The sequence below is a fragment of the Dipodomys spectabilis genome, unplaced genomic scaffold (assembly GCF_019054845.1).
Source record: "Dipodomys spectabilis isolate Male_0828 unplaced genomic scaffold, ASM1905484v1 ptg000163l, whole genome shotgun sequence".
Classification (NCBI taxonomy): Eukaryota; Metazoa; Chordata; class Mammalia; order Rodentia; family Heteromyidae; genus Dipodomys; species Dipodomys spectabilis.
Genome location: NW_024870840.1, coordinates 399474 through 471562, shown reverse-complemented (window position 1 = coordinate 471562; position 72089 = coordinate 399474).

The following is a 72089-nucleotide window of genomic DNA, read 5'->3' as shown; positions in this document are numbered from 1 at the left end:
GTTTAAATACAAATGTGTTTATATTTGGCAATAAACAGGGCTTTTATAAACCTGAGCTGATTAAATGGTTATAAAAATAATTTCCTTTAAATTCAGTCATTTCATTTTAATCATTCTGTGTAAGCTCACTCTGGAGAAAAGATTTGAATATCTACCATCATTCCTTAGTCATTACTTAGAAAAACCAATGTAGCTTATGTATTTAAGTTTTTCTCTGAGAAGGCAATTTTAAGCCCCAAAACCCTAATGGATTTAGAAAAATAAAGGGATTTGTTGGACTATTTACCAAAATATATAAACCATTACTTTGTAAAATAAAACAATTTCACATCTGAGACTTGTTATCCTTAATACTGATTTTAAAAGTTCTCTTTTAAAAATATTAGAACATATTTTGGCTGATGTGAAAATTCAAATCTCCAAGGTAAATTTTTTTCACATTACTTTTATATTTATTCAATCACCATGACTACTCTCATTCAACTCTTCACACCTGCGAGAGAATCAAAGCCAACTTCTAAGATGTTTTGGCTCCTTACATCTTCAGAGGGGAAAAGAGGACGTCAACCTGGTTTTTTGCTGACCTTAAATTGTAGCTTTCAGGAATGTTAGCATGAGTTATCTAAAGTATCTCTTCTTGGCATGTTCTGTTGCAGTATCTTGAGTTTTGTCTTCCCAGGACCACAGTTATAAGCATGAGTTTGATGTACACCTAAAGGGAAATAATTTTGTTCGTGATTCAGACACACTGGCTGATCTAACTATAATAAAGTGTGGCATATCTCTTATGAATTCTTATAAAAGAGAATTGAATAAGGTTCTCATCATATGTTTCTGAACTGTTTAAGTAATCATGTCTGCTATAGTAAGTTGTGCAGCAGACTAATGGACTGTGATGTGAGTTATGAGCCCCCAATTTAAGGTTTTGTTATAATGATACTTAATTTTCATGCCACAAAGGTTATGTGATATGGGAACATTGTAAAAGTATATTTGTATGAACATATGACTATTGACTAATAACCTTGGACTTTTCTGACTTAAAGAAAAAATAACAGCATATCCTGAATTAATAATGAAATATAAGCTTATTTTTCCATAAAAGAAAATCTATTTTTAGAAAATAAATGGAGTTAATCTGACTGTGAAGAGTCTAAAGTGATTTTGCAATAGTTTTAGATTGTATGTGTTTGTTTATTCATATTTTGAATTATTTTTATGTCTTTGCAACTCTACTTTCTGGATGTTTGATGAAATTAGGTATTTGTCAAATTCTTTATGTTAATCTAAACCACAGTTAAGCAGCTTTGAAGCTACACCATGTATGGAAATGCAGTTTATTATTTCATTTCTTTCTTTGCTTCCTTAATTCTCTTCCTTTTATTTTGTTTCTCATATCTTTCAAATGTCACTTTGTCTTTTATTTTCTTTCTCTTTTTTCTTTTTCCTTCATTCTTTCTACCTCCCTTTCTTTCTCTCATTATCTCTCTCTTTTAAACAAAGTTATTACGTTCAAAGAGAATTGCTTAAGAAAATATTTAAGAAGTAAGGTAAAACAATGGAGAAAGTAACAATTCCTATTAGAAATAGCCACCATAGTATTTTAGTGCTAAAAAGCCTAACCACTTGAAAGATTTAACTTCAAATTATCAATGTATTATCAATGTTTGTGAAACCTCGGTAGCACTAAAGTAGCAGAAGGACCAATCAATGGGTAAATATACTGTCAAATTGCAAAATCTAACATGCTCTCCTAAAATCCAACCTATTTCTTATTCACTAGGCTACAATTGAAGAGGATATAATAAATATTTTTAGAGAAGAAACTATAAAACAGAATGAAGTAATCGTTGCAAAGGTAAAGATAATGGCTTCTCAGAATTGCATTTATTGTAGAAGATAGTAAGCCAGACGATAGTAAGAAAGTGATATAATAAATTTTTGAGAAGAGTTTTCCATATAAAATTTATCACTTGAAAAAATACCATTTCTGAACAAAACTAGGCTGAATAAATGTGTGCAACACATGTGTGGGATAAGTTTATGGTGCTCTAAGAAAGATGTTCAATTTAAATATTTTACATATGTATTGTTTAAAATTATGTTTTTTGTCAAATTTTGGCATAAAGATGAGATCGTTTATAAAAGGAACATATTCATTTGTTTTTCTCTTTCAAAAAGAATATTTTGCATGCACATAATGCTAACGTGAACAAGTGATTATTGGTATTTAAAAAAAAAACAATGTGGCATTCTTACATCATAAAGAATGGAAAAAGATGTGACAAATTGTCTATCGTTTGACTTCTCCAGTATTCAGATATTTTATTTGTTATACAGGACTACAACTACTAAAAAAATTGAAAATATCCATCTCCTTTACTTTCAAACAAGAGATAGCTGCAACTTCATAAAGCTGCTTCATAAAACTGCTACACATTTAGATGTCACTTAAAAAATTGCCCTTTGTAAAAATAATTGCCCTTTGTTTCTGTTTTAAAAGAATTTGGACCTTAGTGAAAAAAACTAATGCTTCAGATGTTGCAAAATGACAACTACAATTAGGGCCTTGCCTCGAATGGACCTTTAGGTTCAATACTTGGCACTTGAAGCCATCCAACCAAGAACTAACCAAACAACTTGTGTACCTTCATTCTATCAGTTTTACAACATCTGAGATATATTTTTCGTATTGATTAAATATCCCCATTTGTATGGACACTTCAAAATGATCCCTTTCAGCTAACAGCAATAGGTTTTATTGAAAGTAATTAATCCACAATCAGTACTTATCAAAATAAGAAGTAGAAGTTTTGCTTGCAGTAGGAGTCCAATACATGTTTTAGAGGGTTGAACTTTTTTATTGGCAAGGTGATGTATAGAGGGCTTACAGTTATATAAGTAAAGTAATAAGTACATTTCTTGGCAAACTAGTTGCCAATTCCCTCTTTTTCTCCTACTTTCCTCCCCCCAATCCTCTGCAAGGTATACAGATAATTTCCAACATATTGTCTTGTGTATGTTGCTGTTGAATTGGTTCTCCTCTTGTCCTTTGTTAAGCGATGGGAACAATAGAGTAGTCCAATACTTTTAAGAAGTAGTCTAAACATTTTTCACAGTTGTCATATTCTTAAAATTTGTGTATAACATATTGAGATTCAAAAAAACCCAATAAATATATTTTTTAAATCCTGTAGGTATTTAGAACATAGCACAACACTACTATAACACATTACATACATTGAAAGACTTGGAAAAATTATATTAAGTGAAGTAAGCCAGGCCTCCAAAAACATAGGTCTCATGGTTTCCCTTATTTGCAATAACTAGTATATGTCTAGGACAAGCAGAAAAGGTCAAAAGCTATGTACATAGGACCATATAAGATGATGCTAAGTGAAGTGAACCCCAAGATAGGGACACAAGAGGTTTTATTTTTATTGCTGTTGTTTTTAATGTACTATGATTGTTTTGTTTCTTTTATTTGTTCTTCCCCCGTGGTATAACCCTTGTTTTCAATGTATTTGATTCTGGTGCCCTGCATCTTGTATATACATTTTTCTAATTTGGGGAGGGGAAGGGAAATAGCAAAATGCCGAAGCAAGGATACAGGTTGACCCACTGTAACAATGAGATGTACAAGACACTATGTAGAAAATGAACTCTACAACTTGGGGAGGGGGGGCTAAGGGAGAGGTTAGGAAGGTGAGGAAGGAAAGGATGTTAGGGGAAAAACAAAGGAAGAGGTAACAATGCTCTATAGGAAATGTACTCATTTCCTTACTCATGTAATTGTAACCCTCTGTAGACCATTTTTACAATGAAAAAACATAAAAAGAAATAATTGAAAACAATACAATAAAAATCCCTCTTGTTTCCATTTCTTGGAGGTGCCATTTAACAAAGCATTTTATGAATATAGTGCAGCTGGCTCATTGTCACCATTGAACAGTCTCTCTCCTCTTCTCCCTACCCCTTCTATTGAAGTCTTTTTGTTTTTTTTTGGTCGGTCATCGGGCTTGAATTCTGGGTCTGAATGCTCTCCCTCAGCTCTTCAGCTCAAGGCTAGCGCTCTACCACTTGAGCCGCAGTGCCATTTCCGGTTTTCTGAGTGGTTTATTGGAGATAAGAGTCTCAGGGACTTTCTTGGCTTTGAACTGTGATCCTCAGATCTCAGCCTCTTGAGTAGCTAAGATATATAGGCATGAGCCACTGGTGCCCGGCTTCTTGGAACTCATTTTGATAAGCATCATTTTATATGGTCATTTGCACAAAGCTATTGAGCCTTTGTATGGATATTTTAAATTCGTATGTATAGCTACGCTTGTTTTGGCTACTGTTCTTTATTCTATCCATGATTCTATGTTTATCTTGGGGATTTTCTCTTTAGAATAAAGAAAAAATTACATAGGTTTTACTCTATGTTCAGGTTAGGAGTGATAGGGAGAAGGATGAAAGGGGTAAATGATCAAGATCAATGATGTGTTGAATTGAAATCCCTTTGTACAATTACTTAAAGATAATAAAAAGTTAAAGATCTGTTTTATTCAAATTCCCAATGCTTACAAATTTACAGTTAAAGAAAACTTTATTTTCTTTCTGTTATTTGTCCAAAATATTTGTATTTTTTTACAAACAATACAGTGGAAATTTCAAGGTATACCTTGAAAGAGGCCAAATTTTATTTGTTTTTCTGCAATACATTAATTGGAATTTTATTTTATCTATTGGTTGTCACAATAGTTCATGATACATTGATCTCTAATTTCAGAATATTTTTTGTACATTTTATGTTTTCTCTATGTTGTCCCTTTCCATTGTTTGGTTATTTTCTACAAGTGAGTTATTTCATTTTTGGTAAAAGATGAGCGATATTCTAATGTTACTTAGAACAACAGACATTACTGGAATGAGTATGCAGACTGTAGAAATAATACATTTACCCACATGAAAATACTTGATAGAAAACATTGAAGAATTTTTCAGAATTGAAAACAACTGCTTGTTGGTATTGACCAGAGGGAGGAACAGTGCACTGGTATTGTGGAAAATAGTCTCACCAGTAATAAGTAATTCATAGGTGTTTACCATCCTTCATTAGCTAAGTAATCCTTGCCATTTACATTTTAAACAGACAATACTAGCTTGGGCAAATCTTCTGACAATACATATAAATATATATTCTCCATTAAATATTAAACATCATTTTTATTGAAATGGTTTGCTTGGTAGATATGTTTTTGTCTCAATAAATCCCAGATAAGATTGCATGTATTTTACACTTACTTTAAAAATGCCCATACTCAAAGAGAAGATACCACTTTTTATTTAATATTTAATAAGAATTTAATAAGAAATTCATTTAGCTTACAAAGAATTAACTTAATTTCACAATCTTTTAAGAGTTACCCAAGAGTTTTAAGAGTTACCCAAGCCATAAAAAATTATTTAATTATGTGTTAGGTAACATTGAAAAGTTAACTGTTTAACTTTCTTTTTTCATTTTTGCTTCCTAACATCTTTTGTTTTTATTGCTATGCATTTTTTATGCTCTGGCAAGCATAATCAAAAATCACTTGTGCTGGTCACAAACATAATGTTAACCAGACAGTAGAAATATTTTTAATTCTTTCCTCATAGTCAGAACATATTTCTCAGAAATACTTTCCTAGAAAACATGTCAGGATTACTCATCTCCAATGATTATTATCATTCTGAGAAACCTCTTTCTATAAACAAATATGCTATCAAATGGCTATAACCATGGAAACCAGGGTGTCCTATATGCAAAACTATCACTATTCAACAACACAAACTTGATATCTCATTTTGATGAAAAATTAATCTACACATTTTAAGTCTTTTGTGGATTCCTGCAGATTTTCTTTGGATTCATGTTTTCAGATAAAGCAGGGTAATTTTAAACGCATTCTATGATGGAAACTATTGAGTGACAAAGGATTTAGAATTTGAATTAACTTTGTGGAGTCAACATACTTTTTGAAACCAATGCCTATAAATACAAAAATTGGCATAAAGGGCAGTCAAACTACAAAAGAACTTAAAAATGCTCGCTTAATTTGTGGAAAAAAGAGAAATTATATTATTTCCCAGTAGGTGGAAGATGTTTACTGACACCTATGGAATCAACATTGCCAGTATCTCAGAGAAAGAGCAGGATGGTTGTGAGATACTGGAAATTAAAACAGTACTAAATTGGCAAATTCTTTTCTTTGGTTTCCTTGTAGCTATAAAGTTTTATTTTTCAATGGAAAACTTGTGTTAGAAGTTAGGCTATAGTAAGTCAGGTTCTATATATCTTTTTAATTTTTTACTCTCTTGTCACTTTTTTGAAAACAGATGTCATTTTGCCCTTATATTTTCTCCTTTAATGATCTATTAATTCTGGTCTAAATAAACAATTAAAAATGTTTTCAGATTAATTGAAAATTCAATTTTATTTTCTGGTAAAGAGAATACGATCAAGGGAATAATAATGACTTTACTTAAAATGCAGTAGGGACATGAAATTTACTACTATATGACATCATAAATTAAAAGGGGATAAAGTAAAGTCTTCATTGACCCATTTGTTTTTTCATATTTTGAAACAACATGTGATCTTTGAAGTTAGATATCAGCTTTGATCAAGAAGAATCACGTTCACAATCCTGAATCCACATTTTGTGTGAAGCCCTACACAATGATGCAATGGCTTAGTGAATTTTGATCTTTCATTGTCTTAATTAAGTTTTTCACTGTGAAAATACTGTACAGAGGGGTTACAGTTACATGAGCAAGGTAATCTTTCATTTTAAATGACACCATAATCACATGTCCTTAGCTATTGTTTCTCTTGTAGGTTTTTTCTATTTTTTTAATTTTATTGTAAAGATGCTGTAGAGAGAGGGTACAGTTACATGAGTAAGGTAATGAGTACATTTTTTTTGTCGAGCATTGTTACCCCCTCCTTTGTGTGTGTATCTGTGTTTTTTTTTTTTTCAGGAAAAGAATGTTTTGGACTCTGTTGATTGTAAATTTCAAAAGAAAAACTATACATTTTTACATGCAAAAAGATAAATTACAGAACACTCCCCAAAACAAGAGTTAATTTGAAAGTCATAGATTTATAAAAGGAAAGACTGCTTCAGCCCACACAGTCTTCAAAGTACTCAATTTACTTGTTAGATATTCCTAGAAATTTTCCTTGAATCTTGCCTAAGTCTTGTCATGTTTGCATTTTATGATTGACTGTTTGATGAATAGAAGTTGTAATCTTTTTACAATAGTTGCACTGATTTTATTCTGAGGCTAAAATAGTGTATAAACTAGTAAGACATTTTCTCAATCCATTTTTTAATATTTAAGAAGCCCTTTAAAAGTCTATTTTCTAATAAAAATACTGAAGCCCTTCTTTTGCATTGACCAAATGTTGAGAAAAAATGAGAGGAAAAATAAATGATAGCAATTGCACAAAAGAAAACATCAGTAACAGTTGATATTGAACACTAAATTTTCTTACAAAATTTAATAATTGAAATTATCTTCTTAACTTTTGTCTTTTTTTGGTTCAGTTAAAACCTTCACTTCTTTTCTCATTCTATACCAGAGGATATTTGGTTAATGGTATAGCCACACTCATGTACATACACACATATAACCTATATAGATACACATATATATGCATGAATATGTACAGGTGTATGTATACATATATGTGCACTAGGACATCATAAGTTATAAAAAATCCTCTGAAATGTTGTTAATAATAAGGGTTTGAAAATTAAAACCAGAAATCCGGCTATATTGTGTTAAATGACTACCATAACTTGCGAATTTTCATCTATTAAAATATACAAAATAACATTATCTATAGCATGACTTTTTTTTTAGGATTAAGGTAATCCTGTACAAGTCCGTGGCATATGGTCAATGCTTTGTAAGGTATAGCTATGTGTTTTCTCTCCAATTTTCTTCTTTCTCAACTCCTATTGATGTTATAGCGATCACTATTCTGAAGTTAACCACTATCACTCATATCAGTTCTAAGAATTTCATCTAATAACTACATCTAGCATTGTATTTTAATGAACAGAGCCAGATTTTAGAAGCAGATACCTTGTATAATTTCTCGGAGAGGATTTTCCCAACCTTGTGGAGTGGAAAAATTATTTAATTATCTCTGAATCCTAGATATCTTGCACCTAAAATTGGAGACAGCTGCTAAAGCTACTAAGCTGTCATTCTGATGTGTGTTATAGACTGTAAACTCCTGCCACAAATCAAGCATTGAGAAAATATTTGTCCTTTTTTTCTCCCAGCTTTAACTTTTATAATGCAGAGATTGTAACTATTGTTTTCCAAATTTGTATAATGATCATCAATACTTATCATAATTTATATTTGCATTTAAAGAGGAAGACAGACATTATTGAAGGGTTAAAACAGTGTGGAAAAAGAAAAGGAAAAGGCTATTAAAATATTGCCAATAATGTCCAATTATTTCCAGTTCTTTTCTTCCTAAAATATAGAAGAATGCTTATATTTAATCGAGTTTAGTGTAGTTTTCCTCATATTTTATCTAAAATCATATGATACATTTATGATTTATTTGTCTTTGATTGCTTTAAATTTCATATGAATATGCTTTCTGTAGAGTTGCAATCAATATAGCATTTTTATTTCAAAATAAATCCTAAGAGAAATGTCAGTTGTTAACTTGAAAGTGCAATCTTTTTCCAGAGGAGTAAGATGTTTCCAAGATAAATTACAAGTTAATGTTAAAAACATTATAATGTTGAACAAGATCAGTCATTTTGTCCCTACAATACTGAAAGCAACTTTTTTTTTTTTTGGTCGGCCGTGGGGCTGGAACTCTGGGCCTGGGCGCTATCCCTCAGCTCTTCAGCTCAAGGCAAGCGCTCTACCTCTTGAGCTACAGCGCCGCTTCCAGTTTTCTGGTTGTTTATTGGAGACAGGAGTCTCACGGTCTCTCCTGCCTGGGCTGGCTTTGAACCGCCATCCTCAGATCTCAGCCTCCTGAGTAGCTAGGATTACAGGCGTGCGCCACCAGCGCCCGGCTGAAAGCAACTTTTTTTGAACTGTGTAAATTTACAGCAAATACATTTTTAATTACATTGAGGTACCAGATACACTGTAATGGAATCGGTGATTGCAGAAATCTGGAGGGAAAGGTGGCAAGAAACATTTCAAACATCTATTTAAATAGAAACCCAAAGACTGATGGGAATGGAGAAATGAGAGGGAAACAGGGAACAGCCAACACTAACCAAAAGGAAAGAAATTTAAACATCACCTAATGTGGAAGAAATAATTTGTATTGTTAAAGCTCAGAGAATTTACCAACTGTATAAGACCATGATAATGACAATTTGCCTTGTGAAGGTTAAAATCTGCTTGTGACTTTAACTAAGTATCAGTATTCCACAATACTGAATTATGTGGAATTTATGTATTCACCTAATCTCAATTAAAAAAAAAAGTGAGAAAGGGATGGGTTAGGAGCGATGGGTGACAATGTCAGACACCTTGTATTCATATACTGTTTTGTAGAGTGGGAACTTCTTTGTATAACTACGTAAAGAAAATAATAATAATAATAATAAAAATTAATAGAAACAAGTGGCTTTGTCTAAAAAACATGTCTTACTCTGGATGTGTTTTCTTTCTGAATATTTCTGTGTTTTCCAGTCACTAGACAAATGAAAGTATTGGAGAAGGTAGATCTTTGCTTACTCTAAGGATGCACATATATTGTTCCAGAAATGTTATCACAGATATACCCATGATTGCCATAACAATATGTCCTAAGCCAGTCAAGTTGACACATGAAATGCATCATCAATAGTGTCTTGTGAAAAATTAACAGCATTGCTAGCCTCCACTCAGTTATTAATACCACTACTCAGATCTATCATGGCACTCAAAAATATCTATATGCATTATTGATATTTTCCAAGAGGTAAAATGTCGCCGCTCAGGACTTTTTTTTTCCATAAGAGTAACTTAATAAAACATTTATTCATTTAGCTTTTCAAGTTGGGGCTATGCTGAGGAAAGCTGTTTTAACCTCTGTTCACAAGTTTTTCTATGTACATAGAAGTGTTTCTTTCTTTTGGGTAAAGCATTGTAGGATTTCTAAATGGCTTTTGTTTTAGCCATCCTCTTTCCATCATAGTCTCTGTGAGTGTTTAACATGTTTACAGGATACATGAGATTTAGTAATAAATCATCTCTTTATTCAGCCTTTGAATCATTTGGATTTGCCTCTCTAATGACTGTTCATGGGATGAACATGTCATGGTTGCGCCATGCTGTGAATTGTGTTTTCTCAGATCCTTTTATGCCATACTCTAGAAAGGGTATATTCTTGTTTCTCCTCTGCAAGGTTGAACCATAAGAAACTTTACGTGGTTTGGTACTTTACTAATCATCTACATATTAGTCCTGACATCTTTCATCCTTCGATGTTTTGGTCTGGAAAAGTGAAAGCTGAAACATTCAGTGAGTTCATCTGTAATCCTTCTGTTGCCCTATGATAATGGGCCGATTTTTTGTGTCTTTCTGGACTGAGTTCTCAAAGGATCAATGATACTTTTCTCTCAGCACCACATTGATTTCTCCCTTTCTCCAGGAGACAGAGCATTGACAGGGATAAAGATTCAGGGCAGCAAGTCAAGTGTGACCATTGCTTTTTCTCACCTACATATTGGAAGAATGGACACTAGAAGGAAATATAGGGGAACTTTACATTAAAATGTCTTAATCTCTAGAAACAACAGTAAAGAACATTAGAGAAATTATCTCCATGTCATGCTTATCTTTCTGATTTATACAAGCATATCTAATATTCAGAAAATATATATATATAAGACTTTGGATTCAAGAGAACTTCAATAACATACAATTTTGGTCTTCTGATTGCCTCACATTAGATTCAGGAAGCATTATTATCTATCAATCCATATGCTGCCTACATTGAAACAAGTTTACATTTACATATTTCAAAGGAAGCGTTAGTTTCTCTGCTGCACAGGTTCATTGAATCCTGCACATTATGTGGGTTGTCTAGTATGTGCTAGTTGAAGTGATGTGAGTCTCTGCAGCAGGTATTGGAAAGGAAATTGTATGCCTAATTGTCTATTTTTTAACATTCTCAAATTATATAAAATTTAGGGCTTACAAAGCTTGATTTTGTGCTCATTTAATTGTGGGTGTGTATAAGCAACTTGTCACAAAGTTCACAAAACAGGTCCAGACGAGAAATCTTTGAGTGTTATTGACATGTAGAGAAGTTTAAAGCCAAGATTTTTTATGATATCACCAAATTCTATCACCAAATAAGAGTAGCTACAACAGGACTCAAGCCTTAATCCAGGAGGATCAATTTTGTTTCTTGAAATTTTAGAAGCCCCAAGAAATTGAATGCAACAAGAGAAGGAACTATTTTTTTTAAGAGCCTGAAAAGGGCTGGGAATGTGACTTGGTGGTAGAGTGCTTGCCTGTCACACATGAAGCTCTGGGTTCAATTCCTCAGTACCACATAAACAGAAAAAGCCAGAAGTGGTGTTGTGGCTCAAGTGGTAGAGCACTTGCCTTGAGCACAGACAGGCTCAAGGACAGTGCCCAGGCCCTGAATTCAAGCCCCAGGACCAGAAAGAACAAAAAAAGAGCCTGAAAAAGAATATCCAATGAAATGTTTGAGAACAAGTAAAAGCATGTGAATAGTCTTACTACAGTGTGGCTAACAGCTAGAAAAAGTGTTCATTGGTTATAGAAATTAACTTATTTAGTATAATCAGGGAGTGATTTACTTTTTCTCTGATGAATTAATAGCCACTAAAGAACTTCTGTCATATATGGCGTTTTTAATAAAAGTCTTCCTTCTTGGGAACTATTATTGCTCTCCGGTTTGTCCTCCTTCCCAGTGTAGTCATACAGCTGGTGTTAGGTATTTAACATCATTACAATGTACAGGACAGAAATTGAGCTGTTGTTGAGATGTTTGGCCAACCTGTTTCTAATTAAGAAATGGCAGTGGCTGTAACCCCCTCTTCTACATATCTGGACAGAGGCTCTTGAGACCATGTCATATATTTACTCTGAGTTACTCCAGAGCCAATCCAGCAGGGAGGGTCTTCAGCTCTGATGCAAGAGATTGTCCCAGCAGGGACTCACACCCTCCAGCAGAGCCCCAAACATAATTGAGATTTCCTGGCAAATTCCTTCTGTGCAGAAACAAACCCCGAGAAACCCTGGGAGAGACTTTCCATTGATTTCAGCTGTGCCTAATTTTCCATAAAAGTATACAGAAGGTAGTAAATTGGTTTGTGTTTTGAGACACTCTCCTACTATAGAGAACCAAATAAATGGGCAGAGGGAATAGAGTCCACACTGTGTTTGATTTTATTATTTGAAGACAAAATAAAATCTCTGTTCTTTATGCCACTTTAGATAACTATGACATGTAGACAGGGTAGGAAAATTCATGGTGTTGCTGTGAGTTTTGTTTAAAGTGTAACAAAGTGAATTGCCTTCAGGCTATAAAAGCAGATACAAGAAAGATTGAGAATCAGAAACCTTAAAATTATTCAGGGGGAAGTGTGTGATGTGATGTGACAGAGTGTCACTAATACCTGAGTGCAATCTGTATTTATAACCTGTGCTTACTACTCAGTTTGCTACAGAGTTGTCACATTCCAGAAAAAAAGATACATTCCTTGTTCTGGTTTCCCTGAGGAAAAACTGCATTGGACCAGATGGTCAGAATATCTGACCTTATTCTTCTGTGAGGGATTTTAACTAAAATGTTAGAAGGACCATAATATTTGAACTAAAGTTTCCACTGGACTGATGAAATAGTGTCAAGACACCTAATTTTTTGTACATTTTTATTGTAAAAATTCTGTACAGAGGGGTTACAGTTACATGAGCAAGGTAATGAGTACATATCCTATTGAGCATTGTTGCCTCCTCTTCTGTTTTCCCCCTACCATCCCACTTCTACAATTAACCCCAACCCCCCCACCAAAGTTCTAAAGTTCATTTTCCACATAGTGTCTTGTATATCTCAGTTACAATGGGTCAACCTGTATCCCTATTAAAGCATTTTGTTTCTTCCCTTCCCCTCCCAGAATTAGAGAAGTGTATATAAAAGATGCAGGGCATCTAATTTTTTAAATAAATATTAGGAAGGTTGTCTATTTTAATGAAAGTATGTAGAAATTCTACCTCCAATAAAATAAGGAGAAAACCTTCACCCACCATGAAGAAGAAAACTGAAGAATGATTTTTTAAAAGACTATACTTAATTAAAACTATAAAGAACATATTTTTAATAAAATATTTTAGGCACTGGGGCTCACACCTTTAGTCCTAGCAAAGATCTAAGGATTGTGATTCGAAGCCAGCCAGGGCACAAAAGTTGGTGAGACTCTTATCTCCAATGAACTACCAAAAAAAAAGATAGACGTGAAGGTCTGGCTCAAGGTAGAACGAGAGCCTTGAGAACAATCTTAGGGTCAGACCCTTAGACCTGAGTTCAAGCCCCGGGCCTAGCACAAAATAAAATAAAAACTAAATGAACATAAAATATCACAAACAAAGAAACCTGTGAGTTTTAGGAATAGTGAAGAATATCAGGTGGCTGTTGTTTAGTAATTTTATTCTGAGGAAGGCTCATTTTTATTTGTATATGATTGTATTTCATATACACATTATCCTAGAGTGTTTGGTATGTTTCTGGGCTGCTGAGTTATCCTACCAACTTTTGAAGTTGAGTTCTTTCTTCACTAGTTTTTTTCACTTTAGAATCTATGATGAACCCAGCCAGTTCCTATTCACTTTATATGCATAGAAGAAATGTCAATAATTACTTAATAGAGAAGTACTTAGACTCAGTGAGATTATATATGTAAACATATATTTATAGAGACATACATAGTCATATTGTTTATATCAATATCTGCATATCTCTATATACATATATGTATGTATGTAGATAGAGAGAGAGATAGAAAGACAGATGGAAAGTGGAGAGAGAGCATATAAGCCGAGACATATATACATCATAGTAAGTATTTCATGTACGGTAATTTTTTTCTTCCTTCTTTTTCCTCATCTTACAAAAATATATAAATTAATTTTATAAGGATAATAAATTCAGAAGTTTATTACACTTTAGCACAGATAAGCCAAATATATATGTTAGGATTTATCCCATCACATTTTTATTATATATGTTATAGTTTCAATTTATTTGATGAGTCCTAGTCATTGAACCTTTAGAAACTAGTCTGTACAAAACTGTTGTTGATCATCAAAACAAGTTTACCCCAAATTAAACAAGGTTTCAGAAAGATTTTTCTGAAATTTTCTGCTAGTTATTGAATGGTGTACTTTATGTGTATATATTCCATATTGTATATAATCACTTGGAATTTTTGTTACAGGTATATATATATTCATAGTTTAATTGAAGAGCACAATTTAATGATATTCCACAAGATCTCTTTTATTTTACTAAATCATTTCAAGAAACAGTCTGTTCTCAGAACCCTAATACTTAGGCTCTATAAAGTGGCTACAAATGAGCAATTTGACAATATTGAATAATTGCTCCCAGAGGAAATGCAGTTAGGATGTTTATGAGCCTCCAGTCACAGGATTTCATAGCTTAACCAGTATAATATCTTATTTTCATGTTTATCTTTGAAGGCTTCTCACTTAATATTTATTAATAATGCACAACATTGAATTTATACCCACCACTATTGTACCTCATGTCTACATGAAGCTGATCCATTTCTTCCACAAGAGTAATCAGCCTCTTGCTGATTGGTACTAGGCTTGGATTCCATTTTAAACAGAAAAATCATCAACAATAATCCCTAAAATAAGGACACTGTGTATTAAATAGACCCTAAAGATACTAATCATTTGAAGTATCAGAGCTGAAACAAGAAAACAGAGCTTCTTTGCATTATCCCCACTGGAAACACAGGTGTCATAAACCTGAACTTGGCCATGTTTCAAATGTATGAAAGTATTACAAGTATTAATTCTGCAGTTTCTAATCAATTTTGGCATTTGGTGAATTTATAAATACAGAATTCATTAATAAAGAGAGTTGAAAGTATAGTGTAATTCTGCACCCAGTGTACAGGTCTATCAGAAGGCAGTAGAATTTAATTCTTTTTTTTCAAGTTGTCATGTATTAAAGGACAAACAGCATGTCCTAGGAAGCATGTGAGTTGGTCAAGTGCAAAAATAAATTATCCTCCCTTCTGTCTTCACTGTAAGAATTGGGGTAAATTTGCATAATAATGAATACAGATGGATCTGATTCATCTAGAGAATACCTAGATTAGGAAATGTGTCTATTCTTTATGGCCTTCTGCATTTGTAAACTAAGATGTCAACAAATAGCAAGAGGACAGATATTCATTTATAATTTTCTTGACTCAGAATTGCAAACTAGTGCCCTAAAATGTTATAGGTGTTGTGGAAGTAAATACAATTATATGTATTGTTGAAGGTTAATGAAATCACTATCCAATGTCAAGCTGTGTTTTCCAGGAAACAACAGTGTATGTTGCAAGGTATTTGTAACTCTTTCAGTTATGCAAAAGAAGTAGCACAAATACTGTGGAATTCATGCGCAACATAAGGACAGAAGGCCTCTGACTATGTGACAAGGGACCATGTCCCTAGAGAGGAAGCTTAACCTTACTGAATATATTTTCATTTGCCTTTTCATTTAATATTGCATGTGGTATAAAAGGCAAATCTTAATGATCACATTGCATATCTATGGTTTTTATTTTATTCTTTTGCATCTGCACAGATAACATTCTCACATGGAAAACTATTGAAGCAGATGGATATAGTCCTTTTCTAAATCCTGTCAAGAAAACAATGGAAAGTGACAAGAAATGGCTTTTTCCCCGGTACTAGGACTTGAACTTTGTGTATTGTCTTTGTTAGACAAGCACACTGCCACCTAAGCTAGCCCCACAGCCCTTCTGTTTTCAGCTATTTATTTACTTGTGAGTTATTTATTGACTCCCAGACTAGGCTGGCCTCCCTCTCATGATCCTTCTCTCTCTGCCTTCTAAGCAGCTGTGGTTACATGGGCCTCCCCATTCTCTGCTCATTTTAAGTTTTATAAAAACTTAGAATCCCTTATATATTACCAGTTTAAATTTGCATATGAAAATAATAAAGTATACTTTGAGATTAGGCCCCATTTTTACTTTTAGGATAAAAACCAAGCAAAAGTACTCTAATAAGAATCACATTTTCAAGTTAATCACACTATATTCTCAAAATAAAGAAAGAATATATCTGTGTATTTTGGCATGCTCCTGTAACTAAAAAGACTCAGAAAGTTGGGCGCTGGAGGCTCACGCCTGTAATCCTAGCTACTCAGGAGGCTGAGATCTGAGGATCACGGTTTAGAGCTCGCCCTGGCAAGAAAGTCCGTGAGAGTCTTATCTCCAATAAACCACTAGAAAAAAAAACAGAAGTGGTGCTGTGGCTCAAGCGGTAGAGCGCTCGCCTTGAGCTGAACAGTGCAGGGATAGCGCGCAAGCCCAGAGTTCAAGCCCCACGACTGACCAAAAAAAAAAAAAAAAAGACTCAGAAGATTCCACAAAAGTGAGTTCTTATAAACATTTTGAACTTTTCTCTACATCAATAACAGGCTGAAAAGGAAATCAGAAAATAATTTCATTCCTAACAAAAGTCAGATAAGTTGATGTTAGGCGTAATGAACCCCAAGGTAAGGATTCAAATGGTTTTTCTTTCTTGCGATTGTTTCTAACATATTTGTAAGATTTTTTTTGTTGCTTTGTATATCCCTTCCCAATGGTATAACCTCTGTTTTCACTGTATTTAATGTTAGTATAATTTGTGGAGGGGAAGGGAAAAAGCAAATCGTTTAAATAGGGATACAGGTGGACCCATTGCAACAATGAGATGTCATTACGTCGAAAAACGAACTTTACAACTTTGGCGCTGGGGGGGTCAGAGGAGGGCTGGGGAGGGGGGCCGAGGGAAGGATATGAAGGGATGGTAAGTAGAAACAAAGGAGGAAGCAACAATGCTTGATAAGAAATGAACTCATTACCTTGCTCATGTAATTGGAACCCCTCTTTACGGTATTTTCACAATAATAAAAAAAAAGAAAAGGAAAAAAACTACCGCGGCATAAATTAAACTAAGAGGTGAAAGATTTCTATAGTAACAGCTACTTAAAGATTAAAATAAAAGTTTAAAAGAAATATAAAATACTGAAGAACGGCTTGGCACCAGTGGCCCATGCCTGTAAACCTTGTTACTCAGGAGACTGAAATCTGAGGATCATGGTTCGGTGCTAGTTCAGGCAAGAAAGTCCATGAGCCTCTTATCTCCAATTAATCACAGAAAAAGCCAGAAGTGGTGTTGTGGCACAAGTGGTAGAATGTTAGCTTTGAGCAAAAGTTGCTCAGGGACAGTGCCCCATGCCAGGAATTCAAGCCCCAGGGCCAGAAAAAAAAATCCCAAAGAATGAATATGAAGAAGATAAAAAAGAAAAGAAAAGGAAAGAAAAGAAAAGACCCTGCTGGTTTCATGGATTGGCTGAATTAATATTGTGAAAACAGATGCATTACCAAATCCAATCCACAGATTCAATGCACTCTCCATCAAATCCAATACCATCCTTCCACAGAAACAGGATAAGCAATCTTAAAATTCAGATAAAATTATAAAGATTCCTAATAGGAAAAGAAAATCTAACAAAAGAATAAAGCTGGAGACATCATAATTCCTGACTCAAAATATAATACTCACCCTGTTTAAAAAAATAAAGACTTTAATGTACTATCTGAAACTTTGAAAAGAACCTCCTAGGACAAACATTTGAAGCTATAGACATATCTTGAAAATATAGACATATAGTTATTTTTTAAGTGGAACTCTAACAACTCAGGAAATAAAAGAGCAAGGATTGACAAATTAGATTTCATCAAATTAGAAAGTAATGAAATCATTACCAGATTGAAGAGACACCCCCATATTTGCCCATTATTTATCAGACAAGGGATTAATATCCAAAATACATAAAGAACTAAAAATTAAAGCACAAAAAGAATATTCTCTTTATTAAGTGGGCAAATGAATTCAACAGACAGTGCTCAAAATAAGTACAAATGTCTAATAAATGATTCTACTAAAGATGTTCAATATGCTTTGCCATAAAAGAAATAAAATAATATTAAAATCAGGCATGCCTGATTGAATATATATATAGGACCATGCCTGTCTATAATCTCAGCTGTGCAGGTGGCAGAGATTGAGTAGATCACAGTTTAAGGCCAGCTGTAGACTGGCTGTCATAAATGTCAGGTCATATACCCAAACTAACTGAAGCCAGAATGGATGGGACCATGTTTCAAAATTTTTCTGTCAAAGCTCAAGGTCCTGAGTTCAACCCTAGTTCCATAAAAATAGATTCAATCTTATACCCATCTGAATGGTTATTATTAAGAAACTAACAACAAATATGAATGAGGATGCAGAAAAAATGAACACTAAAAACTGTTCACAGGAATTTAAAAGAGCATGGTCACTATGGAAGTTAGAATGGAGGGTCAAGTATATGCATGCTTATGTTTATTGCAGTACTAATCACAATAGCCAAATTATAATTCCATTGTTAACATCTCTGAACACATCTGCTAAGCTATAATTTCAAAGGGGAAAATTATGATTCTTGTGAAATTCAGTGTGTATGAAATATTTTAACTCCTTACTTCTATTAATGTTAGATGTTAAGACAATATTTAAAAATGTAATGGCCTCATATTTGTAGATGATTTGATCAATACAACTTATATGTTCACTCTTATATTATACTTTACATTATTTCTCACAGAAAAACTGCAATAGGCCTAATATGATCTATGATATTCTTTTTTAAATAAGTTTTTATTGTAAAAATACTGTACAGAGGGGTTACAGTTACATGAGGAAGGTAATGAGTACATTTCTTATCAAGCATTGTTGCCTCCTGCTTTGCTTTTCCCCTACCATCCCTTCCCTCCCATCTCCACAACTACATTACTCACCCATCTAAACTGTAAAGTTTGTTTTCAACATAGTGTCTTGTACATCTCATTTTTACAATGGATCAACATGTATCCCTATTTAAACATTTTATTTTTTTCCCTTCCCCTCCCCAAATTAGACCAACATCAAATACAGTGAAAACAGAGGTTATACCGAGGGGGAGGAACATACAAAGCATCAAAAAAATCATATGGCACATTATAAATATGTTAGAAACAATAGCAAGAAAGAACAAACCACTTGTGTCCCTATCTTGGGATTCATTCGCTTAACATCATCTTATTTAGTCATATGTGCATAGTTTTTGACTTATTCTGCTTGTCCCAGACATATACTAGTTATTATAAATAAGAGAAACCATGGGACCTATGTTTCTTTGGGCCTGGCTTACTTCACTTAATATAATTTTTTCCAAGTCTTTCCATTTCCTAACAAATGGGGCAATGTCATTCTTTCTGATGGAGGCATAGAATTCCATTGTATAAATATGCCACATTTTCTTGATCCATTAATCTACTGAGGGGCATCTGGATTGGTTCCATATCTTAGCTATGATAATAATGCTGCACTAAACATGGTTGTGCTGGTAGTTATAGTATGGTCTTGTTTGTGATCATTTGGGTAAATGCCCAAAAGTGGGATTGCTGGGTCATAGGGGAGCTCTATGTGAAGTCTTTTGAGGAACCTCCATGCTACTTTCTTTTATCCATGAGGGATACCTACTTATGGGTGGTACTGAACCCTATAAATTCTCATGATTTTTCTACAGAAACACAGACCCAAATAATGATTTTTTTCCATGTGAACTAAGCACTTTATACACGGTGGTCATAATTTCTGTCTTTTTAGATACAACCACAAAACTGATATGGATTTATTTTTTCTTCTTCAAAATTTGACAGAAAGATTTGTTCTTAGGGTATGTCTTATAACCCTACAATGGGCTTTCTTTCCTCATTAAGGAGAGACTATTACATTTTCATTTCAAGCAATGTAGCTATTCTTTGACATATCCAAATTGTCAGGGACAGTATTCTGGACCTCTGGAGTCATCATTAAGTAAAACATAGGTGACTTGAACAGATGCCATTATATTGTCTATCTGTTCAGATGCAGCTCTTTAATCAAGGTGTATACAGCTTGGCTAGTGAACAACTGACTGTTCATGTCTTGCACAGAAGAGTGTTATGGCTCATAATTTTATTATATTAAGACAACTTAAAACCTGAAGCTGTTTTTTTTCTGGATTTTTCCACTTAATATTTTTATACAATGGTAAATGAAATAGCAGGAAAGGAAACTGAGAAATGGTGGGTATATGATTCACAATCATATATAATTAAATTAAGTTGGGATCTTTTTCAGTTGTCAGTTCAGGTTCTTTTTTTTGGGGGGGGGGGGCGGGGGGGGGGGGGGTCCGGTCGTGGGGCCTGAACTCTGGGCCTGGGCACTGTCCCTCAGCTCCTCAGCTCAAGGATAGCGCTCTACCACTTGAGCCACAGTGCCACTTCCGCCTTTTTTCTTTTTGCTTATGTGGTGCTGAGGAATCGAACTCAGGGCCTCATGCATGCAACGCAAGCGCTTCACCACTGAGCCACCTTCCCAGCCCAGGTTCTTTTTTTTTCTTAGAATTTTCCAATCCTTTAAAGGAATTTTCCAGTATTAGATCTAAACATAAACAGAACTTTGATATACATAGCTAGGTAGCTAGCTAGCTAGATAGATAGATATTGGGATGAACTCTAAAATATATTCAAATTATGCAATGTGAATCACAACTATAAATTCCTGTTTTAGAAATACTAATTACCAGCTTTGTGCCAGATACTGTCTTGTGCGGTATATCTATAAAGCTGAAATTTTTAAAAAAAATCCATATTAACCTCAAATATAAATATTAAGAGCAGGAAAAACTAACAATAAGAATAGTTAAACAAATACTATCTGTCATTTTAGACAAATATAAATGAATATAACAAATATAAATGAAGAAAAAAAGAAGCTATGAAAAGATAAGGGGTCCTCAGAAGAAACTTCAGTTACATATTTCAGTAACAAATAGGGAAGACAATAATAGTGATTATTAAAATGATGTGACCTGGCTATTTTCAACTAAAAGAATGAGAGACCTTAGGAAAGTGGTGAATCGTAAGCAAACATTAGTGGAACTAGATAACCTAGTACAACATGCAGTGGGGAGTTTCTAAGCACTAACTGAAAGATTCAGAAAAGAAGCAGGAGGTCAAAGAGGGTATGTAAGCAAAACTATAAACATCTGGACAATAAATAGTAAATATTGGGTCAAAATCCAGGGCATAAATGAATATGATGGATTAGTGTAAGTCAACTTTAGTATCATAAGTGAAATAATAGAATAAAATATTATAAAGTCATGATGCAGACATCATTATAATAATATGATGATGATGACAAAAAAGAATAAGGGAAAATGAAGATGTAATAATTAGTTACAGATAATTAAGTAATTATAGCAACATTATTGGTAAAGACAGTTGGATACAAATTTATTTCCTCATATAATGCAACAATAAAGACACTTCATCCCTGTAGTACATTTTTAAAATAATGTTATAACACAATCTATTAATAAAGGGAAAACAAAACCTCAAATTCAGAAATATTCTTCACCAGTACTATTCAAAACTATGAAGTAGAAGGCATACAATGACTGAGAAAAATGAGGTATCATGACACCCAAGAATGTTGAAGTAGATCTCCAGCAAGGAATACTTTACTGGGAATCCAAATAATGTTTGTAGTTTAGTGAGTAATAATGTAGAAGTTGTGTTTCATTTCTTTTAGCAATTTTATGGTGGGAGTTTAAGGTTCTACAGGTACTATTACAGCTCTATTATTTTGGGAAATTTTCAGTAAATCTGAAACTATTCTGAACTAAAATATTTATTTTAAGAAAATGATGCATGAGCCAATATTTGATTGAAGTAGTAGGATGACTCTTGGGAATATTAGAGCTGAGTGTTTGAGAAGTATTCTTTCTGTAAAAAGTCAACAAAGGTTGTTGAATACCGGGGTAACTAAAGAGATAGAGTACATCTTCCTGAAAAGGAGCTAGTGTGGACTCAGTTAGGAGAGAAATTCTCCAGGGGAGTATAGCTGTGTTTGATTGAAGCACAGATATGTGCAGAGTTAACTTCTGGTAGGAAAAGTCTCTAGGTACGTTTGCAAGTTTCAAGTATTTTTCAAAGCATTTTTTTTTGTATTTCTGTTTTTTCATACACACACATATGTAGAAGAATATATATATATATATATATATATATATATATATATATATATATATATAAGCAGTCTGTGTCAGTTCTTCTTTGGAATATCCTTTTGCATAACTACAAATACTAGGTTATCCCTTGGGAAGCATGGCACCTTAGTGAATCAAGTAAGAAAGATTATAGCAGAAGTATTTCTTTATAGGTTTATCTAAACCATTGGTTCTGCAAAGTATTTCAGAAAAATATATTAACTGAACTCGAACAAAAACATTTTTATAAAAAAAATATTTTTATCTAATTTTATTACATGAATATTAAGGAAAAGGCATTTTGGTTATGGTCACACTCCCTATGAACTCCCTATGAAGTCTTGACTATGCATATTTGCTTTACTCTTGATTACCATATGTATAATTAAATCCCAACATCCCAGCATGGATTAAGTAACATTCTATTTTATTATATCTTTTGACAATTGCGATATTTTAGTTATTTTGTTCAGGAATCTTTAATTTTTCATGGTTGCCTCAAACTCAGGTTTAATCTTGCTACTGCATTTTAGAGTATTTTTATTAACAATTATTCTGTGTCTGTGCCAACTCAGCACATGAGCTATAAACATAAATTCCAATACAATCAATTCAGAAACAATATTCCTGGTTTGATATTTCAAAATCTTAATTCCATTTCTGAAATTTAAGTTTCTCTGTTATATTTTAATAAAGTATCAAACTGATGACTTACAATCAACTTGTAATGAGGTTTTATTTTCTCCAAACCAACTAGCCTTAGAAATTTTGTTATATAATCACTGATTCCTAAATGGCATATCCATCTTCACTAAATCCTTCTTCAGTTGAATACAATATCAATTTATAGAATATATTATCTTCTTATACTAATGTAAAATTGCTATAATTCAAAAAAATCTTATAATATGTTATGTTATAATATGATCCTTCGTAATATCTTGTCATTTTGTAATAATTTAAATTCATGAAGGACTGTAGGTAAATGGCAAAAATATGTTCAATTTATTTAAACAACAAAAATTGCTTTGTAATTTATTGAAATTTCATTGAATTTCACAGGTATTTCCAAAAAGTCTTTAAGTTTGTTAAATTATGTACACATTTTAAAATGAAATATATTTGTGATTATTGAGTAAATGATAAAGCTTGATCATTTTATTCTTTGCGGTGTATATATCTACGTTTCTTTCACTAGCTGATCCATATGTATATTTTAAGTACTTATAAAGAATTAAAATTTGTGATGTTACACTAATACATTTCTTTGAATACTTTTTTGGCAATATGCCAGTTGTTAGTGTGAGGAAATATTTACTTTATTATTATACAAAAATATATATACAGCATATATTGTATTTTTTATAAAGAATTAAAATTTGTGATGTTACACTAATACATTTCTTTGAATACTTTTTTGGCAATATGCCAGTTGTTAGTGTGAGGAAATATTTTCTTTATTATTATACAAATATATATACAGCATATACTGTATGCATTATGCAGAGATGTGTATATAGAGCTACATATAATGAGTACATTTAAGCAGATGTCTGTTTGAAATGAGTTTTCTTTGGGGTTATGGTTTAAAAAGATGAACTAAATTTAATAAGAAGTAAAATTGTAGAAGGAATCATTTCTTTGGTTTGGATTCAATTTCAGTAAAGTATAATGCATAAATCTGAGTGAAAAACCCAGAGCAAAATCTTACCAAATTTTACCATTAATTATGAAAAGCTACTTGCAGAGTAAATTAGTCTTGATATATTGACATGACTTCACATGATTGTCATGAGCATGTGTACATGAACTGCTACTCATATCTCTGTGTCATGGTTCAACAGGACAACGTGTTAGAATAAGCCCAAAGCATAGCAGAATACACTAATCCTATAAAAGATCACAGTAACTCTCACAGACTCTTACTGGCAACCATCCAGTTCCTTCCTTTTTGTCCATCTGCCTTTTATCAACTCATTAGACAAGCAGGTCTATAGGAGTTCTTAGATATTGTTTGCCTTGATTTATATACACATGACAAAAAATTAAAAAATAAAAGTTAAATTTAAATTTGGGTGAATACATAATTTAATGACACAATACTTGCAATATGTATATTCTAAATATGGATGTTAGTTGTCATGAAATGTTAAAAAAATAGAAGCCTAGTATTGTTACTTAAGAAAATGGTTGGGCATAGTATTGAATGCTGGTAATCTATGTGCTCAAGAGGAGGCAGGAACATCATAGAGGTCAACCAGAACTACATAGACTTTGTCTTAACAACAAGAAAATGCCCTACAATTTATTTGTTTTTATATTGTTATTTTGAAGCATATATGGCTGCAGAAAACAGATAATCACTTGTGCATGTACCCCACCAAAAAAAGAGAAAAACTAGAAGGAGGTAGTTGCAGATTGGAAAATCACAGCTAATCAATGGATCATTGTTACAGCGTTTCCCTTAAGTTTCCTTCTAGAAGTTTTATGGCAACTATTTAAAAAACACTATAGGTTTTTTGTACTTCAAAGTGAGAGAGTCTCTTCTAGTCATTAAGGTTTTATCTATTGGAATCTCTATTCTTGAAATATATGGAACCCAAAACATTCATTTTCAATATGTACATATGGTACATATTGAAAGAAATGCTAATACTCAAAAATAAATTATTGTTCAGTTCTAGTATACTTTTTCAGGAATTTCCTACAATCTTTTGCTCTAAGATCTGCCACATAAAATACCTATATTAGTGTTTTCTGTTTTTTACTACATAATATTTTCTGGGGTTATTAACCTTAAGACACAAGTCAGATTATTTATATTTTAGAAATCACATAGCATCAAGCACAGAGCAGGTGCAAAACAAATTCTTATCAAAACAAATTTAGTTAATAGTTCTGTGTACATATTTACTGTGCCTGCATTTCCTTCCTTTCCTTACCTACTTCTCTGACCATTTCTTTTCTTATAGAGATGTGCTATTTTGGGTAGTTATTTAAAAACCCACATACCATAACTTTGTAAACCTTAATTTCATGACTCTTCAATGTATTAAGCTTGCACTGATTTCTAGGCATTAATTAGTAAGTTAGGATAACTTTCCACCATCTCTTTTTTTCTGTGATCATGATCATTGCTAAGCTGCTTTTGGTTTGCATTTTCTCTTCCTAGATGTTCTTATGGCATCAGCTGACAAGAAAATTCAATACAGAACAGAATGGAGAGCAAGTCCCTTTGTATATCTAGAGAATGGAAAGCACTGTGATAATTGGAAGAGAAAGAATTACACCTTATTATGTATTAGATGGTTAAGATATAAAACAAAAAATAAGCTTACCATTGATGATATGCCATTTTCATGCAAATGTTCTCCGATGTAATAGAACAAAACATAGTATTACTTACTGTCGTATTACTTACTGTTCTTAGTTATGCAGAAAGTAGGGTCTAGTCTTCTTTTTTATTTTTTTCTATGTTGAAGATTCATTTCTAAAGAAAACTGTTACAAATTATTGTGAAATCCTTTACTTGATTTCAGAAAAGTAATTTTTCTTCTCTTCAATGGATCATAACATGGACTGTTTTTCCAATGAAACAGAAAAGCCTGTCAGAAAAAATTTAAAAAAAAATCTCTACAATATGAAAGGACAATTGAAATAACCAGTGAAATGCAGCACAACAGAGAGAATTTTGTCACATTTAATATTGGTAAATGTTTGTATGTGAAGCAAAGAGCTAGTCAACCACTATGTTTTTCCCCATGAGAAATCACTAAGTCAACTGAACAGTGAATATGTTTGAGACAGTAGAATGTAAGTAAAGCTTTCTGTATTTGCTGTGATAGACCTAGCACTGTTTCATTGTGTCAGGTTCTTCTTTCTCTACTGATTTATTCATAATTTTTCTCCTCTATTAGAAATTAATAAAAGTGAAATAATGTTCATTACACACTAAAACTTATGTCTTTATGACTGAAATAACACAATGTATTTTCTAAATCTCATGAATGATACAGAAACAGAAAATGTATAAATAATGGAGGAAACTATTATAGTAATTTCTCAGATGAACTGAAAAACAAAACCTGCAAGGGAGCTGTCTCACAACACTGAGAGTATGTAGGGATTTTCAAAGGAAAAACAAAATGAAGCCGGGTGCTGGTGGCTCACGCCTGTAATCCTAGCTACTCAGGAGGCTGAGATCTGAGGATCGCGGTTCAAAGCCAGCCCGGGCAGGAGACACTGTGAGACTCCTATCTCCAATAAACCGCCAGAAAACCGGAAGTGGCGCTGTAGCTCAAGTGGTAGAGCGCTCGCCTTGAGCTGAAGAGCTGAGGGACAGCACCCAGGCCCAGAGTTCAAGCCCCACGACTGACAAAAAAAAAAAAATGAGTATCATAGGATTCAGGAAGGAAGTTTCTTTGTGATATGGGTAAGGACAGATCATTTCTTAGGATCAACGATACCTACAACAATAGCATAACTTGACACTTAGGTATTTTAATGGGAAATTGTACTAATATTTTAGAATTATTAGTGATTGATATTTTATGAGAATTAACATATTCCCTCAATGAAAGGCAGTTCTAGCTCTCTGTGAGACAACCACATTTTTGAAGTTATTTTGACAAGTAACTTGTAGCTCAGATAACTCAGATACCAACTCTTTTTTAACACCTAATATGTGAAAGCACTATGAGAGGAAAAAGGCATGTTAATATGTATACAAACATGGTTCCCCTGCCTTTGAAGAGAATACAAATAAAAATTAGGATAGATATCACCCTCTACTATAACAAAATGTATAAAATAATATCTGGCAGTATACAAGTTATTTCGTGCTAAAGGCTTGTGAGAGTTACAAGTCTGGGTTGATTCTGGCTTAGAAAACATGTTCTTGTAGTAGAAAGATTTGAATTTATATAAACAGAAGAGCTCTTATTGAAAAGCATGAATTAAATGATTAATATTCTGAAGGAAAAAACATCTACAGATAAAATCATGTTTGGAAGGATTTTGTTCAGTTTGATTCAAACTCAGGCATAATGGGAAGGAAGATGAGATATGTTAGTTTTTTGTTTAGCCAGATAAACAATCAATTTTAGGCTTAAGCATAAAGATAGGAAGTTTTTTAAAAAAAGATATATAACTGCACTTATATAGCTATTATAGCTATTACTTCTATGTTCAAGAAAAACAGCGGCAAGTGTTTAAGAAAATTACAGGATTTAGATTTTGTATACCCAGTGCTTATTTTCACTCCTCACACATTAAATTCACTTTATTTACTTGCTGTAGAGGCAAAGGCATTACTTCACTCCATTAGACTGCATAGTAAGATTTAATCATTTGAGGCCAATTTATTGTTCAGATGTTTCCATCATTTAGAGTATTTTGGTAGTAATGGTCTCAATTCTTAACCAGAGCTGTGTAGTGGGCAAGTTTGCAACATGGTTTGTCCCAGTAAGACTTAGGGATAATTTAGTATCCAAACTATTCTCTATTCAGAATATCAAGCCTGGTCCCCAGAATTACTTAAAGAGAAAAGAACTTTCTGGATCTCTTGTGTTTCCTTGTGCCTGGGTTTATATCAAATGTGAGTTAAGGCTCAGGATGATTAAGGGTCAGTTGTCTACTTTTTTGTGGCTTCCAATTTGGAAACCTCCCTTGTTTTGTATAATGGAAGCAGATTTGTGGTTATGCATTGCTTTGAACTCCTTCACCGTGTCTAGTTCCCATTTGTTGCGATGATCTCCCTGGTTGTGTCCCTGTGTCAATAGACTATTCCCAGAATTTCTCCATAATCTGCTGACAAAGAAAAAGTGAATTCTGCACCAGTGATACAGAACTTTAGGACTCAGGTGTTCTCTTGCAAGGCCGCACCTAGTACTTTATCACCTAAGGAAAGGCCCAGACTAGGTGAGAGGGGGAAATGTCATATCCTTTAAAATGCTCAGAAACTCTGTCTTCCTTTGAAGCAAGCCTCTGAAGCTTCTACCCAGCTCCTGGATGCTAAGGGTTCTGCCCGCCATGGGCTGCGTACTACTGTAGTGATCCTCAGACATTTGATCTATTAGGCAGTAAAGAAAAGGCTACTAAGTTCCAGTTCTTCACACCCAAAGCTCCAGTTTCTGCTTTAAAATAGTAGCTTGCCTCATATTCATCTCAGCGGCCACATTTTGCTTTATTCCCCGAGATCCAGACGCATGGTTCGGTCTCCACAGTGGGCAGACCACAGGTTGCTTACAAGGAACACGTGCAGACCGATCACTGCTGGCAGTTTTGAAATCTGAGATTCGCACTAACAGAAGTGGGTGCCCTCTATTCAGAAACGTCCTTAATGCAATGAAGTTGCTTTCACTCAGGGTGCCATCTGGGTTAAATGTGGCCTCTACTGGAAAAACAATTCCATCTGCCAAACAAATTAGGACACTTTGCTAAACAAATTTCAGTGTAAAGTGCAGGAATTGGAGCTCCAGCCCCCGGTATCCCACGGAGGGCTGGAGTGGAAGCCACAAGACTAGCCTGGTGGCCTAGGAGACAGACTGACAGATCCAGCTAAGTAAACACACCCTTCAATCAAGCCTCAAGCGGTAGTATGGGGATTCTGGTGGAACAGGGACTTAGTGGGGAGGCAAGCATTTTCTCAGGCTATGACATTTTTTATTCTGCCATTGATTTCTTGTCTACCTCTCAAGTTGTTTATGACAACTCAAAAAATATCTAACCAACCCACAGTGTTTCCATAGGACTACCCAGTAGATGCTTTTATGTTACTCTATTCACTATATTCAGGAGATTGTGTCCTCTATCTTGATTTTTTTTTTAAGGCATGGTATTCACTTAAGAACAGTATCAGTGCTCATCACAAGTATGGTACTTCCCTGAAATGGCAATTTATTCTGTTCCAATGCTCACTCCAGGGCTACTGAATTCAGAACTACTGATTTCTGGAAATTTGTTTTTCACAAGTGACCACAGACAGAACAAATATTAAAAAATAGAAAAATGATTGCAGAGTCAAACTGTTTGAACACTTCTGAGTGCTTTTTTTAAAAAAGTTTTAGCTTAACTAACTCTTTTTATGTTTTAACATTTTTATCTTTTATAGACATATGTTATTGAAACAGATTGTATTACCTATGGATACATCCATTAGACAAACTTTATTTTTTGCTTTTGGCCTTACTGTATTAAAAAAAGTAAAAACAGTTAGAATTCATTATTCAAAATTATGGAAAAATAATTGTTATTTAAATGTTCTAAACGGTTCATCAATTAGTCCGGTAGAAAAAGAAAAGTTTATTTTTTTAACTACTCAAGTGGAGGTGTGGTTTAAGAGATAGAGCACTAGCCTTGATCAAAAAAGCTCAGGGCCAGCATCCAGGAACTGATTTTAGATATGACAATGTGATATTTTTGGTCATTCTTCTTAATACAAACAGAATTTCCAAACCAATCCTCTTTTTTTCCCCTTCCTTTATTTTCTTCTTTCTTTCTTTTCTTTCTCTCTTCTTTCCCTTACCTTCCTTTTTCTTTCCTTCCTTTCCCTTGCTTTCTTTCCTTCCTCCCTGGTTTTCTTCCTTCCTTTTCACTCCCTTTCTTTCCTTTCTTCCTTCCTTCCTCCCTTCCTTCTTTTCTCCCTTCCTTTCTCCCTTCATTCTCCTTCCATTCCTTTCTCTTTCCTTTTTTCCTTCTTTCCTCTCTCCCTCCTTTTCTTCTTTCCTTCCTTCCTTCCTTCTTCTCCTTTCTTTTCTTCCTCCCTTCCTCCCTTTCTCCCTTTTTTTCTTCCTCCCTTTCCCTTCCTTTCCTTTATCTTCCCTTCTTCCCTTCCTTCCTTCCTTCCTTCTTTCCTTCCTTCCTTCCTTCCATCCTTCCTTCCTTTGTCCTTTTCTTCCTCCCTTCTTTTCTTCCTTCCTTCTTTCCTTTCTCCCTTCTTTTCTTCCTCCCTTTCCTTTCCTTTCTTTTCTCTTTTCTCCCTCTCTCCTTCCCTCTTTCCCTCCCTCCCTCTTTCCCTCCCTCCCTCCCTCTCTTCCTTCCTTCCTTCCTTCCTTCCTTCCTTCCCCGCTCCCTCTGTAACTCCCTTCCTTCCTTCCCTCTTCTCTCCCTTCCTCCCTTGTCCCTTCCTTCCTTCTTTCCTATATACACTGTTTTAACCAACGAGTTACCCATGTTTCCATTCATTTTGCTTTTGCTAGTTTTATGAATGTTTTACACTATTTGCTTGGGCTATCACGGGCTTCTCCTATAGCTTAGGTGTTAAATGCAGGCCATACTCAGCTGTTTAGTCTCAAACATGGTTTGTTGTGATTTTTTTTTTTTTTTGCACTTACCTGGGTCACAAACCTCCAAATCTCAGCCTCTCACATACCTAGGATGACAGTTGCATAGAATCATGCCAAAATGCTGATTGAGTTAGTGTTACACAATCTTTTTGCCTAGGCTTGTCTCAAGTTATCATTCTCCAACTTTTCACTGACTAAGGAGTTTGGTATTGGTCACCATTGCTCAGTTCATGAATTGGTATTTACTAAGAGAAATCTCAAATCCAGTTCATTCTACATTTGCACTGACCACATCATGTAACAATTTATCTTTTGGGGTATTTTTTAGTAGAAAGGCCATTAACTTTCATCATATTTTTGAAAGTGTTTAACACTTTCTATAACTTCAAAATAATCATTTTCTCTTTAAACATTTCAAAATACATTTCCATGTCATTTTTTTACATCTCTCATATTCTTTTTCTCTCCTCCTTTGTCCTCTCAAGTTTTTCTTGAGAGGCTAGTGCCCTACCACTTGAGCTACAGCACCACTTCCGGCTTTTTTCTTTTTGCTTATGTGGTGCTGAGGAATCGAACCCAGGGCCTCAGGCATGCAAGGCAAGCGCTCTACCACTGAGCCAACTTCCCAGCCCCTCAGTAGGTATTTATAAATACAAAGAAATATATATTGAATTCTGTTTTTATATCTGCATCCATATAGTTGTATCTATATTTATAGTATATCTATATGGTTTTAAACTGTCAGGTTAGATTGAAAATACAATTCTTTTATTTTGTAAAATAGAAGAGAGCAAATACCTGTAGTCAATAAATTAATATCTAACTGAATTTTGGACAGTTGAGATGGTTATGTGAATATTACAGGATGATGGCAGACACTTGCTAAGTTTCCAACCTTTTAACTGTGGTACATCAAAAATTGTTGAAAATGTCAAGGCAAGAACAGATTTTAGCATTTCAGAAACTATTATAATACAATCAATGATTTCTCTTAAGTAGAAAGTTCCTGTGTGTAGTACAGTCTTTGAGTCTGAGCTGACTTTATCTGTTAACAGTCAATTACTCCACGTTGTCTGGGTGTCTTCCAGGTAAAATTGGCTGAGCCTGAACTTTATTAATGGTTCTGTAGTAGCAGAATTTCATCTGGAAACCATACGTTCTCATTCTTTCTTACTAGATTTCACTTGATTATATTTATTGAATGTATAGAAATGCTGAGTGAGTTGAGGCAAGCAGCCTGTCAAATGAATAGTTCCAGTCAGCCTGGCTTAAGTCAAGAATAGACAACATCTCTGCAGGTATATGGCTGGCAGGCAATGATTGGGTATTTTGCAATTGTCTGTATAAATATGCCACCAAATGGACATAATTTTATGCATAATTTATAGGGTTTTCTTTCATTTTACCTAACAGGAGAATGACTTATTTTTCTTCATTCTATTGAGTCCACTCAGATAGTCTATTGCTTTACAAGACTATTTAATGTAGACATTTTATTTTTCAAAGTTGATTGAGATTTTCATTAGTTCTCACCTTTTAAATCAAGATTTTCAAGAAAATTAGAAAAACCAAACTACAAACAAAACTCTGTAAATCAACTGAATGAGGTTACATTGTTTTTTGAGTTAGTAAATCTGCAATACTTGCTCTAGTTCCTGAAGAAATACAAATTATTCATTAGGAAGTAGCGACTAATGGTCAGCCTTATGAAATGAAGTGATACGTGTAAGGAAGAGAAGTCTGAGTTCAGAAGACAGCAGTGTCACTTGGCTCATCCCCAATAACTTTCCCTCTAGCTCACTATCACAACAACCTAACCCTATAAGTGACTAGCAGCATACTTGAATGCAGAGTGAAACAATTTGCAGGAGAGACCAATAAAATATTGTTATTCAACAAAATATTGTTTATTCAATAAAATATGGTTAAATTTTAAATTAATTACGTATTTTTCATTATTGCGTTTTAAGATACTGGCAAATTTAAAATTTAATATAAGCAAATAATATTAAATTTCAATGTGATGAACTGTATTCACAAAAACTATGTTTTATTTAAAAATCATAAAAATTTGAATTTTGTTGAAGAAGAATATAAATAAAAATGAGAATCCCTTCAATGTCATGTCATCAAACAAGTTATTCATCTATGAGTATTTCTGTATTTTTATAGGTATTAGCATTTTATTTACTTATTCTTCAGTTGGTGGGCAATTGGTATATCTCTACATTTTATTGATTATGAATAATTTTGCTATGAACATTAATGTTGAAAGTTTTCTTTTAAGTTTTCTTAAAAGTGGAACTGCTGGGTCTTAAAGTCATATATTTTGAAAAATTGCTAGACTATTTTCCTAAGTAGCTGCATTATTTTTCTCTTGTCTCCAATACTGGTTGTAGTCAACTTTACCACATTCTCATCAATAATTGATGGTGTATTGTAGCCATATAATGGATTTGAATTGTACCTATATATAGTCATAAAAAAGTCATATGGGGTCCAGTCGTGGGGCCTGAACTCTGGGCCTGAGCGCTGTCCCTCAGCTCTTCAGCTCAAGGCTAGCGCTCTACCACTTAAGCCACAGCACCACTTCTGGCTTTTTTTCTTTTTGCTTATGTGGTGCTGAGGAATCAAACCCAGGGCCTCAGGCATGCAAGGCAAGCACTCTACCACTGAGCCACCTTCCCAGCCCCACACATTATTTATATTGACTTAGGTAAGTGTGGTAGTGTATTATTCAATATACATATCACATCCAGTTATCTCTTTCAGCCACCCTGTATCTACCTTCTCCTCCTCCCACAAACCGCATCATGCCTGTAATACTAGCTACTGAGAAGGTTGAGACCTGAGAATCACAGTTCAAAGCCAGCCGGGGAAGGGGTAGTAAAGTCTGTGAAACTCTTATTTTCACTTAACCACCAAAAATCTGGAAATGAAATTGTGATTCACCTGGTTGAGCACTAGCCTTGAGCAAGAAAGCTCAGAGATAATGCCCATAATTATCAAGTTCAAGCCCCAGGACTGACACGTGCACGCACGGGCACACGGGCACACACACACACACACACACACACACAAATGCAAACATACAATATCAGAAACTTAACATAAGATTTTAGGATTTCATCCAAGTCTGTTATACTTTCCATTTTAGGTGATCTTTTGAATCATACTATGTTTTTGTCCTCTAGGAAACAGTAATATTTTATACTATATTACTGTTCTACTCATTGTTATCAGTTTTTAAGGTTAGCTTGATCATCCCATATATTAGCTTGTTCATCTTACAGGTTATTCATAAACAAATTCTGTTTGTTTAGGTTAAACTCATTAATCTTGTCAGCTGTGCTGTAAATCTGAATCTCAAAAGAATTCTTTTGATAGCATTGAGATTTCTTCTACAAGTTTGAAAAATGATTTTGGTATCACACAGTAAAATATGTAGTTATGTTTCATTAAAATGTGAGCCAGCCAATGGATCTTTCAAATTTCACTTTGCCTCTAGTTAAACATTTTGGCCTTTGTTCTGTAACATAGAAATTGTCTTAACATGTGGAAGACATCAATAGAAGCTTGAAGATCTTATTCTTGGAATATATAAACTGGAACAAATTCTGAAAAATGACAGGGTCTGAAACAAGTATGCCATTCACCTGGGACAATTCTCCTGGATAGCCCTTTCTTTCAATTAACTGGTGCCCCATGCAAGTCAGTTTGTGCTAGTATAAGTAGTGTTATCCAGTCAGCTTATTCTAGCATTCAGTCAGTCATAGGTCCAGATGTTGCAGTCACTACTATTACCCTTTTTGGAGGAAAAAAAATGTATGTGTCAAGCAAATAACTGGATTCTGCAGCTGCGGCTTAAATTGTTCCCAATGCACCCACTGAAATTTTTAGAAAAAAATTGGAATAAAGTTTAAAGCACCATATCTCATGCAGAAAGCATTGCAATTCAAAAGTACATTGACCTACCAATTATATAGCTTAGTGTAAAACAATGCCTTGGGTGCCTGCCAGTGCTCAGAGTATATGACCAGCATGTTTGATTATCTCTTATTTTGGGGAAGTCATGTTTCTTCTTTTACTTAAAAGCATTATCCAATTTTAGGCATAATGAATGCAAAGACATGCATAATACATCTGTGTGTTACCCCCAAATATAATAAATCTTTCTATGCATCTGTTCTTACATAGAAGTGAAATAATCATTGAGATTCAGAATGTCCTATGTTAGGTTAGTTTTACCGAAGGATTCAAGCTAAGATGAACTACTTAACAGATTCTAGTGAGAAGTTTTCCAATGATTTACATTAAATGTGCATATTATTTTATATGGCAATCTAGTCTGAGTATTGTTTTCCTAAAACATACTAAGAAATATAACCTCTGAAGCAATTCCAGATTTTGTTTTAAATCAGATGATAAATTAATTCGAATTTTTGGAGAATTAGGATGAACAAACATATTACTAATTTTTTGAATATTTACGTCCTTACTGGATTTATAAGTAATCTTATTAGCATTCTTACCATATACAAACAATTTTTTAACTCTTTAAGACCCACACTTCAATATGGTAGTTTATATTAAGTTATGTTTTCTATACTTAATAAAAATTTAATAATTAAAAATTAAATTAGCTACAAACTGCTTCAAAAATAGTATCTAGTACTGTTAGTTCTATATTTATTTTATACTTATATTGTCAAACATATAAGCATTCATATTGCTTATTATATACGAGAAATAAAGTCTACTAAGATATAACATTAAATTTTATTAAATGCATTAAATATGAATGTTTAATTTTTAACTTAGAGGACTTACTGTTCATTCATTGATGGATGTTTATTGCTCAAAGAATAAAACCCTAAATCCTTAGGAAAATCTACCTTCATCTGAAAAAGACCTAGGAGCCTGTTTTAATAACCCATCCCATTTTTATGCCATTTACAATTAAGCCACTCTCTGATCCCATATTTCCTGTGGATGACCTATATTATGTTAACATATATTTAGTTTGAAAAACTAATTTAAATCCTCTACTGCAGTGATGCACTTTTGCAACATTTCCTAGGGAGACAGAATATTATAAAGCCATCCTTCATAAGCAGATTTAACCAAAGACAACTTTAATTGCTACACTTTTCCCTATGTGACACTTAACATAATATATTCTGTAAACATGCTTCACTTACCCTTATGGAATTTTAGTTGACTTATTTGTTCATATGTTTGTTTGTTTTACCATGCCATTGTAATGTACTTTTTGCCCATTCATTTTTTTAACTTCAAATACCTTATGATTCTTTCAAGGTTCAATTCTATTGTCACTTCTTTTACAAATGTTCCCTTTAGTTCCACAGACTAGGATAATTTTTACTCTCTTTGTGCTTGCATACCTTTTCAAGTTTTCTCTATTTGAATAGTTAACCTACTATTTTACTTTCACGATATTTCATAAGATCTAAATCACCTCTAGACATATTTTGTACCAATATTTTTAAACTTCTAAGAAAGGAAAATTTACTCTTCACGTAATTAATGTGCAATGTTTATTCTATTCTTTAGTATATATAAGTACTCCACTTGTGCATATCATAAATTAAAGGTGACATACAGAAGGCCAGATGTTTACATGACTATTTCAACTTTTACTGAATTGTTTTTAAACCTAGACCCTCAAAGCTTGCTCATCAGAAAAATCCTCTGACATCAAGACCACAGGTAAGCCGGGCTCCAGTGGCTCATGCTTGTAATCCTAGCTGTTTAAGAGACTGAGATCTGAAGATCATGGTTCAAAGCCAGGCCAGGCAGGAAACTCCGTGAAACTCTTATCTCCAATAAACCATCAGAAAAACACAAGTGGCACTGTAGCTCAAGTGGTAGAGCACTCGCCTTGAGCTGAAGAGCTAAGGGACAGCGCCCAGGCCCAGAGTTCAAGCCCCACGACCGACCAAAAAAAATAAAAAGAAGGATCTCGGGTAATTAATTATTTTTACCATCTTTATGAAGTGGTACATGCATCTCAGTCAATGTCACCCCTTCAACATTCTCATCCCCCCCACAGACCCACGTGCTAGCTTACTTTTCTTAATTTTGTGGTATTTACAATGAATTCTTGAATGCATTACCCCCTTTTCATTCATCTACCCTTCCCCCCTTTCACCCTCCCCACCACCTCAGCAAACCTTGCATGTACCAATTTCCTGGTACTGACTTTGTTGGGCTTTGACCTAGACTGTACCAATGTTAAGACTCAGATTTGCTTCCAGTTTGCAAATACTGATGTGATTGGTTGTATGTAGCAAGGTTATATGCACATGAAAGTAGCAAAAACTAGATGACAATAAAAATGTGGTATGTTAACATAGCAGCTCATTATTGATTATTAGATACATCCTTTATTTTAGATATCTTAGATGTGTCCATGTGAAAAATATGCATCTTATAAATTGATAAATTATACTATAGTTTTCACTTCCCAGAAGTCAATGTACCTATTGAGAGCAATACTTTGTCGTCTTTGGAAATATTTACTAGCATTCAACATACTTACACAAATATATGCAAGTATTTTGGCACATTTTTTGTGAGGAATCAATGTGTTTTACTTAGCTTCATTTGTATAAATATGCCCTAATGAGTTTTATGTCTCCTTGAATATCTTTTATTGGTGTTCAGTATTATTACACTTTTAATGTAATAAATAATAGAGTAGATGTGTAAAAGTACAGAATATTTGAGCAACTTTATAAAAGCTCATATATAGCAACTTAGTATACAGTAAATTTACAAATTTTAAGACAATCGTCAAATCCCATACAGATCCAAAGACATTAATTGTTGGGGATTTTAACACACCACTCTCCCCACTAGATAGATCAACTCGGCAAAAACTCAACAGAGAAACCGCAGATCTAAACAGCTGCATAGATCAACTAGACTTAACAGACATCTACCGAACATTTCACCCAGCAGCATCAGAATACACGTTTTTCTCAGCAGCACATGGAACGTTTTCTAAAATAGACCACATTTTAAGCCACAAAGCAAACTTGTCTAAATTCAGAAACATTGAAGTTATACCTTGCATTCTCTCTGACCACAAGGGAATAAAATTAGAACTCAACTCCAAAAGCCACCAAAGAAAGTCCAGTATCACATGGAGGCTGAACAACACACTGCTGAATCATGAGTGGGTCATGGAAGAGATTAGAAAGGAAATTCAAATGTTTATGCTATTCAACAAAAACGAACACACAAATTACCAGCTCCTCTGGGACACAGCAAAGGCAGTACTCAGAGGCAAGTTTATAGCTCTGAGCTCCTACATCAACAAATTGGAGAGATCTGAAACTAACAATTTAATGACACATCTAAACCTCCATGAAAAAGAGCAGCAAGATAAACCCCAATCCAGTAGACAGAAAGAAATAATAAAAATTAAATCAGAATTAAATGAATTAGAATCCAAAAAAACTATAGAAAGAATCAACAAAACAAAGAGTTGGTTCTTCAAAAAACTTAATAAAAATTAACAGACCCTTAGCAAATCTTATCAGAAAAAGAAAAGAACACACCCAAATTAATAAACTCAGAGATGAGAATGGAAACATCACCACGGAAACAACCAAGATTCAGAACATTATAAGGGAATACTTCTCAAAACTTTATGCTAATAAGTATGAGAACTTGACAGAAATGGACCTCTTCCTAGCAAATATTGACATGCCCAAACTAAACCAAGATGAGTTAAACTATCTTAACAGGCCCATATCAAGCATTGAAATAAAAACAGCAATAAGAGACCTCCCAGCTAAGAAAAGTCCAGGACCAGATGGTTTTACAGCGGAATTTTACAAGGCCTTCAAAGCAGAGCTCACACCAATTCTCCTCCAACTCTTCAATGAAATTGAAAGAGAAAGCTCACTACCGAACACATTCTATGAAGCCATCATAACCCTCATCCCAAAACCAGGCAGGGACTCATCAAAGAAAGAGAACTATAGACCCATTTCTTTGATGAACATTGATGCAAAACTTCTCAACAAAATTTTGGCCAACCGACTTCAACAATTCATCCAAAAAGTCATACATCACGATCAAACAGGATTCATTTCAAGGATGCAAAGCTGGTTCAATATACGCAAATCAATTAATATTATTCATCACATCAACAGGAGCAAGAATAAGAACCACATGGTTATCTCAATAGACGCAGAAAAAGCATTCGACAAGATCCAACACCCCTTTATGATGAAGGTTTTGAAAAAATTAGGAATCCATGGAACATTCCTCAATACAATAAAGGCTGAATATGACAAACCTACAGCCACCATTATACTCAATGGTGAAAAACTAAAGCCATTTCCTCTTAACTCAGGAACAAGACAAGGGTGCCCACTCTCTCCACTTCTCTTCAATCTAGTATTAGAATGCCTAGCTACAGCAATAAGACAAGATGCAGACATAAAGGGGATCCAAATAGGGAAAGAAGAAATAAAACTCTCCCTCTCTGCAGATGACATGATCTTGTATTTAAAGAATCCCATAGACTCCACTCCCAAATTACTCAAGCTGATTCAAAACTTTGGCAAAGTAGCAGGTTATAAAATTAACCCCCAAAAATCAATGGCTTTTCTGTATGCCAACAATGAGAAAAGTGTGGCTGAAATTAGGAAAGCAACTCCATTTGTAATAGCCCCACAAAAAATAAAATACCTAGGAATTAACTAAACTAAAGAAGTGAAGGACCTCTATGATGAAAACTTTAAAATCTTGAAAAAGGAAATCAACACAGAACTTAAAAAATGGCAAAACCTCCCATGCTCCTGGATTGGAAAGATTAACATCGTGAAAATGGCAATACTTCCCAAGGCTATCTACAAATTCAACGCAATACCTATCCAAATTCCACCCTCATTCTTCAAGGAAATAGAAGAGGCAATCCAAAAATTCATATGGAACAATAAAAGACCCCGAACAGCAAAAACGCTCCTCAATGGAAAGAACACTGCTGGAGGAATATCAATATCAAATTTCAAACTCTACTATAAAGCCATAGTAATCAAAACAGCTTGGTATTGGCATAAGAACCAATGGAATAGAATTGAAAACCCAGAAATGAACCTACAGACCTATAGCCATCTAATCTTCAATAAGGGAGCTAAAACAATACAATGGAAGAAAGACAGCCTCTTCAGTAAATGGTGCTGGCAAAATTGGTTAACTACATGTAGAAAACTAAAGCTAGATCCCTATATATCACCCTTCTCCAGAATCAACTCCAAATGGATCAAAGACCTTGAACTCAAAGCAGACACTCTGAAAACATTACAGGATGGAATAGGAGAAACCCTAGGTCTCCTTGGCTCAGGCCGAAATTTTCTGAATAGAGACCCAGAAACACAACAAATCAAAGAAAGGTTGGACAAATGGGATTGCATAAGGTTGCAGAGCTTCTGCAGGGCAAATGACATAGCTAGCAAGATCAATAGAAAGCCAATGGATTGGGAGAAGATCTTTACTAGCCATACAACGGACAAGGGTCTCATATCTAAAATATACTTGGAACTCAAAAAATTAAATCACCCAACAACAAATCCTCAAAGAAACAACTGCCCAATAAGTAAGTGGGCGAAAGACTTAAAGAGAAGTTTCTCTGAAGAAGAAAGAAGGATGGCCAATAGACACATGAAGAAATGTTCAACATCCCTAGCCATAAAAGAAATGCAAATCAAAACAACATTGAGATATCACCTCACTCCAGTTAGAACAGCAAAAATCAAGAACTCTAACAACAGATGCTGGAGGGGATGTGGACAGAAAGGAACCTTACTTCATTGTTGGTGGGAATGTAAACTTGTTCAACCACTTTGGAAAGCAGTATGGAGGTTCCTCAAAAGACTTCACATAGAACTCCCCTATGACCCAGCAATCCCACTTTTGGGCATTTACCCTAATGTTTACAAAAAAGACCACACTAAAGCTACCAGCACAACTATGTTTATTGCAGCATTATTTACCATAGCTAAGATATGGAACCAACCCAGATGCCCCTCAGTAGATGAATGGATCAAGAAAATGTGGTATATATACACAATGGAATTCTATGCCTCCATCAGAAAGAATGACATTTCCCCATTTGTTAGGAAATGGAAAGGCTAGGAAAAAATTATATTAAGTGAAGTAAGCCAGGCCCAAAGAAACATAGGTCCCATGGTTTCCCTTATTTGCAATATCTAGTATATGTATGAGTCAAGCGGAAAAGGACAGATAATGTGATGTTAGGAAAACGAACCCTTAAATATGTATTTTAATGTTTTTGTTTCTTTCATGCATGTGTTTCTAACGCATTTATAAGATTATTTCTTTGTTGCTTTGTATGTCCCTCCCCCACAGTGTAACCCCCGCTTTCACTATATTTGATGTCAGTATAACATGTGGAGGAGATGGGGACAAACAAGTCGTTTAAGGATTCAGGTGGACCTGTTGCAACAATGAGAAGTACAAAATGTCACGTCAAAACCAGCTTTACAATGTCGGTGTATGGGGGAGAGGGGGTATGATTGGGTGGGGGGGTGGGGGGAGGCTGGGAAGGGAGGTGAAGGGTAAACAAAGGAGGAGGCTGCAATGCTTGGTAAGAAATGTATGCATTATCCTGCCCATGTAATTGTAACCCCTCTGTACAGTATGTTCTCAAATAAAATAAAATAAAATTTAAAAAAAATAAAAAAAATTTTAAAAAAAGACAATCGGTCCCCTAAAATAGAATATACTTCTTCAAATTCTATCTATACCTATAAAAACCCAAGTGATGGTTGTTATTCATTAATTACATCATGTCTATAGTGACTAGACAATAGCATATTATACTTTCTGGAAATTGCAAAGCATATTGGCAAAAGATTTTTCTTCATGAAGAGCTCTGCCAGGTTATGGGAACATCTTTCCCATATGTATTTTAAAAACAAATAGAATTTGCCTCCTGATGAGTATATGTGTTTGGGTGGACAGATGGAGCATTGATTGAAGTAGTTGAGCAGTTTTTAATGCTAACAGAAAATGTTGATTAAAAAAAATTAACCTCATTTTACTCAAACAATTCTTCAGTCTCTTAACTTCATTTAGTATGCTATGAAAACTTGTCTAGGGTGATTCTAATTTCAAAACATAAAACAAGTTAATACCATCCCAGCAGATGTTTTTAAGGAATCATTGTTTACCAGAAGTCTAAACAGCTATTATAGTTCCAAATATCATAATCCATAGATGGGACTTTTGAACAGTGGGTGTAAATGATTTTCATAATGTCAGTTTTATTTTGCAGTAATTAAGGTAACTCTTTAAATATTGTAAAGTATTTAAAATAAATTGCAGGAATTGGTCAATATGAAACAACAATTTATATTTTCACTTTGTTAAAAAGGGTATCATATCATAGTAAATTTTTTATAAACAAAATATGGCTTAGCGTGGAAATGTAACATAGGATTTAAAATAATTTAGCTACTTTGAAAAACTGGGTGAAATTATGGTTATTCTTTGTTACTGTTTTCTTTCTTTATTTTGCCAGTCGTAGGGCTACAACTCAGGGTCTGGGCATTGTCCCTGAGCTTCTTTTTTTTTTCTTTCTTTTCCTTTGATAGTCATGGGGCTTGAACTCTGGGCCTGGGTGCTGTCCCTCAGATCTTCAGCTCACCACTTGAGCCACAGCACCACATCCAGCATTTTTTCTGTTTATGTGATGTTAAGGAATGGAACCCAGGGCTTCATGCATGCCAGGCAAGCACTGTTCCATTAAGAGGACTTCCCAACCCATCCCTGAGCTTCTTTTGCTCAAGGCTAGCACTCTACTGCTTGAGCCACAGTGCCACTTCCCACTTTTTCTGTTTATGTCATACTTAGGAATCAAGCCCAGGGCTTCATGAATACTAGGCAAGCCCTTTACCCCTAAGCCACATTCTCAGACAAATGGTTATTCTTTCTAAATTAAGCATAATAGATTAGTATAATTTACTACATATGTAAATTATGATATATATGTATGTAGGTACACATATATTCACTTTAGTAAACAAACTCATGGCTACTATTTCAAGAAGATGTCATCTGAAGACTATTTATTTTCCATTTTATTTTTTATATAGCATACTTTTGTATCCCATAAACTAAACATAAATATACACAAATAATAACAATGAATCCAAATGAACATTAAAGAAATTCTACTTCTTTCTTTCTTTCGTTCGTTCTTTCTTTCTTTCTTTCTTTTTTAGATCCAGTTGTGGGGCCTGAACTCGGGGACTGGGCGCTGTCCCTCAACTCTTCAGCTCAAGGCTAGTGCTCTACCACTTGAGCCACAGCGCCACTTCTGGCTTTTTTTTTCTTCTGCTTATGTGGTGCTGAGGAATCGAATCCAGGGCCTCATGCATGCAAAGCAAGAGCTCTACCATTGAGCCACCTTCCCAGCCCAAATTCTACATATTTTGAAATCCACTTTTACCCACATTGTTTCTGGGTCACTTAGATTCTCCAATTAGAGGTTCATCTGTGATTTTTTTTTAAATTTAGAAGTGAATTTTTCAAAAGAGAGAAGCATGTATTTATTGATAACAAGACAAGTCAACAAGGATTGCTGAGGTGATGGATTCTTGAGAATTTAGGAGTGTGGCCAAGTCTTGTTACTAATAGAATAACTCTGAAAGCATAGAATTCTTGTAGCAAGCTTGACTTAGAACCTACCATTCTAGAACAACTGGGGATTTTTCATCTACTGGCCTTATTTTCCTGTTCATATTAGTACAGTGGTTGTCAAGTGTAGTTATAATTATCAGTCTCACAGAGAAATGAGTCTTTGTGACTGTTACATAAAAAGTGTGTGTACGTGTGTGTGTGTGTGTGTGTGTGTGTGTGTGTGTGTGTGTGTAGTGAATACATATTTAGCATTAGAAGACAGGCTAGAATCTGATTTATAATTTAACTGGATTACTCTGGTTGATGTACTCAGCAAAAGCCAAAGAATGTCAAGGAAGATTTACAGAGATGAGTTAAATGCAATTGAAGAGAGGCTATTTCAAATGTCAATCTGTGAGATAAGTCTTACTAATGCTAAAAATTATAGAATAAAAGAAACTATAAGAATCTATCCTCTAATGCTTAGTGATACATTTCTTAATACAGTTTTAGCATCAACAATTGCAGCACAAATATAACTTTTAAAAAGTGATATAGGAGATAATCTCTATAAATTAGAGATGACTCAAATAGCTCAATATATATTCCTAGCTTAAAAGAGAAAATTCAACTATAATGTACTGTTTTAACAAATCAGATACTTAATAAAAGAAGGGGAATTGTTCAATTTACATTAAAAATATGAATATAAAACTTTCACTTCAGTATTGGTTGGCATCTAGAATCCGAAGGAATGGAATCAGAGATCCAAAGACATTTTTTAAAATGAAAAACAACAGCTAGAACAGAGCTGTTATAATTAAAATCAAGCAAAGTGAGGAAATTGAATTGTGACTTCAATCATTAAAAGAAAGCAAAGAGAATGCAGTATTTGAGGTAGGAGATTTAATGTGTACAAATCACTTTTAAGAGATGTTGAGCACTAATAAATAGCTTTGTGTATGATATGGACTGAAATGAGATATGACAATTCAGTCATTAAAATCTTCAGATAAATTATTAGTAGAATTATTGGGGGTGAGCTAGGTTTCAGGAGATTTGTGCAAAATAAATATTTTATTTTTTTATTGTGAAAATACTGTACAGAGGAGTTACAATTACATGGGCAAGATAATGAGTACATTTCTTATCAAGCATTGTAGCCTCCTCCTTTGTTTCGCCTTCCCATCCCTCCCCATCCTCCTCTTGCCTCCCCACCCAATCCTCCCCCAGCCCCCACCCAATCCTCCCCGCTGCCCCTTCCTCCCCCCGCACCAAAGTTGTGAAGTTCGTTTTTGACATAACAACTTGTACATCTCATTGTTGCAATGGGTCCCCCTGTATCCCTATTTAAATGATTTGTTTTTTCCCTTCCCCTCCATAAATTATAACGACATCAAATACAGTGAAAGCAGGGGTTATACTGTGGGGGAGGGACATACAAAGCAACAAAGAAATAATCTTATAAATGTCTTAGAAACAATTGCATGAAAGAAAAAAAACATTTGAATACATATCTTAGGGTTCATTTCCCTAACATCACCTTATCTGACCTTTTCTGCTTGACTCAGACATACACTAGATATTGCTATTTTATATGGTAAGTATCAAATAAATGCTTAACAACACAGCATACATATACAATGGAACAAATTGAAACTGTATTGTTTGCAAAGATACAAAAGGACTTGAAAAAAAGTCATGTTAAATGGAGTAAGTCAGGCCCAGAGAGAAAAAGGACATGTATTCTCCCATATGCAACACCTAGGAATAATTTATAAGTATATAAGTAAACACTTTAGGGTCATATCCAAATGTGCATAATTGCATTAAATAAAATATGATAAACATAAGGGAGAACTCAAATGGTGTAATTTCTTACAAAGGTTAACTCATTGTCCAACAAAATAAACATTAGGAAACTGGTACTTCAAAAGGGGGTAAAATAAAGGGGAAGGGAGTAGATGAATGAAAACAAGAACAAAAGACAGAATGCAGTCATAAAATTCAATGCATATCTTACAATGTTAAAACAATTGAGAGAAGGGCTAGGGGTTGGGAGGGTGAAGGAGAATGATTAAAGGGGTAACATTGATCAAGATGCATTCTATTTATAAACTATTTTGTTGAATGGCAAAATCCTTCGTACAACTACTTAAAAATAGTAATAAAATAAGGAAATCTTGTGGTGAATAGTGGGTTCAATTGTGAAGACTTTTGCAAGAGCCTTTGGCCCTTTCGAGATTAGCATATCATCCAACTATCTCACTTATGTATGTATTTATATACATATCTATGCCTATATGCCCATTTTTATTTGGCATTGTTCATAACAACTGGAGTGTGGAATAGATCTAGATGTCCATTGACAGGTAAATTAAAGAGAAGATGGTGTGTATGCATGTGCACATGCATGTGTGTGTATGTGCACATATATACACACACATACAAAGATATTTTCAGGCCAAAATAAGAATGAAATACTGCCACTAGCAGCAAATGATGGGAACTGCAGGACATTGTGTTAAAGGAAATAAACCAGACACAGAAAGGCAAGTACTTCATTGTCTTGCTTACACATGGAAGCCACAACTCTCAAACTGAATGTAGAATAGTAACTTCCAGAGGCTGATAATAGTGAAGCTACAAAGAAGGAAATTGAATTTGATCTTTTCACACTCTGTGCATGTTTAAATATCACAGTGAGCCCCACTAATGAGAACAATTAATAAACTAATTTAAATATGTAACAGATATAAAGGGCACATGTTCATTTCCTAAGAAACAAAGTGTCACTGCAAAGAAAGAACTTATATCTATAACAAGAATGAAAGACTATTTTAAAACCAGGATATTGAAAGAGAAGTCATGGTAATAGTTCAGTAATTGTGTTTATAATAATGTTAATTAATTATTAAATTGCTAAGGTTCTCTCATTTGCCATTAAAAATAGGAAGTTTAGGGCTGGGAAGGTAGCTCAGTGGTAGAGTGCTTGCCTTGCATGCATGAGGCCCTGGGTTCAATTGCTCAGCACCACATAAGCAGAAAAAGCCAGAAGTGATGCTATGACTTATGCTGTGGCTCGGCCTTGAGCTGAAGCGCTGAGGGCCAGTGCCCAGGCCCAGAGATCAGCCCCCATTAAAAAAAAGGGAAGTTTAAATGCTTTACTTACTTTCTTTTAGAAAGTTTTCTCAAGCTGTAAGTTTCAAACTGCTTAAAAATTGCATGGAAATCGTTTTAGATAAAATTGCATGAACACTGCATGAAAAACTTTAGATAAGCCATTGTTTAGACAATTATTTCTGAGTATTGCATAGACATCATTAACAAATGAGAATGGAATGCAATACAAATCAGTAACTTAGAATAGACACATTATTTTATTAAAATGGTTTTCATTATTTTTATATTTTTTTCTTTTTATCTCTTTGTATTTACATTTGCTTGGAATCTGGAAATGTGCTGGCAATATTGTATATATTACTGTGGTGACCTTGACTCCTACAAATCATTTGTTTTAGCCTAAAATGTGTATCTAAAAGCCATCATTTTTAATGAATATTAAACCACTGATAGGCACTGTCTTTTACTGGAAAAGCTTCAAATTGAAATAGAATACTATTGTGAATGCTTATGGAATGCTTTAAGAATAAAGAGTATATTCTGTAGTCCAGGTATATTAATTTTTCCAGATAGAATTTTGTTTCAAAGAAACATTTTCAACCACTACAGAATCCCCTAGGCTTTTAATATTAATATATTTTATTAAGAGAAATTTTACCTGGTAATTCAATATAAAAAGCAGGTTTTATTTTGCCTAAAATATTTTTTCATATCTCACATACATGATTTTTTTATTATGTAAAGTTATTTGTGCAAATACTAGGAGGAAGTTTATATCCATTCCTTCTTAGTAAATTTAATTCAAAGTTTCGCTGTTGTCATAATTATAAACTCGGTGTCCATTTACTATCTTTTGAAAAATTTTGATCACTCAGTGATGAGATGCTAACATACATTGGAGTTTAGGATATAACATAATGAATTTGTTCTTCTACCATCCCTAGGCCTGTCTCTTATAATATTTCCTATTCTGAAGGCTGAGTTTATCATATTCCAGCAAGACAAGACACACAGTTAGTGTGTTACAGCACACAGGTCAGAATCTTTTGGTGGTCTCCTGTCACTGTGGATTGGGGGAATCTGCTTATGGGAAAGACAGAATGTCTTCTCCTTTTCCTGGCTATGGAAGACCCCAGGATACATCAGTAGATGCTTCTAAAGGTTCTCCCTTGCTTTGCAATTATTTGAATTCATGAATAAATATACCATTAAACAGGAAATATAAAACACCATTATATGTCGTAAGACAATCCATGTAAAAAAGGCAACAAACGCCAGGCGCTGGTGGCTCCTGCCTGTAATCCTAGCTACTCAGGAGGTTGAGATCTGAGGATCGTGGCTCAAACCCATCCCGGGGAAGGAAAGTCTGTGAGCCTCTAATCTCTAATAAACCACCAGAAAATAGGAAGTGACACTATGTTTTAAGTGGTAGAGCACTATCCTTGAGCTGAAGAGCTTGAGGGACAGGGCCCTGAGTTCAAGCCCCATGGCCAATACATACATTCATACATACATACATACATAAAGGCAACAAACAAAATAATATTTTATTAGCTTTTACAATACCTTTCCATACTTTTGAACAACTTGTATCATAGTTTCATTTTGCACCCAGGCCACAAATTGTTTCCTGACTAGCATCAAAAATGCCTTTTCTCTTTATCTTTTTTTGGCTTTCTGAGTATCTATTTTATTCCTCCATTTCTTTGTGCAGCTCATCTATTCTGAACTACAAGACAGGCACTCATAAGTACCCACAAAGAAATAGCTATTAGGAGTACTTGGAACTCAAATTTTCAAGTGTCACCAAGAAATAATTTTTTTCTCAGAAATAAATTCCTTGAGAAATTACTCAACTTTCCTTAATAATCGCCACGGTACTGTTTGTTGTTGTTGTTATTTTTACTGTACCTTGATTTCTAAACTTTGTCTTTACAGTACTACACTGATGGTCGGATTGAAAAAAAAAATCAGCAGAGCGCTAGTGGCTCACGCCTGTATTCCTAGCTACTCAGGAGGCTGAGATGTAAGGATTGCTGTTCAAAGCCAACCTGGGCAGGAAAGTCCGTGAGACTCATCTCCAATAAACCACCAGAAAACCGGAAGGTGGTAGAGCACTCGCCTTGACCTGAAGAGTGCAAGGACAGCGCCCAAGCCCAGAGGTCAAGCCCCGCGACCCACTGAAAAAAAAAAATCACTGATCAATTACTTTAGAAAAGGAAGTGAAATAAAGAAATGTAGGCTGATGTCTCAACAGCAAGATAAGATTCAACCATACGAAATATCTCAATAGTTTTGTTTTGATTGAAATCAGTCATGTAAGAAATAGATTACTGATCAAACATTCCAGTGATAGCCTCTCTGTCATTTTCCATGTATTTAAGGAGCTACACACAACTACTTTTTTTTCTTCTTGTCAGGCTGGAACTAAGGGTGTAGGCACTGTCACTGAGTTGTTTTGCTCAAGATTAGTACTCTACCACTTCGAGCCACAATACCACTTCTGGTTTTCGGATCGTTAATTGGATTCTCATGAACTTTCCTTCCTGAGATGACTTTGAATCGTGATCCTCAGATCTTAGCGTCCTGAGTAGCTGAGCTACCAGTGCCCAGATACACACAACTCTTGATATGAATGTCAAGCTCCAAATGTCTTGGTCTACAGAATTAATTCCATATGCTTTTATGGCATTATGTGTTTTTTTTTTTAATGAAGAAAGTTTTTTCTGTCCACCAATGATGCAGACTCGGTTATCTTTCTGATTTTCAGTTTATGGCTTGAATAGAAACTCCTCCCTTAAGCGTCTTGTCAGAATCTCATCCAAACATTTTCCTGACAATGTATTTTTGCTCTAGATGCCACATTGATTTACCCTGAGATAAAGAATTCTAATCATTTATTGTGCATGAAGTCTATAAATGTTTGCAATGACATTTCAGGACTATTGTCAGATTAGACAGAATCAAGAATCTTATCCAACTGCAACCCTCTTAACATGTCCCAGATAAGATTATAATGCTATCTTTGCTCTTTCTGAAGACATAACTTCAAAACTGATTTCATATCTAATGTACATTTAGTTTTCTCTGAAAAGTAGCATTTGTATTGTATCTGGGTTTGGTTGGAAATATATCAACTATCTCACCCCTCCCTTGCAGGTTTAAGGGAAGGATAACTTTTATCCTTTTTTGTCCTTTTTGGTCATTGATTCTGATCGAGGTTCCTTAATGGCACCCACATATAAAGAGTGTGTGAGTACCTCTAACAGTGTGACTATCTTTCCATCATTCATATTTTTAGAGAAACAAGCCTCAATTCAGGCTTTGAGAGAAATCCCGAGTTTCCTCAGAGAAGCAAGTTTATTTTTCCTATAAAGTAGATACTAAAGGTATGCCAGCAATTGTGTAACAATAGGCCTCTCTCAGAAAAAAAAAATAGATTAGTAAAGCATAGCCCAAATAGCTGATCTTCCAATGCCAGTGCTTCCATGATGGTTAATCTGAAGCTACAAGCATGTGAACCTAGAGTTGTACCTACCTTCTCAAATTCCAGTGCAGTACAGTGAGTCATAAAATATGCAAATACTCTCTAGTACAATCTCAAAAATCTTTATCCATCCTTCAGTGTTATGATTTCAAGGTGGTGCTTCCTCCTAAGAGGTTTGTGCATTGAAAGCTTAGTCTCAGGTGGTTGATCCAATTAGTGTAAGGTAATTGGATCATGGAAGCTCTGACTTAGTCAATAGATTGATCTCTAGGTGGATTATAAATCAGTAAATTGATGGCATTCCTGGGAGGTAAAATTTAGCAGTATGGCCTAGGTAGAGAAAGCAAGTCACTGCGGTCACATCTTTGGAGCTATCTCTTCTATCTTTGAGAATAAGAATGTGGCCAGGTCTGGGTTTTAATGGAAACATCCTTCCTCCCTCTTTTTTTTTTTTTTTGTTGTTCACAGATTTTGTCACGGTGATGAAAGGCTGACTAATTCAGGCAGCAGATGACATTTCTGCAAGCTTGTCAGACATATATTAGGTTGACATACTTTGTTCTAGTGAATGTTTTTCTTTTAAGTCACACATTACTACCATTAACATGCATAAAATTACAGATGTAATGATTTCTTATTTTATATACTGGAGTTTTATGTGCTTATATGTTATTGGTCAGAACCTGATTGATAACTTAATTCTGTTGGTATGTTCTTTCAAATTTATATCTTATTATGCACACAGTAACTAATATTTTCATTGGTTCAATTGCCTAAAGGTGATGCTGAGGAAGAGATTCTATGGAAAACTCTAGAAAGAGTGTAGAATGTTTAATATGTTTATTGTTAAGCAGATAAAAGAAATTGGCTTTTTTTTCATTGTCTCCCAAATTTTGTTTTCTGTCCTTTCCCACACTTCTAAAAACTATCCACCCATTTTTGTTTGTTTTTTGCATATATTTTGTATTGTAAAGCTACTTACCAAGGGGTTACAGTTATGTGAGTAAGGTAATGAGTGCATTTCCTACTGACCATTGTTACCTCCTCCTTTGTTTTTCCCCCACCATCCCTCCCTACCCACCTCCCCACTCCTCCCCACCACAAGTTGTAAAGTTCGTTTTCAACATAGTGTCTTGTACATCTCGTGTTACAATGAGTCAACCTGTATCCTTGTTTCAGCATTTTGTTATTTCCCTTCCCCTCCCCTAATTAGAAATATATATAAACAAGATGCAGGGCACTGTAATCAAATACAGTGAAAACAGGGATTATACCATGGGGGAGGAACATACAAAACAACAAAAAAATAACGTGGTACCTTATAAATATGTTAGAAGCAATAACAAGAAAAAAAACCACTTGTGTCCTTATCTTGGGGTTCATTTTGCTAAACATCATCTTATCTGACTACAAAGCCATAGTAATCAAAACAGCTTGGTACTGGCACAAGAAGAGACCTTAGGACCAATGGAATAGAATTGAAAACCCAGAAATGAACCTACAGACCTATAGCCATCTAATCTTCGATAAGGGAGCTAAAACAATAGAATGGAAGACAGACAGCCTCTTCAGTAAATGGTGCTGGCAAAATTGATTAACTACATGTAGAAAACTAAAGCTAGATCCTTATATATCACCCTGCACCAGATCAACTCCAAATGGATCAAAGACCTCAAAGTCAAAGCAGAAACCCTGAAAACAATACAGGACAGAATCGGAGAAAGCCTAGGTCTCCTTGGCACAGGCTAAAATTTTCTAAAAAGACACCCAGAATCACAACAAATCAAAGAAAGGTTAGACAAATGGGATTGCATGAAGTTGCAGAGCTTCTTCATGGCAAAGGACATAGCTAGCAAGATCAATAGAAAGCCCACGGATTGGGAGAAGATCTTCACTAGCCATATAACTGACAAGGGTCTCATATCTAAAATATATTTGGAACTCAAAAAATTAAATCTCCCAACAACAAATCTTCAAAGAAACTACCGCCCAATAAATAAGTGGACTAAAGACTCAAAGAGAAACTTTTTTTTCATTGAGATGACTTTTTATTTATTTATTTTTTATTGTGAAAATACCATACAGAGGGGCTGGGAAGGTGGCTCAGTGGTAGAGTGCTTGACTTGCACGCATGAGGCCCTGGGTTCGATTCCTCAGCACCACATAAGCAAAAAGAAAAAAAAAAGCCGGAAGTGGCGCTGTGGCTCAAGTGGTAGAGCGCTAGCCTTGAGCTGAAGAGCTGAGGGACAGCGCCCAGGCCCAGAGTTCAGGCCCCGCGACCAGACCCCCCCCCCAAAAAAAAAAGAAAGAAAATACCATACAGAGGGGTTACAATTACATGGGCCAGGTAATGAGTACATTTCTTATCAAGCATTGTTGCCTCCTCCTGTGTTTCCCCTTACCATCCCTGCCCTCCCATCTCCCCCCTTTCCCCACAAAAGTTGTAAAGTTCATTTTTTGACATAACATTTTGTACATCTCATTGTTGCAATGGGTCCACCTGTATCCCCATTTAAACAATTTGTTTTTCCCTTCCTCTCCACAAATTATACCAACATCAAATACAGCGAAAACAAGGGTTATACCATGGGGAAGGGACATACAAAGCAACAAAGAAATCATCTTATAAATATTTTAGAAACAATCCCAAGGAAGAAAAAAACATTTTCTGAAGAGGAAATAAGAATGGCCAATAGACTCATGAAGAAATGCTCATCTTCTCTAGCCATAAAAGAAATGCAAATCAAAACAACATTGATATTCCACCTCACCTCTGTTAGAATGGCTATAATCTAGAGCTCTAATAACAACAGATGTTGGAGGGGATGTGGCCAGAAGGGAACCCTACTGCATTGTTGGTGGGAGTGTAAACTTGTTCAACCACTTTGGAAAGCAGTATGGAGGTTCCTCAAAAGACTCCACATAGAGCTCCCTTATGACCTAGCAATCCCACTTTTGGGCATTTACCCATTATTTACCATAGCTAAGATATGGAACCAACCCAGATGCCCCTCAGTAGATGAATGGATCAAGAAAATGTAGACACACACACACACACACACACACACAATGGAATTCTATACCTCCATCAGAAAAAATGACATTGCCCCATTTATGTGATTTTTTTTGTTTCTTTTGTATGTTCTGCCCCCATGATATAATGTCTATTTTCACTGTATTTGATTCTGGTGCCTTACACCTTGTTTATATATTTTTCTAATTAGGGGAGGGGAAGGGAAATAACAAAATGCTGAAATAAGGATACTGGTTGACTCCTTGTAACAATGCAATGTAGTCACTATGCTCAAAATTAACTTCACAACTTGAGCAGGGGAGGAGTTGGGGAGGTTGTGGGGAGGGATGGTAAGGGAAAAACAATGGAGATGGTAACAATGATCAATAGGAAATATACTCATTACCTTACTCATGTGAATGTAACCCACCTGTACAGTATCTTTACAAATATATATATGTAATATATATAATATATATATACTAAAAGCTGGTGGGAGATCCTAAAAAGAGAAGCAGGCAGATTCTTGTTTTAATAAATTCATAAATATGAAATTTCTGAATAATGGGATGGAAACGTTTACATGGTAGAGAAAAATAGATGTGAAAATAAATATCCTAGTGAAAATAGAAGTAATTTTTTTCAGTTTTAAGTAGCATGTGAGCACCCTAGGAGCTGTAGACACTTGGTTCCTAAGCCCCACAGATCTCCAGAACTTTCTTCCTGGTGATGCTTCTAAACAGTCTATACTTGAACCTGTTCTTTTCACTTACCTATCTTTAAGACAAGGGCATTTGAATCTAATCTCTAAAATTGGCTACATACATAAAATATTACCATTACCCTGAACATCTATATTAATTTTTCTTTAAATAATTGGCTGATTTTAGGAGCAACATAAATTTCATAAATTTCATATTTTGGCTCTCTGAATATTTGATAAGCATCTATTAATAGCTGTTTGGCATGGATCTATAAAAGTATATGGTATGTGTATATTTTCTAGTATTTCAGATAAACCATTAACTAAAACATACCATGAATATAATAAAATACTTAAATGACACTTATGCATTTATTTACCAATAAATGCTTTAACTTACACTTGTTCAAAGGAAATTCATAAATGGAGTTAATAAATTGATTTCCATACAACATCCCTTACACCTTCTCAATCTTTCCACACATCTTTTTTTCAGTGGATAACTAAACATAAAGCATTGTTAGACTCTTAGAAGCCAGTCTGTCTTCTTTCCTTCCTTCCTTCCTTCATTCATTTCTTCCTTTCTTTCCCTTTTCTTTCTCTTTCTTTCCTTCTCTTTTTTCCGCCCTCTTTGCCTACCTCACTTCTTTCCTTCCTTCCTTCTTTTCTTTCTTTCTTTCTTTCTTTCTTTCCCTCCTTCCATTCCTCCTTCCCTCCCTCCCTCTCTTCCTTCCTTCCTTCCTTTTTCTTCCTTCCTTCTTTCCTTCCCCTCCTCCCTCCATTCCTCACTCCCTTCCTTCCTTCCTCTCTCCTCTTCTCCCTCTCTTTCTCTTTCTTTTTCTTTCCTCTGTGGTATTGGTACTGAGACTTGAACTCAATACCTGGTTACTATCTCTGAGCTTTATTTTTGCTCAAGGCTAGCATTCTACTACTTGAGTCATAGCTACATTTTCAGCTTTTTTGGTGATTGATTGGAGATAAGCTTCTCATAGGCTTTTTTGCCTATGGTGGCTTTGAACTGTGATTTTGAAATCAGAGACTTGTGAGTAGCAAGGATTACAAGCATGTGCCATAAGTGCCTGGCAGCAGTTAAGTTTTAATTTCAGTTTTTGTGTGTGGTGAATTTTATGTCTGCATGTATATGAAGATACTCAAATATGAGACATGGTATAAAGCTGAGGACTCTTACCAAGGGTTTCTACACAGCCATTAGGAATAATCGTTTACAGAATGTTCCCTTTTCTTCTCAGGAATTATGTTTTAAAGGGTGAAATGTAAGCTATCAAAGAAAGTCCTAGCCAGATTAAAGGGCTCTATTTTCATTTTTAAAAATTACAAAAAGAGGCTACTAATAAATGATGTCAAATTATAGAACAACATAAATTAGGGAAGATCATCTAATAAAGATATTATATGCTTTTATTTACAGAAAGATAAATCATATTTAATAACATTGGAGTCAGAGTTAGTATGGAACACTAGGTCTGTGGACTACTTTGAATAATTGTAATTATAGTATTTGTTTGAAAAATGACTCTGCGACTTTAAGAAAATATACATATTCTAATATTACATTTCTCTATATATTTACTTTCTTTTTTTTTTTTTGTCGGTCGTAGGGCTTGAACTCTGGGCCTGGGCGTTGTCCCTCAGCTCTTCAGCTCAAGGCGAGCGCTCTACCACTTGAGCTACAGTGCCACTTCCGGTTTTCTGGTGGTTTATTGGAGATAGGAGTCTCACAGTCTCTCCTGCCCGGGCTGGCTTTGAACCGCGATCCTCAGATCTCAGCCTCCTGAGTAGCTTAGATTACAGGCGTGAGCCACCAGCGCCCGGCTCTATATTTACTTTCTTGAATGGAAACAGATATGCTCAACGAACTAGAAAATGAAAGGAGATTGAAAAGATTGCTCTCTCTGAACTAAAAGTATGAAAAAATACTCTTGAAGAGCTAGAATGAAACATTGTGAATTGCTATGTAGACAGTAAAACTGGATTTAAAAATGTTAACTCCAAAGTGTTTGTACCTAGGCATATGCCTGTAATCTTAGCTATTCAAGAGGCTGAGATCATGTTTGAAGCCAGCCTGGGCATAAAAATCCCTGAGACTCTTATCACTACTCAGAAAAAGTGTTAGAACTCTGAGCCTCAGGGACAGCACCAAGAAGACCAGGAACCAGAAAAATAAAAAACGTATATGTGTCCTTTGATAGTATTGTCTCTACTGGAATGTATATAAATGACAATTAAAAACATCCAAGGTTTCATTCTGGTTAGAATTCTCTTAGGTGTTAATGATACCGATGGACATTTCCAAATGGCTTAAAAGAATCCTTTATAAAAATAAAGTACAGCTGTGCCCAGGTGACTGATCTGATGCCTGTTATCTTAGCTACTCAGGAAAGGGAGATCTGAAGATTGTGGTTCAAAGCCATCCAGGGCAGGAACCTCCATCAGACTCTTATCCCCAGTTCACCACCAGAAAATTGGAGGTAAAGCTGTGACTCCAAGTGATAGATTGCTAGCTTTGAGCAAAAATGTTCAAGGACAGTGCCCAGGCCCTGAATTTAAGCCCAACATTGAACAAAATAATAAATAAAAATCATCAAGTGAAATAAAATATAATGATTATATTAAATATAGGGTTGTAACAATAGCTACTTCTTCATTTTGCCAACAGGATGAAGAAAAACATTTTACATGTTATTAATTTGTATTGCTATGAGGCCAAGTACACTTCCCTAAATGTATTAATCATATACATATACATATATATATATATATATATATGAATGTACTCTTTTTTGGGGAGGGGTTGTAAAAGTTATGTTTATTAAAGTTTCACATACATATCAAAAAAGCCAAAGAATATAACAAAATATATTTTCTTTCTCATTCATAAAAAGGCATACATTAGCAATGACTATACTTAGCAGAACACATCAAAACTACTGGAGAGCTTTGGGGAAAAATATATTATGGGATCACTTCCCTAAATGTATTAATCTCATATATATATATATATATATATATATACATGAATGTACTCTTTTGATTGCCTATACATTATATATGAAATTCATGTAGCTTGGTTTTGGTTTTTGGATTCAGAATACTAATTTATTTTGCTTTATGTTATCTGTATAGATAGATCTGTATAGATAAATTTATGTTCATGTTATCTGTATAGATAGATCACACTGTATATTATCTATCATGAAAATACTCCTGAATTTATCATATATTTCTTAACTGTATTAGTAATGTCTCTTTCACAAGAAATATTTCTATCCTTCAAAGATCTTACTGTCATGTAAGTCTACCAGGTGTATATTTACCCTGGAGGATGGAGCTATTGTCACTGGGCACAAAAATCTGACTCCTAAGTTTAACACTTAGATATTTGTCCACTGGACCAAGGTAAAGTTACCAAGGCAATGACCTTGGGTGAAATATTATGATGAGTGACCAGATGGAATTACCTTGGCTAATCCTCAGGCTCATCTGTGCATCATGTTGTTCTTTTAAATCTTCGACAGTGTAAATATGTTTAACAGGTATAAGTTGCATATTTGCTAAATAAACCATGTTTCAATATGTAACTAAAATGGAAATCTGAACTGAATACTTGTCTTTTAAAATGCTTGGGCAAAAATTTATTTCAAAATGCTTGGGGAATTATGTGTTTGTTTTCCTAATTGAATAAATGAGGGGCCATAGTCTCATTTCTTACCTTAATTGTCATAAAATATAATTATGACATGGTTGCTTTTCTCAGAACTTAAACATTCATGATGTGCACACTCACTAAGGTTTGATAGTGAATACACATTATTTAATATAAATTCCTTTAAATAAATATTTATATTTTACAAATACTTAAATAGTGCTAATTTTTACAATTAAACCTTTAGATACATTAATATAAGTTATGCAACCTTTGTTTATCTGTGATTCTAATGAAGAATCTTGGCTCAGATCTTTTTCTTAAAAAAAAACAACAATTTACCTTGTTTTTGTTAATTTGGGAATGTAGAGAATCTTGGTTGGTTCTTAAGACATCATTCTTTAAATGATATTTTGTGTCACCTAACAGAATTACAAAGCTTCCAGTATCTAATTTCTTTAACTCTTCTCTTGGAATTTAAGTACCTGATGTCACATCTCTTCTCAGTCAAAACAAAATGTAACAAAGCAGGCAGTGGATCCATCTACAACACAAATGATTCTTCTTTATGTTGTATTTTCCTGTAATTTCAGGTGGCAAGTATCTTCTCTGGAGTAAATTGTTTAGGACATTATCACATATTTTTTAAATGCACATTATAGTTTAATTCTATTATGGCTGTGCCCCCTTTAAAATGTCAGTAAAAGAGATAATTCATTCAGATTTACCATTTTTAATGGAAATATTTTTGTACTTAAATAATAGTTAATTCATTTAAGCATTTCTCAGTGGGTAAGTGCAGTTTGGACACTATGTCTTTTTCCTGAACAACGTAACATGTTTAAAAATATGCTTTGAAGCCGGGTGCCGGTGGCTCATGCCTGTAATCCTAGCTACTCAGGAAGCTGTGATCTGAGGATCACAGTTCAAAGCCAGGCCACGCAGGAAAGTCTGTGAGACTCTTATCTCCAATAAAACACTAGGAAGCCGGAAGTGGCACTGTGGCGTAAGCAGTAGAGCACTAGCCTTGAGCTGAAGAGCTGCGGGATAGCACCCAAGCTCAGAGTTCAAGCCCCACCACCGACCAAAAAATAAAGCTTTGATATTTACACAACTACTACCCATAACAGAGAGTCCGTGAACAAACCTTAATAAAAATAAAACTTTGTAGTTTTGTGTTGTCACATAAATACATTTAGTAACAATATACCAAGCACTGAACTAACTGTTGTCTTTTTCCTTCTTCTTGTTCTTTTCTAATACTGAAGATCAAGTTCTCAGGAGTCTGACCTTGCTGGGTAAATACTCTACCACTTGAGCTAAGACTTAGACCTTTTCATTATAATTCTAATTAAGCAAATATTCTCCTTCTCTCTTTTTCTAATTAATATGTATATATATATATATATATATATATATATATATATATTTCAAACATTGGATCAGTTGTTACCCAACTGGGTAACAGAAAGAAAGAAAGAAAGAAAGAAAGAAAGAAAGAAAGAAAGAAAGAAAGAAAGAAAGAAAGAAAGAAAGAAAGAAAGAAAGAAAGAAAGAAAGAAAGAGAAAGGAAGAAAGAAAGGAAGAAAGAAAGAAAGAAAGGAAGGAAGGAAGAAAGAAAGAAAGAAAGAAAGAAAGAAACTCACTGGTATTTCAAATTTTACATTGGGGGGGGGGGGGGAGGGGTGGGTCATGGGGCTTGATCTCTGGGCCTGGGTGCTTTCCCTCAGCTCTTCAGCTCAAGGCCAGTGCTCTATCACATAAGCCACAGCACCATGTCTGGTTTTCTGCTGGTTAATTGGAAATAAGGGTCATATCAACTTTCCTGCCCCAACTGCCTTTGAATCTTAATCCCTTCCTCCCCCCTCCTCTCCCCTCCCTCCCTCACCCCTCTTTTCCTTCCCCTCTCCTTCCCTCCCTTTTCCTTGCCTCAAATGAAAGGGAAAAATTCATATTTATGGATTGAAAGAATTCATATTATTAAAATGGCTTTACTATCTTAAGTACTCTACCAAATTTTACTATCAAAATAACAGTGGCATTGTTCTCAGGAGTAGAAAAAAATTTAATCCTAGAAATCATAAAACCTAGGATTTACAAGGCAATCAAGAGCAAAAATGAATAAATCAAGAAATATCACACTAGCTTACCAATCATTACCTAACATTAGCATAAACAAGATTGTATTGAAACTAAAAGAAAAAATAGACCAATGAAACAAACTAGAGAGACTGAAAAGGGATGCATTTACAGGCAATGGAACTTTGACCAAGATGCCAAGAACATGCAATGTGAGAAGTACAGTTTCTTCAATCACCGGTGTTGGGTGGGCAGGATGTTCAGAAGAATGAAACCTGATCCTAAGCCACACATACACTAAGATCAACTGAAAATGTGTAAAGACCTAAATGTAAGTCTTGAAACTATAAAACTACCAGATGAAATCAAGAACAAACGTTCTTTACATTGGTCTCAGGAGGGTTTTTTATTTGCTTGGCTTATGGTTGGTTTTATTTGGACATAACAGGCAAAGCACAGGTAAGAGAAGTCAATTAGTGAAACCCAATTGAAGCAAAATATTTCTTAAAGGTTTGTTCTAATCAGACGAAGTCTGAATTTCTCTAGCTGCATTACTTACCATAATTTATTTTTCTCAACTTTATTTATTACATAGTTTATTACCTCAAATATGTTTAAAAGGGAAGGGACTGACAAATTCTGTTTTTAAACTTTGGATATTGTTTTCTAAAGAGATTTTTAAGTAATTCATTTTCAGAATGAGATTCCTTGAGCCATCTTATAATCAGACTGTTAAAATGGTACTTACATAAATATATATATTATGTATCATATTATATTTATTTATATGTATGAATATATTCATAACTCACTAATGCAAGCTAATTTTCATTAACAAGCCTGGAATTTATCAAGTCTAAAGTGTAGTTACAATTGCTAATTTAAGATTTGTTTAGGATAAAATGCATGATCTCATTTACAAATTTACTTAATGTTTCTAAAAGTGTCCAAATTCTCACACCTTTGCCTTAAATAGTAATAGTAATAGTCCTACCATATCACAATTTTGATCACTGTAAAGAGCTCAAGGATGTCTAGGTAAATAATCCTTTTAACAACTATTTGCAAATTTGAATTTGAAATGGAAAGTGAGGCAGAATTTTTCTTACCCTGATAGCTTGCAAGAGTAAAGAATAACAATAATAGATAAATAAACATAGAATAGATGTTCTATAGTAGTTGAAGTACAGGATACTTTGGTGAGCTTGTCCTTATAGCCAAATAAAATAGAAAACTGAATGAGTAGAGAACATCTTCTGAAGTACATAAAAAATATGACTTAGAACTAAACAAGTGACCAAGGTTTATTTAGACAATATAACAGGATAAAATCAACCGAACAGTTACACAAGCTTAGCGTAATAAGCAATGAAGCCAAGACAGATGTACACACCAGAATTTGATTAACTTTATGAGCCATTTACAAAACTCACTAATTATCTTGATCAAGATGCTCTGTACTCATTGCTTGACGGGAAACTGAAACCCTTTTGTACAACTACTTAATTAAAAAACAATTATAGATAATTCAAATTCTGTATAGACTTAAAAAATTATTTCAAATTGCTCCTTGGCTTACTTTGACATAAAGAGATTGTACAAAGAGATAAAATCAGACAATCATATGATGCAATATACTATTTTAGGTAAGAAAAGAAAGAATAGATTGTACAAAGAGATAAAGTCAGACAATCATATGATGCAATATACTATTATAGGTAAGAAAAGAAAGAATGGAGGGAGTTAAGGAGGGGAGGAAGGAAGGAAGAAAGAAAGGAAAGAAGGGAGGGATGGAGGGAGGGAGGGAGGGATGGAGGGAGAGAGGAAGGGGGGAAACATTTCAAAGGTAGAATAGGCTTAATGTTAACTCTGAGGAGGGCCATGGAAAAATGAAAGACTCACCTGCTTGCCAGATTTGGCACCAGATGGCAGGAAGAACTGTGCCAAGGACATTAGTAGACACTGAGAAGAACTTTGATGAAAGAAAGGAACAGAAATGTGGGGGTGAGTGGGGGGAGCATAAGGAATTGCAAGTCATTTTTCATTGACAGAAGATAGAATGGAAGCACTTTAGAGTACTAGTATCATCCAACAGCAGATGACAGACTTATTTGCTGTTATCTGGTCCTCTTGCCTCATATTTTGGCTTAATAAATATATGAAGCTCTTGTTTCTGACCAGAAAGACATTATGTTCAGCCAATTATAATATGGTTTAAATTTTTTCACAGTTGTCATTTGTCAAGCTTTTAAAATAATAAGTTTAGTTGGAAACACATGTTCATATTGCTTGGGGGATATTACACTCAGGTAAATTAATTACGAATTGGGAAACAGTGTAAGATCTACATATAACATTTCACATTTAAATTATTTAAATTTGCCCATTCTTAATTTTTAAATGTTTATTACTTCTCTTCCATTTAAAAAATAATTGACAATTTTTTTATTTTGTGAGCTGCTTCAAATTGTGCTATATTGTGGCTTATTAGCACTATGATTATATTTTCTAAAATTGATTTCTTAGACTGTGGGGGTTTTCACTTAATCATTACAAACTTCATATAGTTTTCAAGAAATGTAAGAAAATTATCATCAGGCAAGAAAGGGGGTTTTACAAAAGAGTAAAAGACGCATTCTATCTCAAGATTCTTTCTGTTAAAAAACTTACTCAATTCTCCTTAATTTCTCAATCTTTCATGTAATTATTGATAACCATCTTTTTATATGCCAACCTCAGACTCAAAATTATGTTAAGAGTTTATGAGGTGGAGCTAAGATATAATAAAATTGATTTGAGTCTTTATCCAGATTTACCATTCATCAACTCTTTGAATTTGTAAAATTTATTTAAATTTTGTTTTGTTTCACTTTAGAATAGTCTTTGTAGGAGCTACTTTAAAGACGGAGTAATGATTTTTAAAGGTTTTAATTTAGTATGATCAGTATATAAACTCCTACTTTCTATTTCATAGATTATAAATTATCAAGAAATTATTATAATATATTATCTCTCTTCCATATCTCTTATGTATTACTACAAGTAATTTTACTTTATTATTTTTTATTTTAAGGATGAGGTCAGAGGGGTTACAGTTACATAAGGTAAAGAATACATTTCTTGTAGAATATTGTTACCACCTCCCTTGTTTTTTCCCTCCCCCCCCACAAGTAATTTCAGTTTAAAAATATATTTTGGAATCTATGAATCAGTTTGTAAAATATTAATAGTAATATTGACACTTACATGTTAATATCTTATTGAAAAATTTAGTCTTCATGAATATATTTATAGTAGCAAATGGATTTATTATTTGATCCCACTATGTGATTTAGAAATGGATTACATTTTGAAGAAATACTTGCACTTTCCATTATGAACAGTGAAGTGACATTTCTTTTGAAGCCTCATTAGGAAATATGTAAAAATGTACCCAATGTTAATTTTATGTGTCCAAATATTTAAGAATAGGAACAAAATACTTTAATCCAAATTTAATAATTGATAATTTATTATTACATTAGATTTTTGTAAAGTGACAAAATATGTACATTTATATCTAAAGACGTATTGGAGTTTTTCCATAAGAAGGCACTAATTGCTCATTATTATAGCTGGGCACCAGAGGCTCACACCTGTAATCCTAGCTACATAGGAGGCTGAGATCTGAGGATCACAGTTCAAAGCCAGCCTGGGCAGGAAACTCCATGAGATTCATCTCCAATTAACTACCAGGAAACCAGAAGTGGTTCTGTGGCTCAAATGGTAGAGCGCTAACCTTGAGCTGAAGAGCTGAGGGACAGTGCCCAGGCCCAGAGTTCAAGCCCATGACCGACAAAAAAAAATTTTTTAAAACATGATTACCACTTTCTAAAGTTAGGAACAAATCTTTCCAGAATCCATTTTCTATCTCTGGCTTTGGAGTAGGGTTCAGAGTGGTGAGGCACGTTATATAGATTTGAAAAGTAGAGATAATAAAGACAGCACCTGTCATAGGAAAGAATTTTTCAAATCTTTTCTAATCATCCCCTCCTATGCTTTCCAAAGCATCTTTGCAATTGAAGATGTGCCAATGGCCAATAAATGCACACAAAAGTATTCAACACCTTTGTCATCAGATAAATGCAAATCTGAACTCCATTTTAATTCTATCTTACTCCAATTGGAATAGCTAACATTTATACTAGAAACAATATACAAATGTTAACAAGGAGAGGGGGTAAGAACTCTGTTTGATATCCACTGCTGATGGAAAAGCAAATAGGAGGAGTCAATGTAGAAGTCAATAGAAAGGTTCTTCTATAAATTAAAAACAAATCATTTGTATTATGCTGCTATATCACTTCTGAGCATATAATCCAAAAAAGTTAAAATAATATTTCTTTGAGAGAGAGAGAGAGGAGAGAGAGAGAAAAAACAGTCTTGGACTTGAAATTAGGGCCTAGGTCCTGCCCCTGAGCTTTTGTGCTCAGGACTAGTACTCTACCACCTGATTCATATCTCCACTCCTGGCATTGAGAGTTAATGAGAGGTAACAATCTCACACACTTTCCTACCCCAGCTGGTTTTAAACCACCATCCTCAGGTCTCAGATTCTTTAGTGGCTAGGATTACAGGCATGAGCCACTGACTATTGTGCTTTTGATAGAAACTGTTTTTCTACAGAAACTGATTGATCTCTGTATCCTAGAACCTGAACAATTCCTATACTAATATTTGAAAGGGAACTGAGAGGAATGGAGAAGATTGTTCAAAGATGGTGTCTGCTTCCTGGCACAATTGTACAGCTGAGTCAGATATGTTTGTACATAGAATACCAAAATATAGATTTCAAGAAAAATGATGCTATGTTTCTAATATAAAAAAGAATGTATCATTTCTTGCATACCAGTCTTTTATGTAAACTCAAATAAATCCACATAGACCTTTCCACAACAGGTCATTTTAAATTATTTGAAGATAGCTGTGTCCAATTGAAGATTCTCAACACCTGCCCCTTCACCTTGGCTGGCCAACTCATACTGACATACTAACCACCACAGCTTTCTCCTAAATGGTTGTTTCACTTAGGACAAATCCATTCATTTCAAAAGATTCTATTAGGAAAATGAACCCTAAGATATGTATTTTAAGTGTTTTTTTTCTTTCATGCATTTGTTTCTAACGCAATTATAAGATTATTTTTTTGTTGCTTTGTATGTCCCTCCCCCACAGTATAACCTGTGCTTTCACTGTATTTGATGTCGGTATAGTTTGTGGAAGGGAAGGGGAAAAACAAGTCGTTTAAATAAGGATACAGGTGGACCTATTGCAACAATAAGAAGCACAAGTTGTCATGTGGAAAACGAACTTTACAACTTGGGGGGAAAGGATTGGATGGGGGGGAGGGAGGATGGGAAGGGATGGGAAGGGTAAACAAAGATAAGAACGTACTCTTGATAAGAAATGTACTCACTATCTTGCCCATGTAATTGTAACCCCTCTGTACAGTATTTTCACAATAAAAAAAAAGATTCTATTACTTTAAAATGTCAAAAAATTGAAATAACATAAAATACCTCTTGGGACAAGTGGTTACTCACTTTTTCTAAGTCTTGAAATTTTGCTTTTGGATAAAACAAGATATATAACTATTGTTATGTATTAGTCAAAATCCAGTTGTCCTGGCTTTATTTTTTTATATTTTTTTTTGGGGGGGGGGTCCAGTCGTAGGGCCTGAACTCTGGGCCTGGGCGCTGTCCCTCAGCTCTTCAGCTCAAGCCTAGTGCTCTAACACTTGAGCAACAGCGCCACTTCCAGCTTTTTTCTTTTTGTTTATGTGGTGCTGAGGAATCAAACCCAGGGCCTCATGCATGCAAGGCAAGCACTCTACCACTGAGCCACCTTCCCAGCCTGGCTTTATTTTTTATAATCATGCTCTAACTGTGAAAGGTACAATCACAAATTGAAGTTTATTGAAACTTTGAGGATACTTAATATTCTGTTTTTTCTTTTCTTTATAAGTGTATTTTTCTCCCAGTTTTTCCATCCCTCTCCCCTCACCTAAGGTGTATAGTTCATTTCCAACATAGTATCTAGTGGGTATCGCCTTTGAATTAGTTCACCCTTTATCCCACCATTTCTAAGTCCTTAGTTATGTAAACAAAAAAATAGAGTACAATGGAAGGAGACAAATGCATAGACTACCAATATTTGGAAATTTTAACTTTTCCAGGTTTTTTTTTGTCTTTTTATGTTTTTAAATGTAAAAATAATGTTCAGAGGAGTTACAGTTACATGAGTAAGGTAATGAGTCCATTTCCTGTCCAGCATTGTTACCTCCTCCTTTGTTTTTCCCTACCATCCCTTCCCTCTCCACCTCCCCAACTCTCCCTCCCCAAAGTTGTAAAGTTGGTTCTTAACATAGTGTCTTATACATCTCATTGTTACAATTGGTCATCCTGTATCCTTGTTTCAACATTTTGTTACTTCCCTTCCCCTCCTCAAATTAGAAAAATGTATATACAAGATGTAGGGCACCGACAACAAATACAGTGAAAACAGGGATTATAGTGTGGGGGAAGAACATACAAAGGAAACAAAAAAATATCACATAGTACATTTTAGATATGTTAAAAACACTAGCAAAAAAGAAAAACAAACAAGAAGTTGAGTCCCTGTCTTGGGGTTCATGTCACTTAACATAAGCTTTTGACCTTTGTACATTGCTTTTGACCTTTTCTGCTTGTCCTCAACTTATACTAGTTACGACAAATAAAGGAAACCTGTGTTTCTTTGGGCCTGGCCTTCTTCACTTAATAAATTTTTTTCCAAGTTTTTCCACTTCCTAACAAATAGAGCAATGTCATTCTTTCAGATGGAGGCATAGAATCCCATTGTGTATGTGTGTGTGTGTGTGTGTGTGTGTGTGTGTGTGTGTGTGTGTATCACATTTTCTTGATGGGATCTCACTAACTTTCTTGCCTGGGTTGGCCTTGAACCAATTTCTGCTTTCTGAATACCTAGGATTACAGATGCTCTTTTTGAATACTACTTAAATCCAAGTAGTCTGACATTTCTTTCTTTGAACTTTTTTTTTTTAATTGTGAAAGTACCATACAGAGGGGTTACAATTACATGGGCAAGATAATGAGTACATTTCTTATCAAGCATTGTAGCCTCCTCCTTTGTTTCCTCTTCCCATCCCTTCCCATCTCCCACCCTGCTCCCCCACCCACCCCGCCTACCAAAGTTGTAAAGTTTGTTTTTCAGCATAATGACTTGTATGTCTCATTATTGCAATGGGTCCACCTGTATCCCTATTTAAACGACTTGTTTTTCCCCTTCCCCTCCACAAATTATACCAACATCAAATACAGTGAGAGCAGGGGTTATACCGTGGGGGGGGGGGGGGGACATACAAAGCAATAAAGAAATAATCTTATAAATATGTTAGAAACAAATCGCATGAAAGAAAAAAAAAACATTTGAATACATATCTTAGGGTTCATTTCCCTAAATCAATTTGTCTGACCATTTCTGCTGACCTCAGACATATACTAGTAATTGCAAATAAGGGAAACCATGAGATCTATGTTTGTTTGGGCCTGGCTTACTTCACTTAATATAAATTTTTCCAAGTCTTTCCATTTCCTAACAAATTTTCTCATCCACCTCCATCCATTTCTTCCTGCTATACATTGGATCTAAAATGATTCATTTGTTATAATCTTGGTCCCTTGTCTATGGTAGTCTTAAGCACTGGTGAAAACCTTAAGAGATGTGGCCTAGTGAGAAAGTTTTAGACCTTTGGTAAAACACTGTTTAAAAAGACTACAGGAACCTGGGCTCTTCTTGCTCACTATGTGAGCATCTTTCCTCAGCCTTATGTCTCTGTCATGATATGCTTCCACCAGAGTTGTAAAGAGTTCAATGCCATCAAGGACTGGATGCTTAGAATCTATGTGGAAAAGTAAACATTTTTTTTCTTCATCAGTGATGATCATAGGTGTTTGTGTGAGTGATAGAATCCCTATCGCTGCATATCATCACCTGGTTTATAGGCGCGATGTGTACATATTTAACATTCACACATCACTCAGGTACTCTTTATCTGGTAAAAAAAAAATGTAACTTCTTTGTTTCAATGCTGTTTTATTCAAGTCATATTTAGGTTAAGAAACCCTATAAATAAAACATGAATTGCCCTATATAAATTACAGGCTTCTCTTTTTGTAATCATTTGAAGAGTCATTTAATGTGACTTGTGCTACCTGAGAACTAGCATGTGCTTATAAATTATGAAAAAGATGAATCAGGAATCAACATAGTCTACTTAAACATATTACTATTATCTTTTGCCATTTGAGCTCTTCACCTCAAGGCTTGAGCTCTACCACTTGAGCCACAGCACCACGTCCAGTTTTCTGAGTATTTTTTTTTTTTTTTTGGAGATAAGAGTCTCAAGGACTTTCCTGCCCAGGCTGGCTTTGAACTGGTGAGATAAGAATCTCAGGGACTTTCCTTTCCATGCTGTCTTAGAACTGTGATCTTCAGATCTCAGCCTCCTGAGTAGCTAAGATGACAGGCGTGAGCCACCATCATCCGACTTTGAAAGGTATAATTAAAAAATATATTTTAAATTACAGTTCCTCTTCAAATAAAGAAAAGCCAGAAAGGTAATATGAGAAAGCATTTAAATGTCAAAATACCACCAGAATTACATATAGAATTAAATAATTAATTATTCCTACTAAATATTACAGCATGGACATGTCACAAATGAAATAGAGCTCTGAAAGCAAGAGATTTCATGCTTCACTGCACTAATTACTGATATTTTATAGGAAAGGCGTTTGCATTGACCCAAATTTGCAAATAGGAAGCTTATGGCAAATAAGTGAAAGTGTAGGAGTTAAGTCTTTGATGGAAACTGCATTAATTCACACTGAAGTAATCTAATTTAGAAACAAGTCAATAGGCTTTATGTGATTAGGAAGCTTCTTTTAACATCTAAGTTTAACTCATTACTGTATTATGTTTAAATTAGATTATATTTATCCCTTCAAACATTAATCATTTATCTTGGAACACTGAAAATGATCTCTTGCTTTCTTAAATTTATGCTACTTAATTGTTTCTTATAATAGAGTGCAGTACTTCATATTTCTAACTATAACTTAGCACATATTAACTACTTGACTTCCTTCCTTCTTCTCCCATAATGTCCCCTGTCTCTGGCATTGTTTAAGTTAAATAATGAAACTAGAACATGGATTATGGCATTATCTTAGTTATTAAAGTCCCTTATTATTTCCCATTAAGAATCTAAAACAGTAATCAAGGCAATGTTATTTGGACATTATAAGACACTCCTGGCAAACAATTAAATCATTTCTTTATGTTATTTATAATATCTGTTATTTTCAGCTTATAAAAAGAAAAGAGAGCAAAAATATTCTAACCCAAATGATCAAACATATTTGAACACACACATACATATGAGTATATAATACATTCCAGACATATGTAGGTATATCTAAGACATCTAACCTATATTTCGGTAATTCAGAAACTAACAGAACAGAAACGTTTAGTATTTATTTATAAGGAATATATACTGGATTACTAGTCTGAGTAGGTGTTTATAGACCCTGCATATAAACACACCTATGTTTTGAATATTAGGGAATTTTGCATATATTTCTTAACAAAACTTAGCATGAACTATATTATTTAGATATTTTATTATAATTCATAACCTAATATGACAATACACTATGGAATATGTTTCAAATAAAAGTATAAGTATTGTATGACTTTTTATTTTTATGTGGTATTATGTGATATTAAAATGTTATATGTGGCAGAATCCCATGCCTGACAATTCTGGTCATTTTTCATGTTTTATTCACATTAAATTAATATAGACATCAAACTAGGAGCCAATTCTTATATAATACTGTCAAACAAAAATTGAAGTATATTTTGCCTGTTTACTATAAAGTCAAAGTTAGCAATATCATTTTAACTTGTTATTTTTTTTAAAGTTGAACATTGCAGTCAATTTCCTTTCCCTTTCTCAATTCATATACAAACTTCTAAAATTGGTGCCCACTACAACTTTTTGAAAGAAAAAATTATGAAAAGAGATTAAAAAGAGAAGGAAGGGAGTAAGGGAAAGAGAGAGGAAAGACAGGAAGACAGACAGAGAGAGAGAGAAAAAGAAAGAAAGAAAGAAAGAAAGAAAGAAAGAAAGAAAGAAAGAAAGAAAGAAAGAAAGAAAGAAAGAAAGAAAGAAAGAAAAGAAAGAAAGAAAGGAAGGAAGGAAGGAAGGAAGGATGATTGACGATATTTTACAGAAAATTAAACTAAATGTTTCTATTATTATCAATTGTACCCAAACATAAAATGTAGATTTTTCAAATAGTTTGTTATTATATACCAGAATCCTCTTCGGGACATATATTACATGTTCAAACACAGATATAAAATATAATTTAAAAGTCATTTTAATTATTAAGAAATATCCCTTTGTAATGATGTACATATGGTAGGATAAATTCTAAGCATAACAATATAAAAGAAAAGCTCTTGTATAAATCTTACAGGAACAAACTATTGTTATACTAAAAAGGAAACAGGCATATACACTGTTTTCTTTTTATAGCGCTCTACACCATTTATAGCTACTAAGTTTTTAAATTTATAATCTATGTGTAAAGCTAAAAGTGCAATAATCTCTCAAGAAGAATATGATTGTAAAAACTTTACATTTCAATGAGGTTATTTACAATTAAGTTAAGGGGTCAAATAATTTTTATTACATGAGATATAAAAATTCTTTATGGTATCTGCAATTCTATGTATTTCTAGATACATTGCTATTTTTACTTAACTAAATTCAATAATAGAAGTTAATTACACTGGAAATTTTTGAGCAAAGCAAGTGATACTTTGTGTCTTTTACTCCTTTTTAACATACTTATAAAACTGCTCAAAAAGAAATGAACTTTATACCTGACATGTAACTATAAACTCTCTGTACATCACAATTACAATAATTTTTTAAAAAACTAAAAAACATAAAATAGTTGTTAACCACCAAATATTTCTAATGAAATAAATTTTCACAAAATTTTGGTTTCTAAGAAATACAGCCACTTGATTTAACATTTTTTAAGGATGAGAAAAATAATCATAGAAGTCTATGAGTAAGACCTAAAGAAAGTAAGACCTAATGAAAAAAACTCAATGATTAATATTAAAAAATACTCTATTTTTTGGAAGAAATTTGATTTCAGACATGACTATTTTTGCTATATCAGTCTCCAATTTTTCAAATTAATTGTTAAATAAAATATATTCAAATATTTTTATTACATATTATTAGGTGAATCTCATTAACATCTACTATATTTGATGAAACTTAAGAGAATTCTAGGTATGGAAAAAATACCTTGTGCTTCAAGAAATTGCTTCTAAACAATCCAAAAATTCAATTGGGTCCATAAAAGGCCCTGAATCACAAAAGCAAAAGTAGCACTGGAGGTATAACAAAACCAAATTTCAAAGACTACTACAGACCTGTAGTAATGAGGACCAGTGGAACAGAAGACCCAGAAATAAATCCACAATAGTCTTCTAACCATCTAATATTTGATAAGGGAATCAATCACTCTGGAAAATAGTATGTTTCCTCATGAAATTAAACATACAAGGACCTATGATGCAGCAGTTTTACTATCCAAAAGATTACAAACCAGAATACAGTAAAGCCACCAGCATAGACATGACCACAGCCAAGGTATGAAATCAGCACGGATGACCCTCAATGGATGAATGGATCAAGAACATGTTATGCATATACACATGGGGATTTTGTTGATCCATTGGAAAGAATGATATCATACCATTTCTAAAGAAATGGAAAGATTTGGGGGGGAAATTACGATAAGTGAAATAGTCAGGCCCAGACAGACAGCATGATTTTCCTTATATGTGGAAGCTAGATTTAGCTTACAAACTTTATTTTTACTTGTCAAGATGATGTACGGAGGAGTCACAGTTATATAAGTAAGGTAATAAGTACATTTCTTGTCAAATTTGTTACTTCTTCCTTCATTTTTCTCCTATTTTCCCTCCCCCGCAGCCAGCCCCCAAGTTATACAGATCATTTCTAACATATTGTCTTGTGTATATCGCTGTTGCATTGGGTTCCCCCTTGTCCTTTGTCTCACCATTCTGTTGTTCCCCCTCCCTTCCCTAATTCAAATAAATGTATATACAATAACCGGGTACCGAAATCAATGGCTTATAAACGTTTAAGCGAACTTGTTGGGTAGTAGATAAGTGCATACAAATGCATTAAATGCATTAGCAAAGGAAAATCAAAGTTCAGCTAAATAAAACACAAGACAGTGAGTATTCAAAAGAAGTGAGGTAGAATCAAGGAGAAAGGCGTAAAAGGATGAAGAGAGGAGGAGAATGCAATCAAGAATCAAGTGTATACCCTACAAAACTAAGAAGAGGAAGAGAAAGGGTGGTAGGGGAGGGAAAGGTGAGAACGTTGAAGGATGACACTGATCAAGGTACAATATATTCATAAACTACTTTGTTAAATGCAATTCCTTTGTAAAACTACTTAAAATAATAATTTATTTTT